Raw genomic sequence first — 72,089 nt, 5'->3', positions numbered from 1 at the left:
AGAAAGGCAGAGTGAATATGGGATTAGAAGGGTTCTAGTCCAGTTATCTAGTGCATAAAAAATCAGCTTCAATTTAGTGCTGAAAAGGACAATAATCATTTATTTAGTTCTTGAATCTGCAATTTGGGCAGGGCTTGGCAGGGAAGGCACATCTCTCTACATGCTGTGTCAGCTTGGGTAGCTTGACTGAACCAGAAGCACTTCCAGGGTGGCTCACACAGCAGGCAAGTTGGTACGAGCTGTTAGTCCTGCTCCAAATGGGCGTCTCCCTGGAAAAACCTGGGCTTCCTCACTGCCTGGTGGCTGGGTTCCAAGAACAAGTGTTCTAGCAGGCAAAAGTGGAAGCTGAATCGCCTTTTTTTTTGACCTAGCCTTGGAAATCAGGTAGCATCACTCCCGCCATAATCTACTCATTGACTTCTCGTCATAAAAACCCACCCAGTTTGAAAGCTAGGGGACATGGTCCCCCTCTCTTCAAAGAAGAACGGCATATTCTAGAAACTAGCAGGGTATACATATGATAGAAAATACGACTGTGGCCAACTTTGAGAAACACAAACTGCCACAGGTATATTTGTCACAACGTGTTTACAAGCCACCTGCCTTAGAATCATCCACAACGCTGGTTAAAATAGCATTCCGGGAGCCCTTTTCCAGAGATGCTAATTTTCTAGGTCAGTGCTGAGGCCTGGAACTCTGCATGTAAACATCGTGGGTAATGTTGATAGATCCTAAAATTTGAGAATGAAAGATTTTGAATAAACAGCAAAATGTTGCCAGTGACTTCTTTTGACTATTCTGTATCAGAATGGATAATGAGAGTCATGGAGATTAAGAGTGAGGGCACTGAAGCCCCACCTAGATTTGAAAACAATTTGCTTGTCTGATCTTTGCTTCACCTAGAAGGTGTACTTCATGTGCTTATTGTGAAAGTTCAGTGATATACAAATATACATATTAAGTACTTAGAACACTTCATAACATATAGGGCTATTATTTTTGTAGTCTTGATGAGGACCGTGTATAGTTTTCTATAGGAAAGCAGGTTTTTTTGTAAAGCACTTTAAGCAACTAGCTCTTTTGTATTTTTGGCTGTGCTGGGTCTTCACTGCTGCGTGCAGCCTTTCTCTAGTTGCGTTGCTTGGGCTTCTTATTGCCATGGCTTCTCTTGTTGCTTTGACACAGGTTCTAGACACAGGCTCAGTATTTGTGATGCACCGACTTAGTTGCCCAGCAGCACGTGGGATCTTAGTTCTCAAACCAGGGATCAAACCCATGTCCAGATTCCTAACCACTGGACCACCAGGGTAGCCCAGGAAACCAGTTCTTTTAAAACTTGTCAGTATAGCTTGTTTGGCCAAGATAGGTTTGATGGCATGAAATTCTCTTAGATAAATATATATATAAAATATAATACCCCAGTGGCTCAGCAGCAAAGAATCTGCCTGCAATGCAAGAGACACAGGAGACAATTCCTGGGTCTGAAGGATTCCCTGGAGAGGGCATGGCAAATGGCAACCCACTCCAGTATTCTTGCCTGGAGAATCCCATGTACAGAGGAGCCTGGTGGGCTACAGTCCACAGGGTCACAAAGAGTTGGACACGACTGAAGCTTCTTAGCATGTATGCATATATATATATATATATATGTATATAAATGTCTTTACCCTTTTTTTTCCCCTTTGAGAACAGCTCACACTATACTCATCTGGAAAATAAACTCCAAACTTCTGATTTATGTAAGTCCTGTAGAACAGGATATATTTTAGAAGGACAGGTTGCCACAGGGCTGAGATGCAGTGTTTATTCTCAGCTTAGAAAGCTGGTTAAGAATCTTACTATAGCCATAAAATACAGAAAAAATAAAATAAGGATATCTGCAGAACAGCCGGAGAACAATAGTAAAACAGACTTTTACTCTATGATAGACAGGGAAGCCTGGCATGCTGTATTCCACGAGGTCGCAAAGAGTTGGACAGGACTGAGCGAATGAACTGAACTAAACTGAACCTTTGGATTTTGAATGTGTTACCTATTCCAAACATAAAATAATCCAATTCACTAATTTCAAGCGTCTAAAAGGTGTTCAAAGTTCTTTACATGCTGTCCAAGAATGATATCACAGGGACTTCCCAGGTGGTTCAGTGGTTGAGAAGCTGCCTTGCAATGCAGGGGACACAGGTTCTATTCCTGCTTGCAGAACTAAGATCCTACATGCCAAGGAGCAACTAAGCCCATGCGCCACAACTAGTGAGCCCCTGAGCCACAACTAGAGAGACGAGCTGTGTGCCGCAGCGAAATATCCCACATGGTGCAACAAATATCTTTCGTGCTGCAGCTAAGACCTGATATAGCCAAATAAATATATACATAAAAAAGAATGATATACAACTAAAGGAAAAAAAAGGAAAACTAATTTTAAAAAAAGAAAGAGAAAGAATGATATCATGTACTCAAAATTCAAAAAATGCCAGTCCATAGTATTGAATAAATAAGAACAACCAAATAGCCTCACTAAAGTGAACAGTGCTAGGCAGAACTCTTAGCTAGTTAGTCTTTTTTTGGCTCTTCATCAGACCTTCTTCTTGTCCAGGTGTTTTTTTTTTTTTTTGTATATATATATATATATATTTTTCCCCCAGGCTCTGCTCCTTTCAGAACTCAAACTCCAAGGGCCTTTGCACTATAATACAGGGAAGAGGGCCTAAGAATGCTGTGTTGGAGAATTTAGAGGACTCCTGTTCTACTGAAATTCTTACTCCTCAAAATACTATTTTAGTGCTTCCTGTTCCTTCCCCACCCCTCCCACCGATATTTCAGACGTTCACTGCAGCCTGCTAAGTCAGTTGTGTCTGACTCTTTGTGACCCATGTAGCTCACCGGGTTCCTCTGTCCACGGAATTTTCCAGGCAAGAATACTGAAGTGGGTTGCCATAATAGCAGAAACATATGTACTATCTACCCTGCAGGTAATGTCTTAGGACATTTATACCTGAGCTCCTCAGAGTCATGGATCTTCTCTATCTTGGGCATCTCTGGATCCCTGGGACCTAGCTCAGGGCTAGATCTGCATCAGACCTCCCAAAAAGAACTGGTCAAGGAAATTAATCCATGAGTTCAGGTTGAAGATAAGCACCTGTTTGAGAACGGCTGCCTAAATTCCTCATCCATAAGTGATTGCTTACAGAAAACACAGGATATTGATGTTCATCCCTAAACTTTTCAAGTTGACTTCCTGGAGGACAACAGAGTTGTTTTGTTTTGTTTTTTCTTTCACAAACTGTCTCATGCTTTTTAAAGACAGAGTAGATCAGTTTGGAAAATGATAGATCTGTCACCTTTAACAGAGGTCCTGTTTCCATTATGAGCAATAGTCTTCATGCAGAAGTATTTGTTGGCAATACACTTTTTGTTTCTTAACGAATAAGAAAACTGTTTCGTGGGCGATCAAGACAGAAGTATCTGTGAGAAGAGGGTTCGTGAACACTGACTCGGGGAGGAAGTGGGTGGGGGAGGAAGAAATGGCTGCACACTGATTTTAGAAAAGAAAAAAAAAAAAACCCTGCCGGTTCATATTCGTGACTTCAACATAAATAGCTGAGCACTTACAAAGTGTTAGCCCACACAATGCCAGCCTGTGAGAAGGAACCCAGTGAGGTCACCCAGGGTCATAGGAGCACTATCTCAAGGTGGAAAGACTCTGGAAAGATGAGACCTAAGAGGATCAGGGTAATAAGACTGGCCTTTTTTCACCACCTGATGCTTTACCAAGCATTTTTGAATGCCATCTTACCCACAGGAAGCTTTAAGTGCATGCACCCCTGGAGACATTAGCCCCTCGTTAATTCTGGATGAAGGAGGGTATTCCTCTCTTTGGGCCAGTTCCCAGTGGAAACAAGATTCCAGAGGAGGGTTGGCCAGAAGCCTGACTGGAACAGGAGCTCTGAGAGCAAGGCTTTTCCCGGGCCTCCGTGCGTCACTCTTCCAGGTTCCCCAGAGAATAGTTGCCCAAGATGACTCCACCTGTGAGCGCTTACTCAGCCTACCCAGCCTAAGCTCTTTCCCCACATCTTCTCCCCTGGTGTGCCCTGCCCAGGCTTCTCGTCAGAACACTCCCATCACCTTTCTTCCTCCACCCATCACTGATCTCTCTCCAGTCCTACTGACGTCTCAAATGCTTCTCACTTGTGTCTCTCTCTTTCTGCAGAAAACTGCTGGCCTGCTTCCAGCATGATTAGAAGTGTTTTGAAAACTTTGTTTTGCTTTCCAGTACAATGATTTGGGTTGTAATATACTCTGAAGCAGAGGTTTTCAAACTTTGGAGTGCTAATCACCTCAGGGGCTGGTGAAACACAGGTGCAGGAGCCCCGCCCAAGATCTTGAGTGCAAGTCACAGGCGCCTGTGATTTTAACAAGCTCCCTGGATACCACTGAGAGGTCCAAAGCTGTCCAGTATTATCTGATCTGCTCCAGAAAGCAAAACAGTTATAAGACCAACCTTGATTTATACTTCTCTTGTTCCTGTTTTTCTAATTCCTTTTGGTCCAATACCCATATCTTTCCTCTTATCTGTTCTAATTCACTTGGTTCAAGTGTTAGATATTCCAGATTGTTGGGGTTTTAAGGTGGTCCAGGTGTTCAGTATTCCAGATTGTTGGGTTTTGAGGAAGCCAATAAATAAAACCTAACTTAGGTTCCTGAAATTATAACCCGTTGAAAGAGATGGAGACCAAAACATTGCCTTCATTACTAGTAAAGTTAATGGAAGAAAACAACTCTAAGTCTGCAGTACTTTGAGCTTATTAATAGTTCCCCAACCTGCTTCCCACTTGCAGGCGTAGCCACCCAATTGTTTAGTACCGTCAGGCAACTGCAGGCCCCTTAAACCAAGACAGAGGAGGTGGGCAGGCATAAGAACAGAAGACAGGCTGGGGGGAAAGAAAGGAAGAAGAGAAAGAAAGGAGGAAGAAAGAGAGAAGGAGAAAGGAAAACCAGAGGGGAAAAGGAGGGAGGTAGAGAAAGAGAAGCGGGAAAGAGGCAGCTGAGAGGACCCAGTTCTTTATTTTAAATTCACCAATTAGAAAACTTACTCCTGTTACCTTCTAATCACAAAACCAACTGACATTTTCTTAACCTCCTGCTTGCTTTCTATCTCGGCTCCCCAAAGGCAACCTCAGCCCACAGTCGGGACGATCTCATCATCGCTCTGAAAATCCCGTGATGCATCATACCTGTGTTCTCTCAATCATTTTCACACCTTGTTGCCTTGTCACTGATGTCATGTTGCCTTTTTACCCACCCATGTTCTTACTTGCTATGTGTCTAGCAGCACGTATCACCTCTTCCTGCTTTCCTTCATTCTCTACCTATTACGACGTATTAGGTCCACCCTAGGAACTGTTTTTTTTTTTTTTTTTTATGAGCAAGATAGAGGACTTGCCTGGCGGGCCAGTGGTTAAGCCTCTGTGCTTCCACTGAGATGGTGCGTGTTCAATCCCTGGTTGGGGCACTAAGATCCCACATGCCCAGGGTTTCTGGGTGCAGGCATAGAAATTGACTCCAACTAACAGATAAGGAATTTATTGGGAGGACATCTGGTGGTTCATATGGTCACAGGGAAGGCTGCAGACCAGGCTCAAAATACAAAGGGTGCTGACATTCCGGAGCTGCACAAGGACGGGAACCTAGGCACTCACTCACCAGTTTCCTGTTGGGCACTTCTCCCATGCCCTCCTCCGCGTGTGGTGCTCCTGAGTCCAGAGCTTCTCAGATTCAGATGCCCATTTCTGACCAGGGTGGGCTGATGTGTATGGGAGACTTGGATCTAATTGCACCTTATACTGACTTTCAAATATTATCAGCGTTCAGCCCTTTCCTCACCCCCTCTTCCTGAATAGGTGGTGACACCAATTGTTTGAGACTTGGTCTGCTCAATCAGGTGCCATTCTTGCATCTCTTGCCATTCATCTCTGTTTTGTTGTTTGAGTATAATTTTGGAAAGTAGAGGACAAAAACATCTTTATACCAATAAGAGCATTTTTGGTGTTTTTGAGGTAGCTTTACTGCACAAGGAGATTATCCATAGATTAGTTTAAGTAGCATTGTTTTAATTAACATTCAATTTACTGAAATGAGAGTAAAGTCTAGTTTTTCCTTAAGTTCAATTTACAAATATTATTCTGCTTATTAGACTAGCAACTAAAATAAAACTCTTTTAAGGAAACTTTCCATAAAAGAAAATTAAATACCTACATTTGAACTTTTAAGTTGCACCTGTAAATTTAACATGCTCAATTTTCTTGTGCAGCCCTTCAATTTTCGGATAGGTAAACATTCCCAAACATCTAAATAATTCTTATAAATTAAAAACAATTTAAATACAGTGAATCATCTATTAAGTATTCTAACACTGCTTCCAAACAATATAATTATTTCACACTTTTCAACATAGAATCATAAGCCTAGATCAGTCACCTAATGAAAAGTTCAAATTGGAATCACAGTTTACGGAAAACACAAGAGACTTGGGAACATGTTAAAGTTTGCTCCAAGATGTACTCACCAAAACCCAGATTGTGGGAATCTCTACCAGACAAACACTTTGTTTCTTTACCAGAGAAGTGCAAGGAAAAAAGAGAAAGACAAATGGGGAAGGAACTCTTAAATGAAAGGGACTTAAAACCTGATATTAAGCAGTTGAAAAGTGTGGATCTAATTTGGATCTGATCAAACAAGCAAACTCAATAGAAAATATGACATTCATGAACCATTTGGAAAGTTGCATGTTGAACCCACCTGCCAATGCAGGAGACAGAAGAGATGTGGGTTCGATCCCTGGAGGTAGGGAAGATCCCCTGGAGGAGGGCATGGCAATCCACTCCAGTGTTCTTGCCTGGAGAATCTCATGGACAGAGGAGCCTGGCAGGCTACAGTCCATAGGGTCACAAAGAGTGGGACACAGCTGAAGTGACTTAGTAAACAGATGCACTGAGATATTTATAGATGAAATAATAGGCTACTTGAGATTTGCTTCAAAATAATGTAGGGAAAGGTACATGGTGGGAGCATAGATGAAACAAAATTGCCCATGAGCTGATAACTGTTGAAGCCAAATGAGGGGTGTGTGGTGGTTTGTTATACTTCTATTTCTAATTTTGTATGTGTTTGAAATTGTCTGTAATAAAAAGTTTTTAAAAATTAGAATCAAAGCTAATTTATCAGGCCACAAAGCAAATTTAATAGTCCAAATTCTCTTATATATTCTAAATACTTCAATATAAACACAGAAGATACTTGTTTGTGAATGTATTATGTTCTCAACCCTAACTGGAAAATAAACTACACGGTGGGTTTGATTCATTCATTTAATTATTTATTTTTGGTTGTGCTAGGTCTTCGTTTCATGGGCTTTTTCTAGATGCAATGAGCGGGGACTCCTTTCCGTTGTGGTGCACAGGCTTCTCATTGCAATGACTCCTCTTGTGGAACACAGGCTCTAGGGCATGCAAGCTCAGACCCTGTGGTGCTCGGGTTTAGTTGCTCAGTGGCATGTGGGATCCTCCCGGACCAGGGATCGAACCCTTGTCCCCTGCATTGGCAGGCAGCTTCCTATCCATGGTACCACCAGGGAAGTCCATAGGTGTGTTTGATTTATGTCATCGTTTCTACACTTCGTTCCAAATTCTCTGAGGAGCTAAAAGTCACTCAAAAACTGAAGGAAACAAGTAACCCCAAAGTACCTTGGGGTAACCTACACAAGCAATTTGAGATGTCTCCTAGGCTGATTGTGAGGGTGAGGTCTGGAAGTGCAGTCTTCCAGGATCTTCTTCCACACGACCTGGAAGGAGAAGCAGAGCCCCCTCTTATGGTTGCCACCCATACCCTCCAAATGGAGTGTTACCTGAATTCATGTTACACCTATTACCTAATTTATCAGTGTGATGTGAGCCTCCAATCTCCTACCCAAGTTGTTTCACTTATTTGATTTCACTATTTGATTTATCAACATATTCAATGAAAGTATTACTGCTCAAAGCTATCCAGAATTCTTCTCCTATTCCATTAAAACTGGAGGATCATACTGTTTATATTTAAATAACATTAAATTGGATTACCAATCTCTGGCTTTACAGTCAGAGCACCAAAAACATGCCAAGGACACTTACTCTGACATGGTGCCAAGAACTTCCCTTTCACTTTTCCAAATCCACTCTTCCCCCTCATCCACTGTGTTCTCCTGGAAGTTAACCTGATTAGACAACGCTGCATGGAGGGGGTTCTTTCATCTCTGGTTTCTGTTTGGTTTGGGCCAATGACAAGACCTTGCAGGAGATTGGAGAGGGAAAGGATAGAGAAGTCAGAGTAATTATTACCCTGGATTGTTCCTGGCAAGGTCACATCAGGCTGGCGATGCCCTTCAACAGCTGACAACTCTCCTCCAGGTAGCCAACTACAGGATTCTCTCCTGGAGTCTAGGAACTGCTCCCCCTGTTTATTCCTTCTGATCTGGAAGGAACAGCCAATAGTACCAAGCCCGGGTTATACTACTACTGCTCCGAGTGATTCCACTCATACCTCCTTAAAGAATTCCTCTGTAAATAAACTGCTCGGAATGATACCGGCTGAGTATGTCATTTGCTTTCTTCTGAGACTAAGTGATATACCAACTTAAAGCTAGAAATCATTATTTTCCATTTTAGACGAAGTCATTTTCTAAATTTTAATTGCATTCATTGGATTATTCCTGACAGTCAAAAGGGAAGGATTACATTTCAATGTCTAAGAAGTAGGTAATCTCTTTGGGTAAGGTATTCATAAAAATTTATTACACAAGTATTTATTAACCACCTACAAGGTAAAATTATTGCTAGTACTGATTGAGTGCTTTACTATGTGTCAGGTACTTTGCAAAGCATTTGGGAAGACCCAAAGGAAATGGCAACCCACTCCAGTGTTCTTGCCTGGAGAATCCCAGGGATGGGGGACCCTGGTGGGCTGCCGTCTCTGGGGTCACACAGAGTCGGACACGACTGAAGCGACTTAGCAGCAGCAGCAGCAGCAAAGGCACATTTGCTTACATCTCATTGTTATTGTTCAGTTGCTCATGTGTTCGACTCTTTTCGACCCCACAGACTGCAGCACGTCAGGTTTCCCTGTCCTTCACCATCTCCCGGAGCTTGCTCAAACTCATGTCCATTGAGCCAGTGATGCCATACAACTATCTCATCCTCTGTCGACCCCTTCTCCTCCTGCCCTCAATCTTTCCCGGCATCAGGGTTTTTTCCAGTGAGTCAGCTCTTAGCATCAGGTGGCCAAAGTACTGGAGTTTCAGCTTCAGCATCAGTCTTTCCACTGAATATTCAGGACTGATTTCCTTTAGGGTTGACTGGTTTGATCTTCTTGCAGTCCAGGGAACTCCCAAGAGTCTTCTCCGACACCACAGTTTGAAAGCATCAGTTCTTTGGTGCTGAGCCTTCTTTATGGTCCAACTCTCACATCCACACATGACTACTGGAAAAACCATAGCTTTGGCTAGACAGACCTTTGTCAGCAAAGTAATGCCTCTGCTTTTCAATATGCTGTCTAGGTTTGTCATAGCTTTTCTTCTAAGGAGCAAGCGTCTTTTAATTCCCTAGCTGCAGTCACCATGCACAGTGATTTTGGAGCCCCCAAAAATAAAGTCTGTCACTGTTTACATTGTTTCCGCACCTATTTGCCATGAAGTGATGGGACCAGATGCCATGATCTTAGATTTTTGAATGTTGAGTTTTAGCCAGCTGTTTCACTCTCCTCTTTCACTTTCTTCAAGAGGTTCTTTAGTTCTTCACTTTCTGCCACAAGGGTGGTGTCATCTGCATATCTGAGGTTATTGATATTTCTCCCAGAAATCTTGGTTCCAGCTTGTGCTTCATCCAGATGGACATTTCTCATGATGTACTCTGCATATAAATCAAATAAGCAGGGTGATAATACACAGCCTTGATGTACTCCTTTCCCAATTTGGAACCAGTCTGTTGTTCCATGTCCAGTTCTAACTGTTGCTTCTTGACCTGTGTACATATGTCTCAGGAGGCAGGTCAGGTGGTCTGGTATTCCCATCTCTTGAAGAATTTTCCAGTTTGTTGTGAGCCACAGTCAAAGATTATAGCCAATGAAGTAGATGTTTTTCTGGAATTCTCTTGCTTTTCAATGATGCAATGGATTTTGGCAACTTGACCTCTGGTTTGTCTGCCTTTTCTAAATCCAACTTGTACATCTGGAAGGTTTCAGTTCATGTACTGTTGAAGACTAGCTTGAAGGATTTTGAACATTACCTAGTCAGCATTTGAAATGAGTGCAATTCTATGGTAGTTTGAACATTGTTAGGCATTGCCTTTCTTTGGGGTTGGAGTGAAAATTGACATTTTCCAGTCCTGTGGCCACTGCCGAATTTTTCAAATTTTCTGGCATATTGAGTGCAGCACTTCAACAGCATCATCTTTTAGGATTTGAAATAGCTCAGCTGGAATTCCATAACCTCCATTAGCCTTGTTGATACATAGTGATGCTTCCTTCCTACGGCCCACTTGACCGTGCACTCCAGGATGTCTGGCTGTAGGTGAGTGATCACACCATCATGGTTGTCTGGGTCATGAAGATCTTTTTTGTATCGTTCTTCTGTGTATCCTTGCTACCTCTTAATATCTTCTGCTTCTGTTCGGTCCATATATCTCATTGGCCAGCACTTAAGTCACATGACCACTCCTATGTTTGAAAGGGAGGCTGGGAAATGTAGATTTTAAAATTCAGAATAGATGTATACTCAGTCAAAGATTAGGGGTTCTATTAATATGGAGGAAAGGGAGAAAGAACTTAACAGTTTTGGGTGTAAATTTGTTATGGTTTCTGGTGGGATCATTTATCAATGCTATTAAACATATGTAATTTAATATGATCATAACCAATAGTTATATGTTTCACAGCATTTTTTCCAAGGCACTCAAGACAATGATAATAAATTACTTATACAATTATACATTTACTTTCTGCAGTTCCCACTTGATGTGAAATCTCTAAATACATAGACTGTTATTCAGGTGTTTGGTACATCTAATAAGTGCTCAATAAATATTTGTAGAATGAATGAGTGCAGTAGAATAAATTTAAAATTTAGGAGTTGCATAAAAGCAACTAATAATGAAAAAACTTTATACTATGAGAATCTCTGATCATCTAAATAAGTCCTGATGATTTCCAGGAGGCTTGCAGTTTGAAACTGACAATATTTAAGGTGTTTGTAGGAAAGATTTTCATGATACACAGGTAAGTGGAATAAAGGTATATTAGAAAAGATAGTCTAGGGTGCATGTATGTGTGTTTATTGATATATGTATGAATATATTAACAGTAATAAAAGAAAAACTAAACATAATGTGTTTGTGTGAAAGAGAGGGAGACTGAAGAAGAATCAGGCTGGCAGGTTCATGTCTCAGCTCCATTACTGGCCACAGGACTTTAAAACAGTACACATAATGTGTCTGATAACTGTTAGCTACTATCATAGTACAGATACACAAAAAGACAAAAAGTGCAAGATTACACATCAAAATGTTAGCATGTTGGAAATTAGTTTTAAAACTGCTGACACTGAACTCTACATTTATGAAACTCTTCCTGACACACTCTCAGACTGTGTATTATTGGTTTTCACACTGCCTCTCTCCAGCTGCTTCTGAGAGGCCCTTGCTGGCTGTCCTCCTCCACCGGACCGCTAAACGCTGGAATTTCCTGGCTAGGTTCTGGGTACTTTTCTTTTTTTTTCCTACACTCACTCCTTATGTGCACAGGCCCATGGCTGGTTTCTTTTCTGGTCTCAGCTTTGTGAACCTTTCTTCGCCCCACTGAGCCTCCCTGTTGGTCAGTGGTTCCCACTCGGCTCACAGCCATTGAGACGTGTCCTGTGGAATCGTCTTTGATTCGTCTCTCTTCAGCTCTGCACAGTGAATGTTTGACGAGTCCATTGATCGTTCCTTCCAATCTGTTTCTCCTCCCTGTCTTCCCCTACAGCATAGTCGGGAAAGACATTATAGCGTGGCCTTTTCTTCCCTCTAAGATACAAGGCAAGGTTCAGGATTCTGCACGTCTTCCTCTCATAATAAATAACCAGCACCGTTCTCAAAACATAATGCTGGGCTTTTAGGTTGAAGGGTTGCCCCGCTTCCCCATGTCAAACGTTAAATCCAACGCCACTACTCCTTCAATGCTTCTCTGAAATGTCTCTTTCCGTAGGAAACCTAATTCATCCGAGGATGGATCTCAAGTTGCTCCGATTATTGGTATAAACTTAAAAAAGACAGTGTTTGTTACTTTCTTAAGGATATGACTGGGGAACAGTGAATTTGTTTTTGGAGATAGTGCTAGTAAACTTGCTGGCGAACTGCTGCAACTAAACCCGGGAGCAGGCTGGATGAATCCCCGCTCCGCACCCGCCGTCGCCGCGCACCCCCAACCCCGGCACCATGGGCTCCTTCCGGCGGAGACTACATTTCCCAGAGTGCCCCGCGGGCCAGGAAGGCGCGTGGAGTTGTGCCGTCTAGAGCCGGGACTGAGGCAAGATGGCGGCTTCGCGGTGAGCAGCAGTTCAGGTAACCGCTGCCCTGTCCTTTTCCCGTCTAGGGGTCCCTAGAAGCTCGGCGGGCCCAGAGGCTTATTGGCAAGTGTTGAGGTCTCCTATGTCCTATCCTACGGCAGGATAAAGCCTCTGGCATTACCAGACTCAGTCTGTCTTGCAGAAGGGCTGGCGTGTGTCCTCTCGCTTCCTGTGGGAGCTACGCTCCAGGTGAAAGGTGCTAGTTCTGATAGCCTATTTCTCAAACCTCAGCCCCTCTCAGGCTCCCCGCAACCCTGTATTCTTCAGAGTTGAATTCCAAGCCAAGGGATATACCCTCTGAATTCTCTTTGAGGTGAATAATCTGATCCCTGGGTTTCAGAGAGAATGTGGTTTAAAACGTTCTGTTCCTCAGTTCGTAGTTAGAAGATAGGGGTTTGCGTTTCCTCCATACCACCTATTAAGCAGCGGTAAAGTGGGCGGACAAACCATTTGACTTCTCTGAGCCTAGGTTCTTAGTTTTTTAAGTGGAAATGCCTAACTTCTACACTTGTGAAAGAGCATATAATGTATAGGAAAATGGGTTGTAAACTGTAGAAAGGAACTCAGGGATGTCAGTGCTAATGTACTGACCGTGCAAGGAGTCATCTGCATAGTTTAGCAACTAAGATTGATAAAGTACGATGTTATCACTGTGCAGGGATGGGGGTGTGGGGAATAGTCATCGAATAGTCAGTTGCAAACGAATGATGTATGTCATTTATTCACAGCAGCCTGGAGTTGTTTCCCCGCGTTTTACCGTGGAAGGGACAGGGAGGATTGCTTAATGACTCGCCCAAACTTTCCCGGTTTGTAAATGATTGACTCTGAAGCTCTTGGAAGCAAGTTATTTAAATTTTGTACTTTAATTAATTCATGAATCAAAATAACGATACTTCCCATGATTAATATGAGAGTAAGATGAATGGTAGTGAAAGCACCTTGGAAAGCTAGAAATCTCATACATATATAAGAGGGCGAAATTTTATTCGGGGCTTTAGGATAGGATGTTTATGTGTGTTTCTCTAAGTCAATATTTAATAAGCCACGGCTGGGTCATCTTGTTTAATATTTCATTTAATCAGAAACAATACCATTGTAAGAGATGTAATAAGATCTTGTCTTTGGTACCTGGGAAGTTGTACACTGACACATTAGCTTTATGAAAGGAGAATGCTCTGTGTAGCATGTGTGACTGACTGTTTCTAAGAGTAATTACACATTGGCTGTGCACTCATTGAATGGAAATAACTATAACATCTGATGGTGTTGCTCGTTGTCCTATATTGCCTGGAAGCGGAAAGTTGTTTAAAAAGTTTTGCGTTAGTGTCTATGGTTTTAGGTAGTGATCTTATTTTGTGCTGTTCAGTGTGTTGTGTCGCTTCAGTTTATCATAGGTAGCACTGAGTTTTCTTTATCGCTTTTGCAGGGGTGAAGATTGTTATATCTAGAAGCAGATTTTAAAAGCAGTTTCTCTTCAAATCATCTTTATACCACCTGATAAGCATTTTGATTCACCATGGCATTGGCAGCAGTAAAATGGGCAATATCAAGCAGAACTATGTTGAAACATTTATTTCCAGTTGAAAGTAAGTTGGGTGTTGTTTTTTTTTAATGGTTAAGAGATTTTAAACTTTTTCAAATATTATAATATCATAATATGTGTTCACTGAAGAAAATTTACAGTGTTTAGTTATTGTATATGTTTGCTATTATATAGGAGGCATATCTATTCCACATATTGTATAATGTGGAAGATCCTTATATAGAAAGGGGTGTATGTCAGACAGTATCTATTTTATGATCTAATTTGTGCATTTGAAAGATGATTGACCTGTATATGTATATCAACATTTATAAATGAAGAGTTAAAGATGTGGACCAAGTAAGTTATCTTTGTAGACCACAAGTGGGATTTAACTGAGGCCAAGTGAAGGACTAATAAAGAGGAACTTTTTCTGGTTTGAATTACTTATGTTTCCACATACTGCTTTTTTTTTTAAAAAGTATTTATTTATTTACTTATTTATTTGGCTCTGCTGGGTCTTTGTTGCTGCTCAGGCTTTTTCTCCAGTTGCAGAGACCAGGGGCTACTCTTTGTTCGGTGCTCAGGCTTCTTGAAGGTGGCTTTTCTTGTTGTGGAGCAAGGGCTCTAGGGCACTCGGGCTTCAGTAGTTGAAGCTCCTGGGCTCTAGAACACAGGCTCAGTAGTTGTGGTGCTAGGGTTTAGTTGCTCCCTGGCCCGTGGGATCTTCCGCAACAAGGGATTGAACCCATGTCTCCTGTATTGGCAGGCAGATTTTTTATCACTGAGCCACCATGGAAGTCCTCATATACTACTTTTTTGGCAGTTCTTAAAATTAGCAAATAAGGGCCAAATGTACAATTCCATCTTACAGATACGATTATTGTTAATATTTTGGTGTATTTGTATTTTTTCTATGTAATTTTTTTTTAAAATGTAATTTCTTCCTTTTCTGAAGAAACAGTGTAATATTTTCTTCAAAGCCTAGTAATACATGTTTGATAGTCAAAACATTGACCTATATAAATAAACAGGCAATTAAAATCTTATTTCCTGACCAACCTTCTTTTCTCTTCCCTTTTCCTCTGTTTGTGAACTGCATTCTCCCATTTCTAAAGCAGACATGGTTAGAATGCTACAGTAGGTTTTCTTTTTCATGTTTAGCTAGTCAGCCAACATTTTTACTCATCTCTGCCCCATCTTAATCTCTTTATTCATGTTTCCTGTTGACTGCCATTTGTAATTGAACATTTCTATTGGAAGGACTGATGCTAAAGCTGAAACTCCAATACTTTGGCCACCTCATGTGAAGAGTTGACTCATTGGAAAAGACTCTGATACTGGGAGGGATTGAGGGCAGGAGGAGAAGGGGACGACAGAGGATGAGATGGCTGGATGGCATCACCGACTTGATGGACATGAGTTTGAGTGAACTCCGGGAGTTGATGATGGACAGGGAGACCTGGTGTGCTGCAATTCATGGGGTCGCAAAGACACAACCAAGCAAGTGAACTGAACTGAGTTAAGAGGAAAAGAGTTATTTGAAGACTAGAGGGTTAAAAACGATATAAATAAGAGTGCAATTAAGTAAACAGAGGATGAGATTGCTAAGAGTCTTCAGATACACACTAAAATCAGTGAAAACAAAACTGCAGTCAGCCCTTGATTACCTAGGAGCATTTGTTGTTGAGAACTTGGGGAGAGAGCTCTGCTGCAATTAGTCTCTCTTTTGCCCTGATAGGAACTCAGCCCCAGGGCTGATGGGAAATCAGGCCTAATCAATTTTTACCTAGTCCATGTCCTGAAACAGCAGTTTGTCCTTACTCAGGTTAATCTGAAAACCAGTTAATCTGCCCATGGCAGTTAAAAATGTCTATGTAGACTTCACCAGTTGGGCTATCCCAGAAAATAACTCCATCATCACTCAGTCATCCTAATAATCATGGACTACCTAACCTCTTGCATCCTGAAGCCTCTTATTCTACACAGTTTGTATTATTACTAGTGAAGGTAAAATATTATTATTACTGTTGCTATTGATATTTTATACAAAAGGGAAGGATGTTAAAAGATTAGAGGCAAAGCAAACGGTTATTGGAAAATTCAACGAGCACAAATAAAAAGGCCTTCCTGTACTCTGAAAGGAACATTTAAAACCTTTTGAAATATATAGCCACTGTGAAAAATTTTCAACTTTTAAGCACCTTAAGTCTTTTGATGTTTACAACTTTGAATTTTACAATAATTTACTTATCATGTGATATTGTCTTTCTGAAGATGAAGGAGCGTGAGTTCTCTGGCCCTCAGAAACTCAACCAAATTGCATATCTGATAAATTAGAGCTAAGGTCAAAACTGTGTCTTCTCAATATACTTTCTGCTATACTGTCTTTGTCGAAGTAATTTAAGATAATTCAGCATTTGAAAATGAATAGGACTATCAGCTTTCATAGATCATATCATAATGCAATTAAACTGTGTATATGTATAAATATATACATAAAACAGGAAAAGTCCTTGAGATGTGGAGAACTGACTCTCATGGGAGATTCTTTTTGGCATATTGAGTTGCTTTGGATTGATTGACGTTAACTTTGCCATCAGTCCTAATTATGCCTTTAGAACTTCTGATACTTAACCATATCTAGAATTTTTCTCTTGCTAAAATGTCAAATAAGTTTTTTTGAGTATTAATTATACAGAAATTAACATTTCAGAGGCAGTTTAGCAGTCTCTTCTTTTTTATTAAGCATGATAGGGGGCACAGTAATAAGCAGGATGTTCATTTAAGAATTTATTTAGACTCGTAGTTAAAATAGACAACTATGGAAACAATACCTGGAAAAGAAGGTAGAATGTATGTGTCATGAGGGTACAAACAAATGTCTGTAAGTGCAGAGTAGAAATTTTGCAGTTTCTGTTGAACTGAAAGTCTTGTTGTCTTGAGTTTTCCCTCTTGCCTACCTAAAAATGGTAAATTCTCTCTGTCCTTCCTCTGCCACCCAACCCTCCTTTCTTTCAGCAAGCATGTAGATCACTTAGCTGGTTTATATTCAGAGAATACAAATGACTTTTAATACTAATCCATACATAGTTAAGAAGATCCCCAACAGTGTCAAACAAGAAAATAAAATATGTATAAATGATTTTTATATTACCCTCTGATTTGAGGGTACTTCTGTATTAGCACAAATAATGAAAATTAATAAATCTTTTGAAAGATGAGGTTATATTTCTAATTCTTTGTATTTTTGTTATCTTTACATCAATGGAATTGTGGGGTCAACATTTTGCTGAAGAATCTTTTACGGTCTAGTGAGTTTTGTTAAGGTACTTTTTAATGTATTCGAGTAAGGATTTATATTTAGAACTCCTGCTGCTGCTGCTGCTAAGTCACTTCAGTCGTGTGCGATTCTGTGTGACCCCATAGACGGCAGCCCACCAGGCTTCCCCGTCCCTGGGATTCTCCAGGCAAGAGTACTGGAGTGGGTTGCCATTTCCTTCTCCAATGCAGGAAAGTGAAAAGTGGAAGTGAAGTCGCTCAGTCGTGTCCAACTCTAGTGACCCCATGGACTGCAGCGTACCAGGCTCCTCCGTCCATCGGATTTTCTAGGCAAAAGTACCGGAGTGGTGTGCCATTGCCACTCTTAAGTATATACAGTCCTTGGGGAAAGGAGAGGTATACAAAGATGGAAAATGCAACTTTGTTTAGACATCTCTGATACATGTAAATAACTGGTGCATTGAAAAAAAAGACCACAGAGATGGTATAGCAATGTTGTATGGAGTGTTGGTTGTGGAGTATGCAGAATAGACAGCTTTTCTGTGATGGGGGTTGTCGGGCAGGGAGAAGGGAAAAAGAATTTCATGGAAGAGTAGCATTTGACTTTTGAAAGATGAGTGGTATTTGAACCAAGTTGGGATGGCATTCCATACTGAGGAGCAAGAGACTAGTTGAGAGAAGTTGATCTCTACAGAAGATTTATTCAGAATTTTTTTTAACCATACTGAACTACATTTTTCCTTTATATTTAAAAGAATTATCATTACTCTGGATGTAGAGAAACCTTTTACAAACCGTTAAAAAAATATGGCTTTTGAATTTGCTGCTGCTGCAGCTAAGTCACTTCAGTCGTGTCCAACTCTGTGCGACCCAATAGACGGCAGCCCACCAGGCTCCCCCGTCCCTGGGATTCTCCAGGTAAGAACATTGGAGTGGGTTGCCATTTCCTTCTCCAATGCGTGAAAAGTGAAAGTGAAGTCACTCAGTTGTGTCTGACTCTTAGCGACCCCATGGACTGTAGCCCACCAGGCTCCTCCATCCACGGGATTTTCCAGGCAAGAGGACTGGAGTGGGGTGCCATTGCCTTCTCTGTTTGAATTTGCAGGTATTCTAAAAAAAAGGAAATGTCAGCATTTTGATTAAGAAAAGTTGATTTTGAAGTTTATTTTGTATTTTGTCACTTAAACACTCCCCTTTTATGGACCGTGCACTCCAGTTGCACTAAAGTTTTTATTTATTTATTTGACTGTGCTCCCTGGCTTGAAGGATCTTAATTCCCTGACTAGGGATCAAACCCAGCCCCTGTCAGTGAATGCACCAAGTCCTAAACACTGGACCGCTGGGGAATTCCCAACACTAAAGTTTTATGTTCTTTCTTTCCTTTGATTGTTGGCACTTTTTATTACCTCTCTAAGGAACGTTGTCGGAGAAGGCAATGGCACCCCACTCCAGTCCTCTTGCCTGTAAAATCCCATGGAAGGAGGAGCCTAGTGGGCTTCAGTCCATGGGGTCGCTAAGAGTCGGACATGACTGAGCGACTTCACTTTCACTTTTCACTGTCATGCATTGGAGAAGGAAATGGCAACCCACTCCAGTGTTCTTGCCTAGAGAGTCCCAGGGATGGGGGAGCCTGGTGGGCTGCCATCTATGGGGTCGCACAGAGTCAGACACAACTGAAGTGACTTAGCAGCAGCAAGGAACGTTGTACTTACCCACTAATAACTCCAGTTTACTGCTTCATCCTTCAGAACACCCTAAAGATCATATCCATATTGTTGAACCCATACTCCTGTTTTGTGACTTGTCGGTGTGCCCCTTCTACTCCCAGTTCTTCTGCGCTAACAGGGCTTATCTTTGTATTGGAGTTGTTCGTTTACGTGTCCCTCTCTCGCCGGGTTTGAACCTTTTTTGAGGGCAGGATCTTAACTTACTGAATCCTTAGCTCCAAGTACAGCCCTGCTTCATAGTGAATATAGTGAATATTGGTTGAATGGGTAAAACTAACTTTACATTTGTGTGAGAACATATTCTCAAATGAACTAAATCCATTTTACTGTTTGGGGATTTTGCAGACGGAGCCTTATATTGTGTTGGTCACAAATCTACATATTCTTCTCTTCCAGATGACTATAATTGGTACGTATTGAAATCCAGTTGGAAAAAAAAAATGAGTCTCTTAGCTCTGTCTGAAATGATTGTTTTATTTCTTGTTTTGGTATTTCTGCTTTCTTTTCTGATTGTTCTTTCTTTAATTTTGTTTTTAAAAAATATTTCAGTGGTCTTATTTACCCAGTGTCTGGACTTATAAATGTTTTAAATAAAAATCATTTATCATTGTGTTTCAGTGAATACTTCATTTGTTCTAAGACAGATGTGCTGATAGAAATGCTGTCTTTTCTTCCTGAAGCATTCTTTAGTTTTTTTGAAAAGTTAATTACTTTTATGATTTTCTCTTAGAGTTCTTATCCGTTAGCTTAAACAATTATTTATCTTATCTTTTGTTGATACTGAATAATCCTAAATTGTAAATATTTAATTTAACCACAAATTATTTGGTACTTATTCAGTTCTAGTCAGTATGCTAAGAGCTAGGAGTAGCATATGAATGGAATGTTGTCCTTTATAGCAGAGTCCTATGTGCAGAAGCTACAACATTTTTTTTTTTTCTTAAGTTACTTTTTAAAAAAAAATAATTTTATTTATGTATTTATTTTTGGCTCTGCTGGGTCTTTGTTGATCTGCCTGGGCATTCTTTAGTGGCAGTGAGCAGGGGCTTCATTGCTGTGTGCCGGCTTCTCATCTTGGTGGCTTCTCTTGTGGAGCACGGGCTCTAGGCATGGGGGACTCAGTAGTTGGAGCTACGGGGCTCTAGAGCATGTGGGCTTCCATAGTTGTGGCGCAGTGGGCTTCGTTGCTTCGTGGTATCTGGGATCCTCCCGGACCAGGGATCAAACCCCTGTCACCTGCATTGGCAGGCAGATTTTTTTTTTATCACTGAAGAAACCAGGAAAGCCCCATGAAGTTGTTTTATTGTGAAATTTAGTAAAAATATATTTTCTTATCTCTTGACACCAGTTTTAATTGTAAATTTAATAAGTATTAGGATAGTGATGCAATAAGACTAGATAATAGGTGGCACTTTTTGAACCTGAAAAGATTGAATCTTACATGTTTTGCATTATGCCAAGGGCGCTTGGAGAAATGCTGATCTAGAAAAAGTGTTCAGCTACAGTCTTTATGATTGGAAATTCAGGTGATCCTTTACCTGGAAGATTATGTATTTTGCTGATCTTCAGCTTTAATAATTCAAGTAATCTTACAGCTTTTTGAAGATAGCTTTTAGATAAGGAAAGGAAGTTCTATTAATAGTGATGCATGAACATGAAGATCTCTTCCAAAGATTTGGAGAACAAACTAACAAAACAAGTAATTCAAAGGATAATAGATAAAATCATGGGTAATGGGGTTGTTGTGGTAGTTAAATTGACATATTTTGTGGGATGGTCTGAATTGTCTCCTGTGATACGGGTACCTCCTTTGCCAGTCCAGTGACACGGCATTTATTCTTCAGGGATTGGTGATTAACAGATTTGAGCTCTAATACTCATTTTGCCTTGAATACAGTATAAACCTGTCTCTGAAACGTTCATTCTTCTTTTTTTTAAAGCAAAGTAGAGCTTGCTCTGACATCTGATGCCAGGACAATTGTATGCTACCACCCTTCTGTGGACATTCCATATGAACACACAAAAGTATGTATAAGCAGATCTCTTATGATTTTTAATTTGCTGTTGAAATACACTTCTTTACAGTGTCCAAAGAGAAGGGAATTGTTTGATTTTCTTTATTTGGTGTTGTCTTTTGGCTTTTTTATTTTACTGTTTTGATTTTTCTCTTCCTCTTTCTCTAAAGATTTTTTTCAATACACAAAGTGAACCATTTAAACACAACTATGGCATCAATTTCTTGCCTAAAATTTGGCAGGTTACTGACTAGGGATCAAACACACTTAGTATAAATTTTAAAAACACAGTGTGCCATGCTACTGTATACTGCAGGCTAATAAATTATGAGAAGTTTGTATTTTAGAGTGCTGTTTCATAACTTTTATATTGTGTTGGTTCTGATCATCCTTTAATGTTTGGTGAATTTCTTCCTGTTTTTGGTTAGTTTTTTCTAATGGGCCAACATGGGCATAATTTTAAGTGGCCTAATTTAATTAATGTTTTCCATATTTCTTCAAAAGTGAAGCACTAGATAAAGGAGGCTATGTTTTTACTTTAATACAATTTATTTAACTTGACCCAAGTCTTTATTTATTATTTTATGTGTGAATTGCTTTCTCTTTTTTCTTTAAGCCTTCTTCTACTATATTTGGAAATGTTTGATTTGCTTTTTGAGGAAAAAATACTTAAGTAGTTCATCACATGATGCATCTAGTGGTAGCTGTTTTTAAAAATCATCATTAAGTCTAGAGTACTGATTTGATAGAAAAAATTAATTTTAGTTTGCTATTTTGTATTCTCTTTTTAATTTTGTCATTTTGTCTGCCTACCTTGTATTCTAGCTAGGTATCATAGGCAGTAATTTTGTACCTTTTCTGTTTCATTTCTTTGAACAGCTTTTAGAAAACAGGTGTAAGTCACTGGCTTTTGGCCTGTAACCTCTAGCTCGTACTGTATTGTGTCTTCTCCCATTTTTATTTTGTATTAGTTTTCTGGTTGTGTGCTTTATTCCTGTGTTAGCAGTTATACTAAAAAGCCCAAGATTGTGTGGTCTTTTCTCACTATCCAGATTCTCATCTCCATATAGCTGTTTGCATCCACGAATCTGACACTTTTCCTGTCCTTCCCAACTCTTAAAACATCTGCATTCTATTAAAACTTGCTATCTTTATAAAGTCTCTCAGAACCTTAACTTCTTCTAGAACGTTGGCTTCGCCTTCTGACTCTTAAAAGAAAGTTGGCTGTACCCTAGCCCCATTGCTTCCATAGCACTCTTAAGTAGTTATGCTTTCTCTCCTAAACCCTTTTACTACTGAGCCTAGAGAAAGAATAGATGTCCCTGTGGCTCTTCACTGTCATATCCAGGTCATCTTTCCTCCTCCCTAATGGTTTCTAGCTTGCTTTGTAGTTTGGATCATTAAATCATGCTATCTCCTTATCTTTTTTTTTTTTTTTGCTGTCATCCTGCAGTTCACTTCTCATCCTCCCTTCCCCATCCCTCCACTCTTCTTTGAAGATTTTAAATGTACTTTGACACTCACCAACACTGTTTGTATCCTAATTCTTTGTTATTTCAGTGTCCGTGTAGATGATCTGTCTACTACCCCAGCCTCTGACTTCTTGACCTTTTATCCCTACAGCGGCCCCCACTCCCATGGTTGTTCCTTGCCACTGTGCTGTGCTTAGTCGCTCAGTGGTATCGGATTCTTTGCGACCCCGTGGACTGTAGCCTGCCAGGTCTCCTGTCCATGGGGATTCTCCAGGCAAGAATACTAGAGTGGGTTGGCCGTTCTTTTCTCCAAGGGGTCTTCCCAACCCAGGGATCGGACAAGGTCTCCCGTATTGCAGGTGGATTCTCTATCGTCTAAGCCTCCAGGGAAGCCCATGGTAGTTTTCTAGAGAGGTTTTAATCACAAATAATTCTTCCTCCCAATCTAGATGTTTAAGAATTCCATTAGTGTGCTACCAGCTCCTCCTAGCTTCCCAGCTCCAAGAATTATTTATTCCCTCATTAAGACCTCCATCGATTGATGGAACCATGTTTTCGCAGTCCTTTTCGTATCTCATACATTCTCCTTACCTGGGATCGATTCCATGGTCGTCATCATCATCACTCCCTTGCATACATACCCGTCTCTGTTTGTTTTTTTGTTGCCCTTCCTTTGCTGTATCAGTTGTCTCCTTTCCGGTGTCTTCAGTATCCCTCTCTAGTCTAGGAGATCACTCATGTGAGGTCACACATAATCCCTCTACACAGTGGATTCTCTGCTGTTCTTTAAGGTAGATACTTAGGAAGCTCCTGCCTCAGGGCCCATGTAGTTACTGCTTCCTCTGCCTGAATGCTGTAGTTTATTCCCTCTCCTTGAGGTCTTTCCTTATTTGTTACCTAGAGAGACCTTCCTTGACCACTGCATTTCAAGTAGTACCCCTTCCCCTGGAGTCCCTGTTGTCCTTCTTTGCTTTGCTTTTCTCAATAGCATTTATCATTTCTGGCACAATGGATGTTTTCCTGCTATTCTGTGTGTCTGCCTTCATTAAAATGTAAGCTCCATGAGGACAGGGCCTTGTCTGTTTTGTTCTACTTTTTGCTATATCATCAGCACCTGGAAAACCTTTGTACTTGGTTGGTGCACAATAAATATTTGTTGATCAACTAAATAAATTGGGTCCTCTCCATGATTTTCTGTTTTAAAGCTAAGAGATACAAATTTGTAGAAGCTTGGAAATTTTTTGTTTCTCAAGTAATTACAGATTGGACTTTATTTACAATAGGAAACATTCTTGAAAATACATTGTTAAAATATGTTCTTTTTGAATCTAGATTTACAGATTTCACAAAGTATATAGCATTAAATAACTGTATTTAAACATGACTTATCATTTAGATTGGATTTTCTTTTTTCAAGGAAGTAGCTGCAACTCTGTTCTGTTCTGTGCTTAGTTGCTCAGTTGTGTCCAACTCTTTGTGACCCCAAGGACTAACTGTAGCCTGCTAGGCTCCTCTCTGTCCATGGGGATTGTCCAGGCAAGAATACTGAAGTGGGTTGCCATGCCCTTTCTCCAGGGGCTCTTCCCAACGCAGAAATCAATCGGGGTCTCCTGCATTGCAGGCGGATTCTTTACCATCTGAGCTACCAGGGAAGCCCAGCTGCAACTCTAGTGGACCCTTTAATTCTCTAGGCCCTAGAAAGCATATTTCGTACAAAGATCCTGTTCATATGTAGAAATACCTACTGACACTGACTTTAAGAAAATTAAAATGATTTATATGATTGGTTTTCTGGTAACTTGCATTTGCATCTAGATGTTGATTATATTCCAAATATCCAGGTAAAAAGATCTTTCTTTCTGTTTCGCCCAGGTATAAGTCTTATTAAAACTAAAAATGTTTTTCTAGAATTTATGATTTCTAGTTTAGGAAAATAAAGATTTTAAACCAGGGACAAAAAAATAATAATTTGGAAAAATAAAGTAAAAATGTAAGTATTAGGCAATTCTTTTTAGTGGTTGATTTAGTGGAAAATTTGAAAAGTCAAATTTTAAAAATTCTTAAGAAAAACAAGGAAAATTCAAGATGACAGTTCTAAATGTTTTTTTAAAGTTGACATACAGTTTTAGTTTTTCCTTTTTACTGAAATATTCATGTACCCTTTCTTTGAAATTTGATCAGGGAGATCAAGTGCAACCTAAAAGTCAGTTCTAAGTCTGTAGAGGCTTTTGGTTTAGACTTCGAGGAAGCCATTAATTCTAATGTCTTTTTTCTGTGTGCCTGGGAAAGAAAATGTTTTTAATTATACAAAGCAGAGAGAATTTGTGATATATTAGAATTGAGCCTGTTTGGGAATAGGAAGGGAGACAATGAACATTTATTAACTTGAAAATAGCGGATAATATTTAAAACATTTGATCTTTAGTAACAAGTATAGTAACCTAAGGGGCTTCTCAGATGGCTCAGTGGTAAAGAATCCACCTGCTAAGCAGGAGACTCAGCTTTATCCCTAGGTTGGGAAGATCTCTCTGAAGAAGGAAATGGTAATTCATTCCAGTATTGCCTGGGGAATTCTATGGACTGAGGAGCCTGGCAGGCTAGAGTCCATGGGGTTACAACAAGTCAGGAATGACTAGCGACTAAAAACAATAACAACACAATAACTTAAAGGAGAGAAAACTATAGGCTCTAATCTAGTGTTTGCTGGTATCCTTCAGAGTCTGATAGTAACTTACAAAGACATATATTAATATTTCACTCTATATGTAAGAGATGACCTTATAAAATTACTTTAAATGTTTAAGGGACACTTCTTTAAAAAATAATAATAAATTAATACTTTTTTCCTGTTTGAGGCCTTAAAAGAAACATTAGTAGCTTGTTCAGTCACTCAGTCATGTCTGACTCTTTGCAACCCCGTGAACTACAGCATGCCAGGCTTCCTTCCCTGTCCTTCACTATCTCCTGGGGTTTGCTTAGTTTCATGTCCATTGAGTCAGTAATGGTGTCTAACCATCTCATCCTCTGCCGCTCCCTTCTCCTTTTGCCTTCAATCTTTCCCAGCATCAGGGTCTTTTCCAGTGAGTCAGTTCTTCGAGTCAGGTGGTCAAAGTATTGGAGCTTCAGCTTCAGCATCAGTCCTTCCGATGAATATTCAGGGTTGATTTCCTTTAAGATTGATTGGTTTGATTTCCTTGCAGTCCAAGGGACTCTCAGGAGTCTTCTCTAGCACCACAGTTTGAAAGCATCAATTCTTCGGCTCTTAGACTTCTTTATGGTCCCAACTCTCACATCAAACCTATATTAAGTAGGTAATTACTCCTCAGATTTTACAGAAAGGAAATTAAGAGCTTAAATAACTTTTCCAAGGTCACAGAGTTAGTAGTTATTGACCAAAGCCCAAATTCTTAACCTCTTCATTATACTTTCTCCTTATTCCCTCCCACACTGTGGTTCCTTATTTCTACTTATGTCAAATTGTTGTACTTAGTGCTCAGTGGTTAAGTGATGTCTGACAGTTTGCAACCCCATGAACTATGGATTGCCATGCTCCTCTGTCCATGGGATTTCCCAGGCAGGAATACTGGAGTGGGTTGTCATTTCCTTCTCCAGAGGATTTTCTTGACCCAGGGATCGAACCTGCATCTCCCGCATTTTAGACAGATCCTTTACCACTGAACCACGAAAACTGAAACTGTGAAAGCTTTTTATAATCTTTATTTCTCAGGGTCCCTTTTTTAAGATTGCCTGTTTATTGTGTTTTTACCTACTTTGCTCTACTTGTAATGTTTTTTATTCCTTCTAGAACTCATTCTGCACTCTATGACAAGGCTCTAACTTGGCTCCTGTTTTATGTTTCACTAATGTCTTTGTTACTTTGCATTTCTGAAGTACTTAGTCAGTTGCACCACCATCATGTACTTACAGATTGCCTTTTAAAATGGCTTTATTTTTTTCATGTACATAAGCTAAATAAATATGAATATATGCTCTAACATTTAATACAGTGGTAGAATGTAGTAGTTGTCATTAATAGTGTATGAATATAAGAAGACGTCTGTGTTTGAATTGTTTCATTTGTAAATTCAAGGTTTCATTGTGTTGTAATACATATATAAGGTGTTTGTAAAGCTTATATATGTTTTCAGTTCATTCTCTTAGTTGTGTCTGACTCTTTGTGACCCCATGGACTGCAGCACACCAGGCTTCCTTGTCCATCACCAACTCCTGAGCTTGCTCAAACTCATGTCCATTGAGTCGGTGATGCCATCCAACCATCTCATCCTCTGTCATCCCCTTCTCCTCTTGCCTTCAATCTTTCCCAATATCAGGGTATTTTCAAATGGGTCAGTTCTTCGCATCAGGTGGCCAAAGTATTGGAGTTTCAGCTTCAGCATCAGTCCTTGCAGTGAATATTAAGGACTGATCTCCTTTAGGATGGACTGGTTAGATCTCCTTGCAGTCCAAGGGACTCTAAGGAGTCTTCTCCAACACCACAGTTCAAAAGCATCAATTCTTTGGTGCTCGGCTTTCTTTATAGTCCATCTCTCACATCCGTACATGACTGCTGGAAAAACCATAGCTTTGACTAGATGGACCTTTGTCAGCAAAGTAATGTCTCTGCTTTTCAGTATACTGTCTAGGTTGGTCATGGCTTTTCTTCCAAGAAGCAAGCGTCTTTTATATATGTTATGTATAAATATATATATGTCTTATATATGATATATATGTAACATACATATATGTTATTTTATATATGTTATATTTTTTGTAAAACTAATATAATGTTACAATCTTGTGTTACATGTCATATCTCTTAATATTTAAAATATAGGTAAGCTGACTTTCCAAGGCACTGATTTTTAAGAACTTTAGTCAGCCACTGTTGCTGATGGGCATATGCTGTCTTACTAGTGTTGGGAAGAAATGAGATTTTTTTTTTTAGTAATTAACGTCTTTGGGGAAAGAAACTACTCAAATTATCATAAAGCATCATTTAATTCCAGTGCAGTCACCTAAAATGAAAATACTGAAAAATTTTCCTTTTGGATATAAAAATGTCATTTTCAAATGAAGGTTTTTCATTGTATCTCACTTTAATGTTAGAGACTGTAGACACTGTAATTTTTTTTTTTTTTTGCATGAGCCATGTGATATGTGGGATCTCAGCTCCCTGACCAGGGATCAAACTCGAGCCCCCTGCAGTGGAAGCATCAAATTTTAACCACTGGACCATTAGGGAAATCCTGAGACTGTAAACTTTTAAGTTAAAAAGTAAAATGGGCACGATTTATAGTTTTGAGAAATATAGAGTAAAGTAATAAGTACTTTATTATTGGGGGAAGATAAATTTAAGTAATAACTTTATTATTGGAAAGGAAACCCAGAACTTGATATGAGAAGAAAAATATTTCTGGGGACTTCCCTGATGGTCCAGTGGTTAGGGCTTTGTACTTCCACTGCAGAGGGCATAGCTTCAATCCCTAGTTGGAGAACTAAGATCCCACATTCCATGACTGGTGCAGCCAAAAATAACCACTGGACAGTACATTCTGATATGCTAACTGACAGTGCGACTCAGTGAAACCATTCTGGTGACTTACCTACCCACCTTGAGATACTGTGGTGGTAATTATTTTACCGTCAACTCAATCAGATGCTGGCTAACATTCCTACACGTTGATGTTCACTGCTGTTTATTTTGTAGCCTATCCCTCGGCCAGATCCAGTGCATAACAATGAAGAAACACATGATCTAGTACTGAAAACCAGATTAGAAGAAAAAAGTGAACACTTAGAGCAAGGACCCATGATAGAACAACTCAGTAAAATGTTCTTTACTACCAAGCACCGTTGGTATCCTCGTGGACAGTAAGTGTTTTCTTTTCTTCTTCATCTCTCACTGAACACTAAAGAAATAACACAGCTTTGTTTCTGTTAACAGCCTTCTGAGGTTGTACTTTGCCTGAAGGAGTTAACACCCAGTATGTTCACCTACTGAACTGTGCTTTTAAATCTACATAAAGTATAGCTAAAATGAAAGTGTACTTCTTTTCTTCCCTTATTTTAGTGGGAGGGTTTAATCAAAGCTTTCAGGGAATCTTGCAAGGGTTCTTAAAATTTTTTCTATTTTGTGATATAGTCATTTAAAGTATTGTTTTTATTCATTGTCCTTAGAATATTTCTAACTAGATATCTGTGCAAAGTTTTAAATTCGTTATAACAAAGCACAGCTCTTCTTTTCCACTTAAAAAAAGCCTTTCTCTCCCTTAATAATCTTTCTGTAATAAAATGATATTTGTGCATCAGTTTCCAGGGGAAAAAAATCTATGATTTTTTTTTTTTGCCACTGTAGTGTCTATTTTAAGTTAAAACAATATTTGTTTTTAATTTATTGAAGCATAATTGGCTTACAATGTTATATTAGTTTGCGGTGTACCTCAAACTAGTGATTCAGTATTTTTATAGGTTTTACCCCATTTAAAATTAATACAAAATAATGGGTATATTTTCCTGTGCTGTGCAATATATCCATGTTGCTTGTTTATTTTATACATAGTAATTTGTGTTTCTTAATCTCGCACTCCTACCTTGCATCTCTCCCTTCTCCCCACTGATTACCACTAGTTTGTTCTCTGAGTTGGTTTCTGTTTTGTTATATATGTGTGCATGCTGAGTCACTTCAGTCGTGACCAACTCTTTGCAACCCCATGGACTGTAGCCCGCCAGGCTCCTGTGTCCTCCAGGGGACTCTCCAGGCAAGAATATTGGAGTGGGTTGCCATGCCCTCCTCCAGGGAATCTTCCTGACCCAGGGATCAAACCTGCATCTCTTAGGTCTCCTGCATTGGCAGCCGGATTCTTTACCACTAGTGCCACCTGGGAAGCCCATTTTGTTATATACATTTGTTTTATTTTTTAGATTCCACATATAGGTGATAACATAGAGCATTTGTCTTTCTCTGTCTGACCTATTTAACTAAACCTAATACTGGAAATTTCCTGGTTGTCCAGTGGTTAGGACTCTGTGCTTTCACTGCCGAGGACATGGATTCAGTCCCTGATTGGGAACTGAGATCCCACAAGTTGCTGTGTGTAGCAAATAAATATATTACATCTTCTTTATCCATTTATCTCTTGGCTACCATAGTGTCTTTCAATTCCTTCATCTATTTTATGTACCCTTCCTTGATTTTTCTTTCTTATTCAGTACCCACTTAGTTTATACATGCAGTCTATGTTTTTCCCTCTTTGTAAATTATAGGAAAACAGGTTAGCAAACCATTTATATAGCTCCATATCTCAGTCACTGCTGTATTCTAAGATTTCTTTCTATGATTCATACCATTGCTCATGTTGATCATTTATTTCTTTCCCATCATCGAGATATTTTAGTTCAAGCCCCACCTTAAAATTTTTTTTATAATGGCTTTCAGTACTTGTTTCCTGCATGTTTCATATTGCTGCAGTTTTCTTGTGATCTTTTGTTCATAACCAAAGTGCTGAAGTTATAAAAGTTCTGTGTTGGTTTGTAATTTGAAGAGGAAAGACCGAAGGCAAGAAGACCATTAGGGAGTCTTAAAACCAAATGTGTAATCTTCAGACTTTTCTGTCTAGTACCCCACCTGTGTTTGATCTTAATTACTGCTAATTAGCTTTGACTGCTAATTAATTTAATCTCCTGGTATGTCTTCTCCCTTCAGGATTACTAGGCATTTTCAGTTCTAAGCAGACTTTAATTAGATGCAGTTGATTATCCCAGTATCTCTCCTAATAAAGAGTTCAACATAAAAACTCCAGATGCTAGCTTATGTGTACAGAGAAAAGTTTTACCTGTAGGCATTGCCATTGTGATGCATCATCTTTCACAATTTTAATGTGTGATTACTGATACTTAACAAATATTTATTTGGTATGTATATATATAGATAGTTTGGTTTAATGGGAGCCATTTTCAAGTGTTGGTTTCTAGATTGTAGAGAACATTTCTTAAATATCAGACGGGATATACAAGGATATTTTACTAAATATTCCACAGTTTTAAAGTTATAACAGTTAAAAGAAAGGGACCCATTATGAGTTTACTACTTGGGGCTATATAACATCTTTTTAAATAAGTTATTGAAAGGTATAAAATACTTGTTTTTAAAGTATTTTAAAACAATTCAGAAGCATTTAAAGTATAAAATAAAAATCTTCTTTATACCTACAAATGCTGTCTTCCCCGTAGATGAACACTGTTAAACTCTCCCTATATGAATAACCCAACCTCATATTATACTCAGTTCTGTGCTTTTTGAACTCCAATAAAGTAGAACCTTTTCTGAGAGTATAACTGTGTTAAAGAGGCTAGACTGACTTAAATCATCTTATCTCTGCTACTTACTAGCTAGTTATTCAATCTTGTTATCTGTTGAAGAAAATAGAAATAATAATGCTTAATTTGCTTGGTGGTTTTGAGATAAAATATAATCAAACACCTGGCATACAGTATATGTACAGTGGTAGTGATAATGATAATTAATACTGTCTCATTGTCTCCCACTCACAGTTTTTCTCTTACTCTTTTTGAAGCATCTTTCTTTTTTTTTGACTGTGCCATGCAGCTGGTAGGATCTCAGTTCCCTAACCAGGGACTGAACCCAGGCCAGGGCAGTGAAAGCACCAAATCTGACGACTAGGCCCCGAGAGAGCTCCCTGAAGCATCTTTTCTTAAATAGGCTCTTTTGAGGTTTAGTTTGCATACTTCAAGTTTACCAGTTTTAAGTTTACAACTTTGTGATTTTTGACAAATGTTTTAAGTGAAATATTCACTAGTTCAAGTATGTAAATGTATATACATTGTAACAAATATATACTGCTAGTGGTAAAGAACCCACCTGCTTGTAGGAGATGTTGAGACAAGAGTTGGGTTTCTGGGTGGGGAAGATCCCCTGGAGAAGTGAATGGCAATCCACTCCAATATTCTTGTCTGGAGAATCCCCTGGACAGAGCAGCCTGATGGGCTACAATCCCCAGGGTTGTAAAGGCTCACATAGGGTCATACTTACAACAATCAAGATGATGCTGATCAGAGCACCAGTGACCAATTTCAAGATAACTGTCAGAGCTGACTGTACTGTTTTCTGCATGGAGCCCCCTCCCTCTGTCTATAAGAGCTCTTGCCCACCAACTGTCAGTCGGGGGAGTCAGCCTTTGAACAGACAGCAGTAGCTACTCACCCTGGGAGCCAATCTCCAAAATAAAGCAAACTTTCCTTTCCACCAGCCTTGTCTACTTACCAGCTTTTGAGATGCGAGTAGCTGAACACCCACTTTGGATAATAGTTATACAGCTGTCTTGCGTAGTTATTACATGCTGTACATGCTGAGTATAATACTCAGCATATCATTATTGTTATTCTATTGTTATTATGACAACTGTTGTTATTTAGTCTTGTTGGACTGTTTTCCTTTGTTTCTACATTTTCTCACTTCTCTGATTAAACTTATTCATTGGCTAATGTTTTTCCACAGACAGAAAGCAAGCTGAGGATATGCGGGAGGGCGGTCAAGGGCCTTAAGGTCCTGCTTTGTTTGATAATCACTACCACGATCATAATATAGACTGTGTTCATAACTCCAGGAAGTTCTCCTATGCCTTTTCGCATTCTGATCCCTCCCTATAATCCTCACCCTTGGCAATTACTTGTCTGCTTTTTATTACTTTCTAGAATTTCATACAAATGGGATTATACAGTACATAACCTTTCGTGTCTGACTTATTTCACTAAGTACAGTGCTTTTGAGATTCATCCATATTGTTGTATATACCAATAGTTTGTCCTTTTTTATTTCTGAATAATATTTCCTTGTATGGATAGACCACAGTTTATCTGTTAACCAGTTGGACATTTTGGGTTCTTTCCAGTATTTTGGCCGTTTTATTTTTTTAATTAATTTGGGCTGTGCTGGGTCTTCAACACTGCCTGGGCTTCTCTCTAGTTGTGGCAAGTGGAGGTGACTCTCTTGTCGTGGTACACAGGCTTCTTATTGCGTTAGTTTCTCTTGTTGCAGAGCACGGGCTCTAAAGCATTTGAACTTCGGTGGTTGTGGCACGGGGGCTCAGCAGTTGCAGCTCCTGGACTCCAGAGCACAGGCTCAGCATTGTAAGCATGGGCTTAGTTGCTCCGTGGTATGTGGGATCTTCCTGGATCAGGGATCAAACCTGTGGCCCTTGCATTAGCAGAAGGATTCTTATCCACTGCATCACAAGGGAAGTCCTATTTAAGTTTTAAAAATTTTTATTGGAGTATAATTGACTTACAGTGTTAGTTTCAGGTGTACAGCAGAGTGAATTAGTGTGTGTGTGTGTGTGTGTATCTCCATTCTTTTTCAGGTTCTTTTCCTGTATAGGTTATTCAGAATATTGAGTAGAGTTTCCTGTGCTCTACAGTAGGTCCTTGTTAATTATCTATTTTATATATAGTAGTGTGTATGTGTTAATCTCAGTCTTCTAATTTATCATTTCCCTCCACCTTTCTCCTTTGGTAACCCTAAGTTTGATCTCAGGATCTGTGAGTCTGTTTGTTTTGTAAATTAATTCATTTGTATCATTTTTTTGTTATTGTTGTTGGATTCCACATGTAAGTGACACCATATGATACTTATCTTTCTCTGACTTATTTCACTTAGCATGGTAATCTCTTGGTCCATTCATGTTGCTGCAAATGGCATTATTTCATTCTTTTTTATTGCTGAGTAAAATCTCATTGTATTATATATATGTACCACATCTTGTTTATCTATTCCTCTGTTGATGGACATTGAGTTTGCTTATGTGTTTTGGCTATTATAAATATACTGCAGTGAACACTGGGATGCATGCATCTTTCTGAATTACGGTTTTCCCTGAATATATACTCAGGAGTAGGATTGCTGGATCATATGGTAGTTTTGTTCTTAGTTCTTAAAGGAATATTTATACTGTTCTCCATAATGTTCGTACCAGTTTACCTTCCCACCAACAGTATAGGCGAGTTTCCTTTTCTTCATACCCTCTCCAGCATTTATTGTTTGCAGACTTTTTGGTAATGGCCATTCTGACTGGGGTAAACTACAGTAATGCCTCATTGTAGTTTTTTGTTTTTAATTAATTTATTTTTTAATATTTTGACTACACTGGGTCTTTGTTGTGGCATGTGGGCTTTTTGTTGTGGTTTGAAGGCTTTCTTTTGCTGAACTGTGTAGGCTTCTCTTATTGTGGAGCATAGGCTTAGTTGATCCTCTCCCTGACCAGGGATCAAACCCATGTCCCTTGTATTCGAAGGTGGATTCTTAGCCACTGGACATTGGGTAAGTCCCCCTTATAGTTTTGATTTGCATTTCTCTAATAATTAGTAGTGTTGAGCATCTTTTCATGTGCTTTTTGGCCATCTGTCTGTCTTTGGAGAAATGTCTGTTTAGATCTTCTGCCCCCCTTTTTTATCTTCTTTTTTTGGCTGCACCATGAGGCATGCCAGGTCTTAGTTCCCCAACCAGGAATGGAATCTTGCCCCTTATATTGGGAGCATGGAGTTTTAGCCCAATGGACCACCACAGGAGTCCCTGCCCATTTACTGATTGGGTTCTTTATTCTTTTGATATTGAGCAGCATGAACTGTCTGTATATTTTGGAGATGAATCCTTTGTTAGTTGCATTGCTTGCAAATATTTTCTCCCATTCTGTGGGTTGTTCATTCATTTTGTTTATAGTTCTATTTGCTGTGCAAAATTTTTTATAAAGTTTGAAGGGTTTTTTTTTTGTTTGTTTATGCCAAGTGCAGCATATAACCCTGATCAGGGATTGAACTGGTGAATCAAAAGCATGAACTTAACCGCTGGACCACCACAGAAGTCTCCAAAAGTGGGGTTTTAAAAGGAAATATAGTTGTATTTGGTTTTTTTTATCCAGTCTCACTTCTGACTTTAGTATCAAGCCATCTTACGTGCTTTTGCTTTTGATTTTCAGTACTTGCACTCTTCTTCTGCCATTTGCCCTTAGCCTACTTTTTTCATGAAATTTGATTATAGTCACTTTGAATAGCTACCACCTCTAAATTATTTTAACTATAACTTATTAGATACCCATTAACGTTATATTTGTGGGTAATTTTTTGGTTTCATCTTTTGCTGTCATTCTGTCTTCATCAGGAATGTAACTTCTGTTTTGTAATTTCCTGGAAGACCTCTAATACAGTATCTTTACTATGATGTCTATGTATTAAGTCACTGTCTGATGGGATATTATCTTACCTAATTATCCTTCCAGTTTCTTGAAGGTGTTGTTTTTCTTTGAAGCTGTACTTTATGGTCGTCTTTGGGTTGGTGCATTGGTAAATTTCCCTGTGATTCTTGGAAGTTTTATTTTCAGAGTTGAGCTGTTAAGTCATGAGGATTTGTTTAATTTCCATTTTATCTAGGTAGGTCACCTGTGCATTAAGATGTTCTTTATTATCAGATTCTGAATAAAGGTCAGCAAAGGCTTTATGATCCCAGGGTGTTGGCTCCCTCATTCAATCCTGAACCTGCTGCTGCTGCTAAGTCGCTTCAGTCGTGTCCGACTCTGTGCGACCCCATAGACGGCAGCCCACCAGGCTCCCCCGTCCCTGGGATTCTCCAGGCAAGAACACTGGAGTGGGTTACCATTTCCTTCTCCAATGCATGAAAGTGAAAAGTGAAAGTGAAGTCGCTCAGTCGTGTCCGACTCTTTGCGACCCCATGGACTGTAGCCCACCAGGCTCCTCCATCCATGGAATTTTCCAGGCAAGAGTACTGGAGTGGGGTGCCATTGCCTTCTCCGAATCCTGAACCTACCTGCATTTAATTATTGACCTCACCCACAGTGGGGTGGACTGGAAGCATAGGTAGTATGACTGTACAGAATTGATGCTGAAATAGTCCAGTAGATTATAAACACTGGGCGTTAGGTTATCTCATATATGGAGATCCACTGTTAGAATTGTTACCACTAAATTTATGAACTGGATATTACTGTTTCCTAATCCCAATGATCTTATTTACTTTAGGATGGCAATTCAAAGAGTCCTCTTAGATTTGGGCTTTATACTGAGACTGGGTATAGAGCTGTTTGAATTTTCAGGGTGAGAATGAGCAATGAGGAAATTCGGGCTGAGGGTTTGGGATTAAATTGAAGTTTTGGTTCCCTCCCCTCTGCCTTTTGCCTATTTTTATATGCAGTTGTGCAAAGATTGATTTTTAAAAAATATAGCGTATGTAACCATGAGGCTCCCGCTACTTCCTATTTTATGATATTATAGGTGATGAAAACAAATTAATTACCCTAGCTAAATCACTACATTATAATTTACCTGATGTAATGGGACTTTGAATATATTCTGTGAAAGGTACTTCTTCTACAAATCAATTTCTTTGTACTCCCTATAATTTGCATTAGATAGCTCCTCTGTATACAGGTGTTGAGGACCTGATTGTGAGTCATTTTGCTCTTCTCTGCAGCCCCTGAGGTGTCTCCTGTTGGCCTTTAATGCCGCCAGTACTCAAGAAGCAGAACGTATCAGTGCCCTAAGTTGCCAGCATCTGTGTCCAAGCTCTTCTTCCTGTCTTTAGTCTTCCTCAGTTGGCGTGAAAAAAATAAAGTCAGTGGAGCATTCCTTTCATTATGGTTCTTTGCAGAACACATCATTTTAGCAATATTGCAGAGTTCCTAGTGGTTCTGTTTGAGTTTTCTGTTATTTTTCTCATTAATTCAACCTTAATAAGTTTGCTGAAACTCTTTTTTACATTTTTTACATATTCAGAGTTCATATACTATTAATATCTTGGTTTCTCTTGCTGATTCCTTTTCATTTCCCTTATGTCTAAATTTTGGAGTTCCCCAAGGATCAGTCCTTGGTTCTCTCATCTTTTCTGTCCATTCCCTAAGACAGTGATCTCATCCAGTCTTCTGGGTTTAAATACCATCTACATTGGCTCCCAGATCTATCTCTTCCTGTCCATTGACCTCCAGACCTGTATTTCCAGGGGCCTACTTGACTTGTCTAATGGATATCCTTAACTTAATGTGTCTTTAACCGAGCTTCTCATGGTCTCTCACAAACCAGCTTCTCCTGCAAGTTTCCCTGTCTCAGTTAATGCCAGTTCCATTCTTCTAGCTGCTTGGGCCAGAAATCTTGGTGCCATTCTTAACTTTTCTATTTGTCTCACCCCCAACATCTGGTCTGTTAGCAGATCCTGTTGCCTCTATCTCCAAAATGTATCAATTTGACCGTTTATCACCATTCCCTCTGTCATCATCCCATGTGTGCCACCATCTTTAGCCTGGTTCATAGAAGGAACTTTCTAACTGGTCTCCCTACTTCAGCCTTTGCTTTCCTGCAGTCTGTTCTGAGCACACAGCCAGAATTCTGTTAGTTATTATAAATTTTCTGTTGAAAAACCTCCAGCAGCTTTCCATCTCACTCACGGAAAACTATAGGCCTTACCTATTATCTACAAGAATTTACGTGATCTGATCCTCTTATCACCTTTCTACTCTCATTTCCAATTGTTCTCTTCCATCTTCAGGCTGTTGCAACCTCATGACCTCTTTGCTGTTCCTTCAACATGCCCTTCCTTCCACCTCAGACCTGTTATTTTTGTTGTTGTTCAGTCGCTCAGTTGTGTCTGACTCTTTGCAACCCCATGGACTGCAGCATATCAGGCTTCCCTGTCCTTCACCGTCTCTCGGAGCTTGCTCAAACTCATGTCCATTGAGCTGGTGATGCTGTCCAACCATCTCGTTCTCTGTTGTTCCCTTCTCCTCCTGCTCTCTATCTTTCCTAGCATCAGAGTCTTTTCCAGTGAGTTGGCTCTTCACATCAGGTGGCCAAAGTACTGAAGCTTGAGTTTCAGCTTCACCATCAGTCCTTCCAGTTCAGGGTTGATTTCCTTTAAGATTGATTGGTTTGATTTCCTTGCAGTCCAAGGGACTCTCAAGAGTCTTCCCAGCACCACAGTTCAAAAACATCAGTTCTTCAGTCCTCAGCCTTCTTTATGGTCCAACTCTTACATCCATATGTGATTATTGGAAAAACCATACTTTTGACTTCCCTGGTGGCTCAGATGGTAAAAGCATCTGCCTACAATCTGGGAGACCCAGGTTCAATCCCTGGGTTGGGAAGATTCCCTGGAGAAGGAAATGGCAGCCCACTCCAGTATTGTTGCCTGGAAAATCCCATGGACAGAGGAACCTGGCAGGCTGCAGTCCATGGGGTTGCAAAGAGTCGGACATGACTGAGCGACTTCGCTTTCACTTTTTCACTTTGACTATACAGACCTTTGTTGACAAAGTAATGTCTCTGCACTTTAATATGCTGTCTAGGTTTGTGATAGCTTTTCTTCCAAGGAGCAAGCATCTTTTAATTTTATGGTTGCAGTCACTATCCACAGTGATTTCGGAGCCCAAGAAAATAGTCTGTCACTGTTTCCATTGTTTCCCCATCTATTTGCCATGAAGTGATGGGACTGAATGCCATGATCTTCGTTTTTTGAATGTTGAGTTTTAAGCCATCTTCTTCACTCTTCTTTCACGCTTATCAAGAGGCTCTTTAGTTCTTCTTCACTTTCTGCCATAAGGGTGGTGTTATCTGCATATCTGAGGTTATTGATATTTCTCCCAGCAATCTTCATTCCAGGTTGTGATTCATCCAGCCTGGTATTTCACATGATGTACTCTGCATATAAGTTAAATAAGCAGGGTGACAATATACAGCCTTGATGTACTCTCCTTTCCCAGTTTTGAACCAGTTCATTGTTCCATGTCTGGTTCTTACCTTTGCTTCTTGACATGCATATAGGTTTCACAGGAAGCAGATAAGGTGGTCTGGACCATCTCTTTAAGAATTTTCCACAGTTTGTTGTGATCCATACAGTCAAAAGCTTTAGTGTAGTCAATGAAGCAGAAGTAGATGTTTTTCTGAAATTCTCTTGCTTTTTCTATGATCCAGTGGATGTTGACAGTTTGACCTTTGGTTCCTCTGCCTTTTCTAAATCTACCTTGTATATCTGAAAGTTCTCAGTTCACATACTGTTGAAGACTAGCATGAAGGATTTTGAGCGTTACCTTGCTAGCATGTGAAATGAGTGCAATTTATGGTATTTTGAACATTCTTAGGCATTGCCCTTCTTTGGGATTTGAAAAACTGACCTTTTCCAGTCCTGTGGCCACTGCTGAGTTTTCCAAATTTGTTAGCATATTGAATGCAGCACTTTAACAGCATCATCTTTTAGGATTTCAAATAGCTCAGTTGGGATTCCATCACCTCTTCTTTGGAGTTTTTATCACCGAAGCCTTCCTTGGCCAACTTGTTTATCTAATTTTTCTGTCTAATACACAAGAATGTAAGCTTCATGAGAGTAGGGATTTTGTCATTTTTTTGTGTACCACAGAAACTTTAGTGCCTAAAAATGATGCCTGCTATGTAGTAGATGCTCCACATATTTAAAAACGAATGAATAAGTGAATGATTCTGATTTTCATAATATCTCTTAAAAAAGAAAATAGGTAACATAACTCCACCAAATGTAAAGTTATGTTGGAAAAAAAAGGATGGAAGGATTGAAAGAAGTCTGGATTGAAAGTAAGAAGGATATGGAACATAATTCTAAATTTCTGAAATATAAAACGATGCTATAAATATATGAGTAGCACTACCTCTTTAAAGAGCAACTTGAATATTTTCCCATGGAGGCAACAAAAATTAACTCCCACCATCACTAGGAGACATTGAACATCCAGCTGCATTGTGAACCAGAGGGTGAAGTACTATCCTGGACTAAGAGCTGTTGACAAATCTTTCTGATATCACTGAGTCATTGTGTAATTTAAGAAGGATAACAATAAAACTAGTACAGCCACTATGGCGAACAGTGTGGAGATTCCTTAAAAAACTAGAAATAGAACTGCCTTATGATCCAGCAATCCCACTGCTGGGCATACACACTGAGGAAACCAGAAGGGAAAGAGACATGTGTACTCCAATGTTCATCGCAGCACTATTTTTAATAGCCAGGACATGGAAGCAACCTAGATGTCCATCAGCAGATGAATGGATAAGAAAGCTATGGTACATATACACAATGGAGTATTACTCAGCCATTAAAAAGAATACATTTGAATCAGTTCTAATGAGGTGGATGAAACTGGAGCCTATTATACAGAGTGAAGTAAGCCAGAAGGAAAAACACCAATACAGTATACTAATGCATATATATGGAATTTAGAAAGATGGTAACAATAACCCTGTGTACGAGACAGCAAAAGAGACACTGATGTATAGAACAGTCTTATGGACTCTGTGGGAGAGGGAGAGGGTGGGAAGATTTGGGAGAATGGCATTGAAACATGTAAAATATCATGTAAGAAATGAGTGGCCAGTCCAGGTTCGATGCACGATACTGGATGCTTGGGGCTAGTGCACTGGGACGACCCAGAGGGATGGTATGGGGAGGGAGGATGGAGGAGGGTTCAGGATGGGGAACACATGTATACCTGTGGCGGATTCATTTTGATATTTGGCAAAACTAATACAATTATGTAAAGTTTAAAAATAAAATAAAATTTAAAAAAATAATAAGAAGAAGGATAACAATACATTTTGGCTTGCCAGGGACTGTCTCAGTTTAACTATTTTGTTAATTATTAATAGAACAGGTTTTTATTTTTTAAATGATCCCAGTTTAGATGATAAGTCATAGTTCAGTTCAGTCGCTCAGTCTTGTCCGACTCTTTGCGACCCCATGAACTGTAGCACGCCAGGCCTCCCTGTCCATCACCAACTCCCGGAGTCCACCCAAACCCGTGTCCATCGAGTCGGTGACGCCATCCAACCATCTCATCCTCTGTTGTCTCCTTCTCCTCCTGCCCTCAGTCTTTCCCAGCATCAGGGTCTTTTCAAATGGGTTAGCTGTTTGCATCAGGTGGCCAAAGTATTGGGAGTTTCAGCTTCAATATCAGTCCTTCCAATGAACACCCAGGACTGATCTCCTTTAGGATGGACTGGTTGGATCTCCTTGCAGTCCAAGGGACTCTCAAGAGTCTTCTCCAACACCACAGTTCAAAAGCATCAATTTTTCGGCACTCAACCTTCTTTATAGTCCAACTCTCACATCCATACATGACTACTGGAAAAACCATAGCCTTGACTAGATGGACCTTTGTTCCCAAAGTAATGTCTCTGCTTTTGAATATGCTATCAAGGTTAGTCATAACTTTCCTTCCAAGGAGCAAGCGTCTTTTAATTTCATGGCTGCAATCACCATCTGCAGTGATTTTGGAGCCCAGAAAAATAAAGTCAGCCACTGTTTCCACTGTTTCCCCATCTATTTGCCATGAAGTGATGAGACCGGATGCCATGATCTTCGTTTTCTGAATGTTGAGCTTTAAGCCAACTTTTTCACTCTCCTCTTTCACTTTCATCAAGAGGTTCTTTAGTTCTTCTTCACTTTGTGCCATAAGGGTGGTTGTCATCTGCATATCTGAGGTTATTGATATTTCTCCCGGGAATCTTGATTCCAGCTTGTGCTTCCTTCAGCCCAGCGTTTCTCATGATGTACTCTGCATGTAAGTTAAATAAGCAGGGTGACGATATACAGCCTTGACGTACTCCTTTTCCTATTTGGAACCAGTTTGTTGTTCCATGTCCAGTTCTATAAGGGCACCTTAAAATTCAGGTGTTTGCTTCCGAGTGTTGACATTCATGCTTGATAAAAAATCTGTAAATGCTATTTGACATTTATTGAGCATATTTTAGAATTTGACTTTGTTAGATTCAGGGCTATCAAGATCTCAAAGTGTTTTCGGGTCTTAAGCATCTTGAGTAGTGAAAATGTTTGAGCATTGTAAGCTGAATCACACTTGTGTAGGACAGTGCTTAGATTTTTAGAACCACAGACTTCATTGAGAATCCAATGAAACCTATTAATCCACTTCCCAGGAAAATAAATAATGTTCAAAATTTTAATAAATAATTTCAGGAAGTTTGTAATTTCCCAAACCCCTATTCTGTGGCTCACAGCTTTTACAGAACATATTTCAGGAATACAATTGCGCTAGTAAAACCTTGATTATATGGCACATAGCTGGAGCCCTTAAGAAAACCATAATCTTCTCAATGCCAATATAAGTATATGTAGACATGTTTAGGTAGTGATAATATGTTATATGTGTTATCCTACAACTTAGTATTCCGTGTTAGTATATATAGATGTACTTCATTTATTTAACTTAATTTCTGTATTTTGCAATTTATCAAAAAACAGTGTATGGGAAAGTTGCCTGTATGAAACCTTTAAGATAAGCAAAAAATACTTGAGATCATCTTAATCACAACAACTGAAGGACATAAGATACATGCCTTGTCACTCATTGGTATAGATATTTTTACATTGAATTTCTACACTAGCAAAAAAGTTAAAAATTAGCTCAGATCAATTTGCTACAGTCTCGCCTTAAGGGAATTTTTGAAGAGAACTCATCACTGAAAGCACATGTACTCTGTGCAGAAATATTCTTGACTCAATAAAGAAAGATTTCTTTATTGAAAAAAGAATTGAAAAGAGCAGTTGAAAAAAGAAAAGAAAATTCTGCATGGTGAAAACACTTTAGTCACTGGTAACAGTGCATTTTCTTTCTTTCTTTCTTTACATAAGTTTTAATAGTTCTCCTATTTTTACATGGTTTTAATCATACTGTATATATAAATTTGAATCCTGTATCATCCCTTCCCCCTTTAATATTTAATATTATATATTTAATATTTTCATATTAAGATAGTTAATATTTTAACTACTTATTGCTTTAGGATAGATTTCCAGAGAGGAATGATTAGATCAAAAGTTATGATTAATAAAAAAAATTTTTGATAGTGCCACACTGGTTTTCAAATGTTATACTGATGCATGCTTTAAGCAGTTGGGTCTGATATTGCTTAGTTCACCATACCTATGCTTGGATTGTGCATTATAATTTAAAAATTATTTGTGATTGCAAAAACAAGGGAAAAGATTTCTCACTGTTTTAATTTATAATTCTTCCATTTTTTGTGATACTGCACATTTTCTGTATACATACAACTAATTATATTTTATTGTTTATTAAAACATGATTTTGCAGCTCAAGAGGTTTCCATTTAGAGCTGATCATCTCCTTTTAAATAAAACTTCAGTAGCGTGTATCCTTCATATTCACAGTGTGGTGTTTCTTTACTTCAGAGACAATCATTAGATTTACGTTAAGGAACAGTCATCTAGGTTACCACATTGAAACTACCTCAAGATGTGAAAAAAGACTTTCCAAATGCTTAATTAAAAGAAAACAATTTTCACAGCAGGGAAATGTGGCTTATTATTAAGAACTATCTACTTGAGGTATGTATTGTGTATGTATTATGTTTCATTGATTTTTTTTTTTTGAGTGCCAATAAACACCAAGCTAATAGAAATTTGATATTTCTATTAGGAACAGTTAACTTTTATTAAAATAATCTTATTTTAAATGTTTTCTTCTTTTCAAGGTATCATAGACGTCGTAGGAAACTGAATCCTCCAAAAGACAGATGATATTGATGTTTTCAGGAATCAAAGAGGATTGTTACCCTGGATCTCATTTGCCTTTTGAGAAGATACAACTGGGTGTATTCACTAATATGTTATATAGTAAAATAATAATAAAATGTCTTTTCATATATTAGAATGTGTATTTCTTTATATATAGTAAATAATTCTGAATTTGACAATTCGAATTTTAAAGAACCTATTTTATAGTATTTTCCTGTTAAGTTATTTAAGTTTAGTATTTATTTTTATGTGCCTAGTACGATTAAGTACTTTTATCAACCAAATACTGTTAGTAGTATAAATATGATTAATAAAAATGTGCATGGTTCTTCTGAAGATTTTTAAATTGCTTTACAAAGAAACTCATGCTGTTTGCACAGAAAAAGATCTTTCCTTTCTTGTGGCTCTAGGGAATAATTAGTTACATTTTAATCAGTTTTCACTATTTGCTAGGTCCTTTGTTTACAATATTATTAAATTCTCAAAATAATCCTCTGAAGAAACATCTTTCCCATTTTACAGATAAGGCTAAGTGACTTGAACTCTGCCTACCTAGCAAGTGGCAGAGCCAGGATCCACACTGTCAGGCTCCAGAGCTTTTTAACAATGCATCACTATGAAGAGGTGTTTTCTTTCATCCAAGAATTTTTACTTTCCTAGAAAGAATATATTATTCGTTTTGACATTTTTTCTGGCTGTCTTAAAAATTCTGTTTGCTTCAGAGCACATGCAACTCTGATTAGAACATTAATATTACTAAACTAAACTGGCATTATAAGAATCAGTTCTGTTCAGTCACTCAGTTGTGTCCAACTCTTTGCAACCCCATAGACTGCAGCACGCCAGGCTTCCCTGTCTGTCACCAACTCCTGGATCTTGCTCAAACTCACGTCCATCAAGTCGGTGATGCCATCCAACCATCTCATCGTCTGTCCTCCGCTTCTCCTCCTGCATTCAATCTTTTCCAGCATCAGGATCTTTTCCAATGAGTCAGTTCTTTGCATCACGTGGTTAAAGTATTGGAGTTTCAGCTTCAGCATCAGTCCTTCCGATGAATATTCAGGACTGATTTCCTTTAGGATTGACTGGTTGGCTCTCATTGCAGTCCAAGGGACTCTCAATTCTCCAACACTACAATTCAAAAGCATCAATTCTTTGGCGCTCAGCTTTCTTTATAGTCCAACTCTCACATCCATACGTCACTACTGGAAAAACCATAGCTTTGATTAGACAGACTGCTGTTGGCAAAGTAATGACTCTGCTTTTTAATATGCCATCTAGGTTGCTCAAAGTTTTTCTTCCAAGGAGTAAGCATCTTTTAATTTCATGGCTGTTGGTCACCATCTGCAGTGATTTTGGAGCCCAAGAAAATAAAGTCTGCCACTATTTCCCCATCTATTTGCTATGAAGTGATGGGGCCGGATGCCATGATCTTAGTTTTCTGAATGTTGAGTTTTAAGCCAACTTTTTCACTCTCCTCTTTCACTTTCATTAGGAGGCTCTTTAGTTCTTCTCCGCTTCTTTTATAAAGAGTGGTGTCATCTGTGTGTCTGAAGTTAGTGATATTTCTCCCAGTAATCTTGATTCCAGCTTGTGCTTCATCCAGCACGGCACTTCACATGATGTACTCTGCATATATACTCTGCTTCCCTGGTGGGTCAGAGGTTAAAGCGTCTGCCTGCAATGCAGGAGACCTGGGTTTGATCCCTGGGTTGGGAAGATCCCCTGGAGAAGGAAATGGCAACCCACTCCAGTATTCTTGCCTGGAGAATCCCATGGATGGAGGAGCCTGGTGGGCTACAGTCCATGGTGTCGCAAAGAGTCAGACACGACTGAGCGACTTCACTTACTCACTCTGCAATAATAAGCAGGGTGACAATGCACAGCCTTGACGTACTCCTTTCTCGATTGGAACCCATCTATTGTTCCATGTCCGGTTCTCTGTTGCTTCTTGACCTGCATACAGATTTCTCAGGAGGCAGGTCAGGTGGTTTGGTATTGCCCTCTCTCGAAGAATTTTCCACAGTTTGTTGTGATCCACACAAAGGCTTTGGTATAGTCAATAAAGCAGCAGTAGATATTTTTCTGAAACTCTTGCTTTTTCTATGATCCCACGGATGTTGGCAATTTGATCTCTGATTTCTCTGCTATTTGATCTCTGGTTCCTCTTATAAGAATGTTAATAGTTTATTCTGTTGATTATCACTACCAGCTTATATATGATCATCATTGTTGCCTCTGATTTCTCCTTAGGAAGTGAGGAGTCTTTTAAGAAGATGGAAAGTTACTTTATTCAAACTTGTGCAATACTTGTGATATTTTAAAATTGGATGTGAAAAATGATTTCACATTCTATTCCTTAATCTAGTTCTTTTCATAAAGAAAGGTGAAGGTTCAAGTGTTCAATAAAATGTAGGAATATTAGAAAAGTATAAAGGAAATAAAACTGTTACTCATTTGGGGGGAAAAGTGAGACAGTAGAATTTGATAATTGAAATATTAACCACATATTTGGTGACATATCTTCAAAAATGGTTGTTTCAGGTTGTTATATCCAAAAGATTGAGATATACCATGTTATGAAAGTAGTAAGAATAAAAACTAAAGTTTCTTCTAAATGCAAGGATCTAGTAAATACAGATTGTCCGGTTGTGAGATGTCCAAAGTGCACATATACATGTGAGTGCTTTGGAGAATTAGTTTTATCTGTACTGGAAGTATCATACATTGTAGTTAACACTGTAGTTCCTGGAATTCTGGTTTTCATGAGTTGCTGAATAAGTACATAGTTCATCAGCACCTTCACCTCCACTCCATTACACCTCAGAGGTGTAACCTATTATCTGCCATCACTAACATTTCATGGAAGATTAGTTTGTCTTTTCAGAAATTTTAAAAATATGTAAGGTCTGATGACTCTTTAAATAGAATAAATTTAGCTTCATGAAAATACTACTACCAAGTCCTTATTCTCATATTTCCTTCCATTGGTGAGGTGGATTGTTGTTGGGGCTTCCCTGGTGGCTCAGATAGTAGAGTCCACCTGCAAGGCAGGAGACCTGGGTTCGATCCCTGGGTGGGGAGGATCCCCAGGAGGAAGGAATGGATTGTTCAGTTCAGTTCAGTTGCTCAGTCTTGTCCGACTGCGACCCCATGAATCGCAGCACGCCAGGCCTCCATACTTCAAACTGAAAAAAGCATTGTCGGTGAAACCACCAGAGGGCACTCTCATATAGGGTTCGGTTTGAGCATTCCTCACCCAAAGGGCAGTGACTTAATGTACTTAATTTAGCAGATACTATTTGGGTATTCTGTAGGTAAGGATGAGTAAGTGACGGCAGTGAAATTAATTAAAGCCATCATTCATTCTGTTGATCTAGTCATTTGTTGTACCCCTACCACTGTGAAGAGGCATTGTACTTTTTGCCAGGCGAATAACAAAAAATGGGCCCTTAAGGAGCATAGTTGTTAAGTTTTTAAGTAGACAACTAGTATCTACTGAGCTACTTAGTTTTCTAATGATGTTGCTTTTTAACCATGAATATAATGTATCGTTATTTTTTTTAAATTAGAGATTAAAGAGAAAATAAAATTATCTATAATTGTCCCATCTAAAGAGAACACTAACATTTTTGCTACCTTTCTTTCCTGGGTTATTTTGCTACATAAATATATTTCCAAAAATAATTGTATTTATTATGCATATTGTTTTATAACTTGCTTTTTCACTTAGTATCATGCATTTTTTTGCTGTATCAGTACTCTCATTTAATGGATGCATATTATTTTATAAACTGGAATGTAATTTTAATTAACCCCATACCATTAGACATGGGCTTCCCAGGTGGTGCTAATGGTAAAGAACCTGCCTGCCAATGCAGGAGACGTAGAGATGCAGGTTCGATCCCTGGGTTGGGAAGATCCCCTGGAGGAGAGCATGGCAACCCATTCCAGTATTCTTGCCTGGAGAATCCCATGGACAGAGGAGCCTGGGTGGATACAGTCCATAGGGTCACACAGAGTTGGACACTACTGAAGCGACTTAGCATGCATGCATATGATTAGACATAATCATTATTTCCATTTGTTCCCTATTATAAAGAATGCTGTTATTTCATCCTGGTCAATAGTTTTTTTTTAAGAAGACTATTATTTTTAAAAAAAATTTTATTCTAATATAGTTGATTTCTAGTGTGTCAGTTTCAACTGTAGAGCAAAGTGAATCAGTTATATATTTTTTCTTTTTCAGATTCTTTTCTTATATTGGTTATTACAGAATATTGAATAGAGTTCCCTGTGTTACACAGTAGGTCTTTGTTATCTGTTTTATGTATAGTAGTATGTATATGTTATTCCCTTCTCCTGATTTATCACTTCCCCCCACATTTCTCCTTTGATAACCATAAGTCTGATTTCAAGATCTGTGAGGGAATTCCCTGGTGGTCCAGGGGTTAAGAATTCACCTTCCAGTGCTGAGGGTGGGAGTTAGATTCCTTGATCAGGGAGGTAAGATTCCACAGGGGGCATGGCCAGAAAACCAAAACATAAAACAGAAGCAATATTGTAACAAATTCAGTGAAGTAAGCCAGAAGGAAAAACACCAATACAGTATACTAACGCATATATATGGAATTTAGAAAGATGGTAACGATAACCTTGTATACGAGACAGCAAAAGAGACACTGATGTATAGAACAGTCTTACGGACTCTGTGGGAGAGGGAGAGGGTGGGAAGATTTGGGAGAATGGCATTGAAACATGTAAAATATCATGTATGAAACGAGATGCCAGTCCAGGTTCAATGCACGATACTGGATGCTTGGGGCTGGTGCACTGGGACGACCCAGAGGGATGGTATGGGGAGGGAGGAGGGAGGAGGGTTCAGGATGGGGAACACATGTATACCTGTGGTGGATTCATTTTGATATTTGGCAAAACTAATACAATTATGTAAAGTTCAAAAATAAAATAAAATTAATTAAAAATAAATATTCAGGAAAAAAAAAAAACATTCAATAAAGACTTTAAAAATGGTCCCCATCAAGAGGAAAAAAAAAATTCTGTGAGTTTGTTTCTGTTTTGTAAGTAAGTTCATTTGTATCATTTTAAAAACTTAGATTCCATGTATAAGTGATATCATATGATACTTACCTTTGTCTGACTTCACTTAGTATGATAATCTCTAGGTCCACCCATGTTGCGCTGATGGTATTATTTCATTCTTTTTGTGACTAAAATTCCACTGTATGTACCACATCTTTATCCATTCCTCTGTTGATGAACATTTAGGTTGCTTCCATGCCCTGGTTATTGTAAATAGTGGTGTCTTGTTTTATTTGTATTTCTCTGATGACATACAATGTGGAGCATATTTTTATCTCCTTCTTTGCCATCTGTATGTGTTTGGTGAAGTGTCTGTTAAGGTCTTTGACCCATTTTTTTTTTTTTTTTTGATAGCTTTATTGAGTTACAATTCGTATGCCATACAATTCACCCATTTAAAGTGTATAATTAGATTTTAGTATATTCATAGAGTTCTGTAGCCACAGTCAATGTTAAAATGTTTTGGGCCCATTTTTAATTGGGTTATTTGTTTTCTTATTGTTGAGTTTTAAGAGTTCTTTGTATATTTTGGATAATAGTCCTTTATCAGATGTGTCTTTTGAAAATGTTTTCTCCCAGTGTATGGCTTATCCTTTCATTCTCTTGACAGTGTCTTTTCAAAAAGCAGACATTTTTAATTGACGTGAAGGCTAGCTTATCAATTCTTTTATGAAATGTGTCTTTGGTGTTGTATCTAAAACAGTCATCACCAAACCCAAGATCATCTAGATTTTCTCCTGTGTTATCTTCTAAATGTTTTACAGTTTTGCTTTTTACATTTAGATCTGTAATCCATTTTGAACTAATTGTTGTGAAAGGTGACAACTTAATGTTTAGATTTTTTTTTTTTTTGCATGTGGCTGTCTAGTTGTTCTAGTACTATTTGTTAAAAAGACATTCTATGCTCACTTTTGTTGCTTTTACTCCTCTGACAAAGGTCAGTTGACTACTGTATGGGTCTGTTTTTGGACTCTGTCTCACTGACCTTTTTGTTCACTCACCAATACTATATTGTCTTGATTGTAGCTTTATAATAAGCGTTAAAATCAGATGGTCCTCAGTCCTCTGACTTCTTCGATACCGATGGATTACATTGATTTCTGAGTGTTGAAGCAGTCTTACATACCTGGGACAAATCCCTTTTGGTCATGGTGCATAATTCTTTTTAGACTTTTTTGGATTTGATTTGGTAATATTTTGTTGAGGATTTTTGCAGAAGATTTTAACCAAAGGATTTTGTAAATGGGATTTGGGTTGGAAGTATCTGTGAAACTCCGGAAATAGTGTAGAATTTTGAGAATCTTTGTATCTTTTTTTTCCCCTAGGGATAACTTCTGTGGTTTTTCAGCAATTAAAGGCTCTATCACATTATGCCCTAGTTCTTACATGCCTGCAGCTAAAGCACATAATAACGTTAGTACTGGAATGATATTGATATGCAACAGAGAGTAGTTTCCACATATTCTCACAAGCAACCTTAATTAGATTCAAGCTTTTTTAAGAAAAGAAGAAAACAAGACATCATGTGCCTTTGTTTTGGATGGGAGAATTCCATCAAGGAATATTTTTTCAGTTTCAGATGTGTATTCAGAAATGAGTCAACTTGGATATCTGTATAAACACAAGACGTTAGCAAATCATGTCTTTTGCTGAAGGCATAGACATGTATTTCCACTGTTTATAGGCAAAAGGAATGATTCCTTAGATTTTTTTTCCACCGAAGTTAAAAATTATTTGCTAATATTTTTACCAAAATAATTTGCAAATATTCCAATGCTAAAGAAATACTTTTCTAATTACAGCTCAGCTTTTAGCCCCCTACTATTTTCTAATGTACTGTTTAACCTTCTGAAAGTAAGACTTCAACGTACAGGCAAGAAGTGCTCAGAGTATGTAATGTGTTTCCTAATTCTACCAAAAGGCATCCCCTTAGATTTAGTAACATCACTAAAATCACCTCGCATTTATTTAGTATCTTCCTGCAGGAAGCCCAATTTCAGCAAGTTTTATTAAGCACCTACAGAGTTCAAGCCACTGTGGACTCAGAGATGAGATCTCATTCCTGACTGATGAAATATCTTCCCCAGACCTTCTTTTCTTTCCCGTCTAGTCAGAATTCACCCAGTTCAGTTCAGTAGTCTCTCAGTCGTGTCTGACTCTGCGACCCCATGGACTGCAGCATGCCAGGAACCCTGTCCAACACCAACTCCCGGAGTTTACTCAAACTCACGTCCACTGAGTCGGTGATGCCATCCAGTCATCTCATCCTCTGTTGTCCCTTTCTCCTCCCACCTTCAATCTTTCCTAGCATCAAGTTCTTTTCCAATGAGTCAGTTCTTCGCATCAGGTGGGAATTTCACCTTTCAGCATTAGTCCTTCCAATGAATATTCAGGACTGATTTCCTTTAGGATGGACTGGTTTGATCTCCTTGCTGTCTATAACCCAAAGTACATGTAATTACTACTATACTATCACTTTAGTTTGTCTTGAATTAGAGCAAAATTTGTGATCAGTAGCACAGTGTGATCATTTGAATGCTCCCTTGGCCTTTTCCATCATTGCCATCCAGATATAATTACCATGAGTACACTTATCAGTTCAGTCACTCAGTTGTGTCTGACTCTTTGCGACCTCGTGAATTGCAGCACGCCAGGCCTCCCCGTCCATCACCAACTCCCAGGGTTCACTCAAACTCACGTCCATCGAGTCAGTGATGCCATCCAGCCATCTCATCCTCTGTCGTCCCCTTTTCCTCCTGCCCCCAATCCCTCCCAGCATCAGAGTCTTTTCCAATGACTCAACTCTTCACATGAGGTGGCCAAAGTACTGGAGTTTCAGCTTCAGCATCATTCCTTCCAAAGAACACCCAGGGCTGATCTCCTTTAGAATGGACTGGTTGGATCTCCTTGCAGTCCAAGGGACTCTCAAGAGTCTTCTCCAACACCACAGTTCAAAAGCATCAATTCTTCGGCCCTCAGCTTTCTTCACAGTCCAACTCTCACATCCATGCATGACCACTGGAAAAACCATAGCCTTGGCTAGACAGACCTTTGTTCCCAAAGTAATGTCTCTGCTTTTCAATACGCTATCTAGGTTAGTCATAACTTTCCTTCCAAGGAGTAAGCGTCTTTTAATTTCATGGCTGCAGTCATCATATGCAGTGATTTTGGAGCCCCCCAAAATAAAGTCTGACACTGTTTCCACTGTTTCCCCATCCATTTCCCATGAAGTGATGGGACCAGATGCCATGATCTTCGTTTTCTGAATGTTGAGCTTTAAGCAAACTTTTTCACTCTCCTCTTTCACTTTCATCAAGAGGCTTTTTAGTTCCTCTTCACTTTCTGCCATAAGGGTTGTATCATCTGCATATCTGAGGTTATTGATGTTTCTCCCAGCAATCTTGATTCCAGCTTGTGCTTCTTCCAGCCCAGCGTTTCTCATGATGTACTCTCCGTAGAAGTTAAATAAGCAGGGTGACAATATACAGCCTTGACGTACTCCTTTTCCTATTTGGAACCAGTCTGTTGTTCCATGTCCAGTTCTAACTGTTGCTTCCTGACCTGCATATAGGTTTCTCAAGAGGCAGGTTAGGTGGTCTGGTATTCCCATCTCTTTCAGAATTTTCCACAGTTTATTGTGATCCACACAGTCAGAGGCTTTGGCATAGTCAATTCCAACAACACAAGAGAAGACTCTACACATGGACATCACCAGATGGTCAACACCGAAATCAGATTGATTATATTCTTTGTAGCCAAAGATGGAGAAGCTCTATACAGTCAGCAAAAACAAGACCGGGAGCTGACTGTGGCTCAGATCATGAACTCCTTATTGCCAGATTCAGACTTAAATTGAAGAAAGTAGTGAAAACCACTAGACCATTCAGGTATGACCTAAATCAAATCCCTTATGATTATACAGTGGAAGTGAGAAATAGATTTAAGGGCCTAGATCTGATAGAGTGCCTGATGAACTATGGAATGAGGTTCGTGACATTGTACAGGAGACAGGGATCAAGACCATCCCCATGGAAAAGAAATGCAAAAAAGCAAAATGGCTGTCTGGGGAGGCCTTACAAATAGCTGTGAAAAGAAGAGAAGCAAAAAGCAAAGGAGAAAAGGAAAGATACAAGCATCTGAATGCAGAGTTCCAAAGAATAGCAAGGAGAGATAAGAAAGCCTTCCTCAGCGATCAATGCAAAGAAATAGAGGAAAACAACAGAATGGGAAAGACTAGAGATCTCTTCAAGAAAATTAGAAATACCAAGGGAACATTTCATGCAAAGATGGGCTTGATAAAGGACAGAAATGGTATGGACCTAACAGAAGCAAAAGATAAAGAAGAGGTGGCACGAATACACAGAACTGTACAAAAAAGATCTTCACAACCCAGATAATCATGATGGTGTGATCACTCACCTAGAGCCAGACATCCTGGAGTGTGAAGTCAAGTGGGCCTTAGAAAGCATCACTACGAACAAAGCTAGTGGAGGTGATGGAATTCCAGTTGAGCTATTTCAAATCCTGAAATATGATGCTGTGAAAATGCTGCACTCAATATGCCAGCAAATGTGGAAAAGTCAGCAGTGGCCACAGGACTGGAAAAGGTCCATTTTCATTCTAATCCCAAAGAAAGGCAATGCTAAAGAATGCTCAAACTACAGCACAATTGCACTCATCTCATACGCTAGTAAAGTCATGCTCAAAATTCTCCAAGCCAGGCTTCAGCAATACATGAACCGTGAACTTCCAGATGTTCAAGCTGGTTTTAGAAAAGGCAGAGGAACCAGAGATCAAATTGCCAACACCCGCTGGATCATCAAAAAAGAAAGAGAGTTCCAGAAAGACAGTACATTCATAGGAGATAGAATAATAGATCTGAAAGAAACCTAAAAGATGATTTGGGGGCATAGACTTTACATATATGGGTCAGATTTACCAAGACTAATTGGCTTCCCCAAGACTACATATCATGGCAGAATGTTATGCCATGGCATTGGTTATGCCAACCAATGTCTTCTTTAAGCATTAGGGATATTTTATTTTTTTATTTTTATTTTTGGCTGTGTCACATGGCATGCAGGATTTTAGCTCCCTGACGAGGAATTGAACCTGTGCCCCCTGCAGTGGGAGCACAGAGTCTTAACCACTGAACCCCCAGGGAAGTCTCAAGGATATTTTAATATGTATATAGGAATATACATACTGATGAAATTTGCCTCCGATTGCAGATGTGCCCAGTGATATACTAGTAAAGATTTAACAACTGGATTCCATGGTGTAAATACTCTTACCATGGCTGATTTAACCTACCAATGGTTTAACAACTGGCTCACAACATTTCTGAAAATTTAATAATTGAATTTCAAAGGTTGGTGTGAACCACTCCTAGCATTCCACTGGCTATGCCTCCGAAATCATACATTTACTATTAAAGCATTAGATTATTTATTTACTCGTTCAAGTTGTCTATTCAGAGACACTTTACATTGTTTTCTGGTTAATGTTTCCTGGGAGAAATAAATTATTCTTTACACGTCAGCTTCAACCTTCACTTTCAGTTTAAGGACTTAATGACTTTTTTAAAGTTATTTTTATTTATTTATTTTTGGCTGTCTTTGTTGCCGTGCGCAGGCTTTCTCTGGCTGTGGCGGGTGTGGGCTACTCTTCGTTGGGATCGTGGGCTTCTCACTGCAGTGGCTTATTCCGTTGCTGAGCATGGGCTGTCTAGGCGAGTGGACTTCACTCGTTGCCACTTGCGGGCTCTAGAGCTCGGGCTCAGTAGTTGTGGCACAGCGGTGTAGCTGCCCACGTGGCATGTGGCCTCTTCCTGACCAGGGATTGAACCCTTGTCCCTGTGTTGGCAGGCAGATTCTTAACCCTCGGACCACCGGGGGAGTCCAAGGATTTAATAACTTTTTGATAAATGTCTTAAGTGACTTGGTCTGTCTTTTAAGAGAGCTTCAGATGAGTCCTTGAGTATCTGTTATTTATTGGCTGAGTTACAAACTGCCACAAAACTCACTGGCTTAAAACAACCATCCTTTATTTCAGTCAGCAGTTCTTCTGCGTGTTCTTCTAGTGCAGGCTGGGCTTGTCCATGGTTGATGAGGCTGGCTGGTCTTGGACGGCATCATCCGTGTATCACAGTGATTGAATGTCTATCAGCTAGGGCAATAAGAGGACCTACGTTTCTCATTATCCAGCAAGCCAGGCCTGGTCACATGGTCACATGGCTTCATGGTCTCACGGGTGCAAGACTGGAAGCTGTAAAGTCTCTTAAGGCCAAGCCTTTGAACTGGCTTGACATCGCTTCCACAAGCCCATCCCAGGTTCTGGGAGTGGGGAAAGAGACTCTCTAACCTTTTGAAAGAAGCAGCAAATACAGTGGCCATTCTGTCACAGTAGGAATCACTAATCTTAACTGATTTACATTTGGGTTTAGATTGTCACGTGTCTGTAGGACAGAGCTGAATGCTCAACGTCAGTAAAAAGTTTTTAAAATTTAACATTTATTTTTGGCTGTGCTGGATCTTCATTGCTGTGCGGGCTTTTCTCTAGTCATGGCATGTGGAGGCTCCTTTCTGTTTTGGGGCAGGCTTCTCATTGCAGTGGCCTCTCTTGTTGCAGAGCACAGCTCTAGAGTGCTCGAGCTTCAGATGTTGCAGCCACCGCTCGATTGTTGTGGCTCCCAGGCTCTAGAGCACAGGCTCAATAGTTGTGCATGGGTTTAGCTGAATCTTCCTGGATCAGGGATCAAACTTGTGTCTCCTGCATTGACAGCTGGACTCATCACCACTGAGCCACCAGGGAAGCCCGACAGTAAGAAATTAACTGAAGTTTTTTTTCCTGATGTCCAAAAGAAATTCATAACTTTTACTTACAAACCAGCTTTACTTGAATGCCCTCATTGATATGTTCATTAACTGATAATTTCCTTATCAATTAGAACATTTATTTTAATACTGTCTCTTTTCCACACACACTGGTTAGCTAAGGAGAGGGTGGAGGTGGGAAAGAGTTAAACAGTAAGGCCGTATGGTCTGCTTAACAATTGGAAGCTGAAATAAGGCGTTAGGTAATCAATTGATAAATGGTGTACTGTCATTCAAGTTCAGGAAAAGAAGCACTCACTGGGAATTAGATTTGTGGGGAAGACTGCTTCTTGGAGAACCACTTTTAAATCCACCTTATTGAGGTATAGCTTACATACAATAAAATGCACATATTTAACATACAGTATTTGTCTTTATTTGCCTGACTTATTTCACTAAGTATAATACCCTCCATGTCCATCCATGTTGTTGAAATGGCAAAATTTTGTTCTTTTTTTTTAATGACTGAGCAGTATTTCATTTTGTGTGTGTGTGTGTGTGTGTGTATACACACCACATATTCTTTTTCCATTCATCTGTTCTGTGCTCTTGAGTTGCTTCCATACCTTGGTTGTTGTAAATAATGCTCCTGTGATCATTGGGTGCATGTATCTTTTCCCCTGAGTGCTTTGTTTCTTCGGGTGCATACCCAGGAGTGGAATTGCTGGATCATATGATAGTTCTCATTTTTAGATTTTTGAGGAATCTCCATAGTCGTTCCCATAGTGGCTGCACCAATTTACGTTCCCATCAATATTTCACGAGTTCTCTTTCTTTCCTCTATGATCTCACCAACATTTGTTATTTGTGGTGTTTTGTGTGTGTGTGTGTGTGTGTGTGTGGTCTTTTTGATGATAGCCATTCTAATGGGTGTGAGGTGATATCTCACTGTGGTTTTGATTTGCATTTCTCTGGTGATAAGCAGTGTTGAGCATCTTTACATCTGCCTCTTGGTCATCTGTATGTCTTCATATGTGTCATACACACATCTGTATGTCTTCTTTGGAAAAATGTCTGTTGAGATCTTCTGTGCATTTTTAAAATTGAATTTTTTATTTTGTATGAGCAGTTTATATATTTTGGGTATTCATCCCCTACTGATCATATCATTTACAACTATTTTCTTCCATTCAATAGGTTGTCTTTTCATTTTGATTTCCTTGGTTTTACAAAAGCTTTTAAGTTTAATTAAGTCATATATGTGTATTTCTATTTATTTATTGCCTTAGGAGACAGATCCAAAAAAGATTGCTATGGTTTATGTCAAAGAGTGTTCTGCTGATGTTTTCTTCTAGGGGTTTTATGATTTCTGGTTTTATGTTTAGATCTTCAATCTATTTTGAGTTTGTTTCTGTATGGTATAAGAAAACATTCTAATTTAATTTTTTTACTTGTGGCTGTCCATCTTTCCCAGCACCACTCATTGAGGAGGTTGTCTTTTCCCCGCTGTACATTCTCACCTCCTTTGTTATAGATTAATTGGCCATAAATGCACGAGTTTATTTCTGAGCTCTGTTCTGGTTCATGTGTCTAGTAAACGCGCATCTTTTGATGACTATAGCTTTGTTGTATAGTCTGAAGTCAGGGGCCGTGATTCCTCCAGCTCTGTTTTTTCTCAAGATTGTTTTGGCGAGATTGAGAACATTTCCATCATCCCTCAAAATTAACTCTTACCCCTTTTGCTGTCTCTCCTCCCCCGCTCCTAGCGTTAGACAATCAAAGATAAGTCCAAATAATTCTCTTGTTTACCTTCATTGCTGACAAACATAACTATCTGTAAACAACAGAAAGATTACAGTGTCAGTGAATGTGGTTTGAATTTTTGAGTAGGAATACAATTAGATGCATAGCTGCAATGATAAGAAAACATTCTGAAGTAGTTACTTAAATTAAGGAGTTTGACCCAAAATTTAAGTCAACATAACCACTTCCTTTCAGAAAGTCTTAGTATAAAAGGTTCATCAGCTAAACAGTGTGTTTAGTGACTTAGGAAATATTATAAATTATATAAAGGCTAATGCAATAAATTTGAAATTATTCTTTTTATTATGTGATAATTAGAAAACATAAACAACTATGATCACATGCTGAGATATGATGGTTATCTAGGGGGGAATTCTGTTGAGTATATTTGAATATTTAGCTTCACTTCAAGAAACCAGCTTGGTTCCAACTTTTTAGATATAACTTGGCCATCTAGAGTTATTAACTTGTTTGATATCTTCAAAATTGGTCTACTCAAAGCAGGAATGCCAGATGTTTTTCAGTGGAAGATAAAGGGCAAAAACAAAAGGTAGAGGCCAGGAAGAACAGGGTTTCTACAGATTGTGATTACGTGTTCCATAATTTAACAGTTGTCAGTGGAAGTGGTGATTATCTTGATGCTGCACATCTGCAAACAGTTTACATCAAATGATGATTAATTTGATAGAATGTTTTGAATTTTATCTTCCATTAAAAGAAAGCCCAGACAGTAAATTTATAGATCTGGAATCCATTTATTTCGTCAAAAGATGATTTAAATTTAATTATAGACTTACAGGATATACTGTTCTAACCGGCAACTAATGAAGAATTAAAAATAAACTTTGAAATTTCAGGATCTCTCCCTTCATTTTGTACAAAAGTTAAAATTAACAGTTTGAGCATGCTGAAATTATCTTAACACTTATTTTTTCCGTTTCTACCATCACCCCTTTGTAAGCTCAGTTCTTTCTTAGGATGATATTAAAATATCTCATAGAAGTAGTTTAGATGTACATCATTTCCTGAAAGTAGCATTGTCATCAGTCCAACCTGGATTAGATATTTTAACAAGAAAGAAACAAGCTCATTTGTCACATGGTATTTTAAAATATTAAAACTTTAAAATAGTAATATGCAGGCTGTTTATTCAAAGTATGCATGTATTGGGCTAATCTAGAAAATTGCTAATTCACTCATAATTTTCTTCAGTTAGAATTGAAGAACAGCAAAATGTTAAGAGTTATAGAAATTTGGTTCCCATGAGGTTCAAGTGGTAAAGAACCCACCTGTCAATGCAGGAGACATGAGATGTGGTTTCAATCCCTGGGTCACGAAGACCCCCTGGAGGAGGGCATGGCAACCCACTCCAGTATTCTTGCCTGGAGAATCCCACGGACAGAGGAGCCTGGCGGGCTATAGTCCAGGGGATTCAGAAAAGAGTCAGATACAACTGAGCGACTAACACTTTAACTTTCATAGAAATTTTCTGTATTAATCCTGAATGTACATGTTCAGATTTGTTCTAATTCTATTTACTAAAATTAAATTTTATGTTCATTGAATTAGGCAATACAAAATTAAGTTTGTACTTTTCATTTTTTTCTTTTCATTCTACTAAGTTTTATTATAATTTATGAAAGTATTAGATCATAATTGATTTTTAAAAACTATACTTTATCACAGGTGGTTTAACAACTTCTGTTTTACAGCACTCTTTCCAGACAGTTATTCAGTTTTGGCTTAAACTCTTCTAGTAACCTGGAGTTCCAGGAAGCTGACTCCATTATTGGACAGTTCTGCTGTCTCTGGGGTCACACAGAGTGGGACACGACTGAAGTGACTTAGCAAAAGCAGCAGCATTATTAGAAAGTATTTCCTTGTACTGAGTGCAGATCAATCTTCCTATGATTTGTAATCCTCAGGATTGATCCTGCCCCAGAACTATACAAAATATATTTAGTCCCTCTTACATATGACAGCTGTTTGGATATTTGAAAACACTTGTCAAATTCCTATTTTTCTTTAAGCTCCACTTTTTCTGTTTATCTGTATGACATGGTTTCCAGAAGCTCCCAGTCTTAGTTGCCCTCTTCTGGACATATTTTTTTTTAAATGATGTCTCTCTTAAAATGTATTGCCCAGAATTGAATTGAACGTCATTTTCGTGTTCTGGACAATATGCTTCTGCTAATGGTGTCAATAATGCATTGGTTTTTAGCAGTCATGTCACTGTATTGATTTGTATTGAGTCATAACTTCTTAAGAGGTAGTCAGTATGTGAAAATGGTCTCCAAATTCAGATTCTTGTATAAAAATTCTCAAATTCTGATTCTTGTATAAAAATAAATTCTTCCACCCTTCTTAATTCCTCTTAGGGAGAAAAGAAAAAAAAAGTTTTATTTCATTGCTAACCTCTGTGATTTTTAATTTTACCATTTAAGTGTTAGCAGTATGGCTGATAATGTAACCAAAGAAGATTTTAAGCAGGGATGATATTTTTAGAAACTTCATTTTGGCTAACTGGGGGGAGGGTAGCGGATGGACCAGAACAGGAGCAAGACAAAGTCTGGGGTGACTGATGTAGTAATTTAGATGACAAATGATAATGGGCTGGATTAGAGAAGCAGAAAAGAAGATGCAGAGAAGGGGACAGATTCTAGTGATATGTAGGAAGTAAAATTAATAGGACTTGGTAAGTAATTTACATGTAAATGACAGTAATGAGTGAGAAAGAAGGGGAAAAAGCAGCTGTTGACATCCTGACGCTGACCTGGCATTCAGAGTCAGGCCATGTTATTTTCTGTTGGCATAAGAATCTCACAGAATACCAGCATCAGACAAGATTATTCAGTGACCATAACAACATGAGACAAAACAACTCTACTTGATAATTTTGTGGAAGCACAGACAAAAACAGGGTCACTATGCCATTCACAAAATACAAAGCACCCTGCCTCTCTCTCTGAAATGAACGATAGCTACTTCTTTACCAATTACAGTGTCACAGTTCCTCTGGGCTGTCCTTCCTGCACAGAAGATGTATTGAGTTCCCAACAGTAAAATGCTGCTTCTTCCCAACGGCGGCCGGGCTAGAGCAGACCTCTGCTTATTCAGTCCTCTCTCAAATCACTCAGCCAAATCCCAAATTCCTTAATAGTTTTCTTCAAACACTCTCCTTCTGAGTCCCGGGGCTCCCTAGGCTGTGTATCTTCCTTCACTGCAATGAGTAATTCACTCAGTTTGTCCAACTAGAGCTGTGTTCCTGTTGGTCTCTGCCTGAAAGACACTGACATTAAGAATAATCCTAACATGTACATACTGCTGTATTTAAAATGAATAACCAACAAGGACATGGAACTCTGCTCAGCATTACAGCCTGGATGGAAGTGGGGTTTGGGAGAGAATGGCTACACGTATATGTATGGCTGAGTCCCTCCTCTGTTCACCTGAAACACCACAGTTCAGTTCAGTTCAGTTCAGTCACTCAGTCGTGTCCGACTCTTTGCGACCCCATGAATCGCAGCACACCAGGCCTCCCTGTCCATCACCAACTCCCGGAGTTCACTCAGACTCACGTCCATTGAGTCAGTGATGCCATCCAGCCGTCTCATCCTCTGTCGTCCCCTTCTCCTCCTGCCCCCAATCCCTCTCAGCATCAGAGTCTTTTCCAATGAGTCAACTCTTCGCATGAGGTGGCCAAAGTACTGGAGTTTCAGCTTTAGCATCATTCCTTCCAAAGAAATCCCAGGGCTGATCTCCTTCAGAATGGACTGGGTGGATCTCCTTGCAGTCCAACACCACAACAGTGTTAATTGGCCATGTTGTGTGCTAGTTGCTCAGTCGTGTCCAACTCTTTGCGATCCTATAGACTGTAGCTTGCTAGCCTCCTCTGTTCATGGAATTCTCCAGGCAAGAATATTGGACTGGGTAGCCATTCCCTTCTCCAGGGGATCTTCCCGCCCAGGGATTAAACCCCAGTCTCCTACATTACAAATAGATTCTTTACCGCCTGAGCCATCAAGGAAGCCCATTAATTGGCTATATACCCCCAAAACAAAATAAAAAGTTTGTTTAAAAAAGAATAACCACAGAATTTGTTGCTGCGAGAGTCAGATGTTGATAGTACCAGAACAGAATAAAGAATACTAGATGACATGATGAAAGTGTCTTTAATTTTTAATAGGTTATCTTTGAGATATCAGAGAAGTAAACTAAGTGGAGATATCCAGGTGATATCCAGGATGGATTCTGGAGCTTTAACAAAGTCTCTGTGCTAAATCTATCTCTTCTCTCTACCCACATAGAAATACACTTAAAAGTATATATTTGGGAGCCATTGTTTATATAACAACTGGAGTTATGGGATTAGCCGAGATCACCCAGGGAGGGAATAAAATGAGAAGGCAGCTGAGGACAGAACCCCAAGGAACACCTGTTTGATGACTGGGCAGAAAATGAGATACCAGGAAATACTCTTAGAGGGAGCTAGCATTGAGAAGATGACCAGAAGTTAGAGGAGGTTTCAAGAGCGAGGATGAGATTAGTAGTTTTATATATGGCCAAGGATTCAAGTAAGATAAGGAGCCCTACGAACTGTTTGACATTCCCCATTATTTTTGAGCACCTCTTTATTTGCTGATACAATAAGATATTTCAGGCTTATCTTCTATTTCCCTCGTCTAGATTTGGAAATTAGCCATTTCTGAGGACTCCTGTTTCCTTTGAGTGGAAAATGGTATCGATACTTAGAAACCAGGATTTTGTGTCCCACTCCTTTTAAAAAGTGTCTGAGAAGGGCTATGTAGTGTCATGTAGGGGAGGAGAAGGACAAAGAGGGGGAAATTTGGCTTAGGTAAAGATGAGCAAAGCAGAGGTCTAGTTATTAGAACTGAAACTTAAGGTCAAAGCAGGTGAAAGATAAATAGAACTCCAAGCTTTCCCTAAAATTAGGATTCATTTTAGGAAATCTGGGCGGAGGTCTGACTTTCATCAGGCATTGCATGATCTCAGCAGGGCAGGAAGGTCATCTGTGAAGGGTGGGCAGGGAGCAAAGCTGAACAACTGCCTGTGAAATGTTTGGGTTATCTACCTGTGCCAAGCATTTTATCTTGGTGTGTGGGCTTTAGCAGTTCAGTTGTAACCCTCTACTTGTTAAAGTGATAATTATGTATACAAAGAATACTTTATTATTTTTAAATTCTTTATTATTCTTTATTATTAATAAAAGAATTGGATGTTTGATGTGAACATCTCTGGCTTTGTTGACCTAGCATTCCGATCCTCTTTCTTCTGGAAAATGCCTATTTTTCTAACACACACGTTTTGTAGGGAGTCCCAACTCCTGGCCTTAGCGAATTGGACTGGAGATGATTAACCATATCAAGTAGGGATGATCAAAATATAATGCTTTGGTCCTGAGTAAGCAGATAACCTACACCAGACCGATGAGAGTCCTTCTTCAGGATTTGAAAAACTGGCAGTGGACAGAGAGGCTTACTCCCTTGCTAAGACAAATTGAGAAGTGACTTCCCTGAGAGCTCAGTTGGTAAAGAATCCACCTGCAATGCAGGAGAGCCCTGTCTGATGCCTGGGTCGGGAAGACCCCCTGGAGAAGGGATAGGCCAACCACTCTAGTATTCTTGGCTTCCCTTGTGGTGCAGCTGGTAAAAAATTGGGAAAACATTCAATTTGTTTTTGGCATAATTCCTGGGGAGAAAGCCAGAGTAAGAGAAACAGAGATAAGGGATTAAAGGAAAAGACTCTGGGTGGTGTTTGAATCCCTGATTCCTTGTCTGCGAGGCCCAGATGTGTCCTTGTCATCTCAGAACTACCTGAGCCTCCCAACACAGATTCTTTTTTGCCTAAGCTAGTTTGACTTGGGTTTCAATCACTTTTTACCCAAAGAGAGAGACCTCACTCATACAGTGACTTCAAGTAACTGATTTTGATTAATATTGTCAAAAGTTAACTTCATTTATATCCCCAAAAGTTAACTTCAGGAACTTCCCCGGTGGTCCAGTGGTTAAGAATCTGCCCTGCAATGCAGGAGACACGAGTTTGATCCCTGGTTGGGGAGCTAAGATCCCACCTACCGTGGAGTAACTAAGCCCGCACACCACAACTAGAGAACCATGTACCACAACGAGGACCTGACGGAGCCAAATATATAAATGAATAATATTTTTTGAAAAGTTAACTTCATTTTGGTAAATATCTCAAACATCCCACAGGAAATGGTAAGAAATAAAATGACCATAAATTGCTGATGTGCTTTTCCTAATAAAAGTAGCAGTTGTTAAAAAAAATTTTTTTTTCTATCCAGGCAGTGTCCTAAAGCTCTCTTTCTTGTTAGCAACCTTAGTTTAAATTGTATTTCCACTTCCACCTCCCCCATCACACTGTTGCACTGAATGTATATCATCTTGTCACTATAAAATTCTTTTCGAAAGCAACAAGAAATAAATCAGTTTTGTAAGAGAAAGTACATATACTCTCTTATCTTTCTTTCCCTTAGTTACAAACAACTTCCCAAGTGCCTACTCAAGCTTACACTTTCTCTGATGAAGAGTTATTTTAACAGGTTTTACTGTCTGTTTACTCTTTTAGTTTTTCTAGTTCTTAAGGCTAAGTGAACCCAAACTTTGTGTTCACTCAGACATTTGCTGAGTTTAGAAACAGCTACCCAAGCTGGTTCATAGCTGTATTCTTTAAAAAGAATCTAATCACCCAGAGCCATCAATGGCAGTATGAACCAATGCATTCCATAATTTGTCTTTGCCTACCTCTCTTTGCAGAATCAGTCTCCAATTTTCTTCTGGGTAATTTACTCTTTTCCCACTCCCAGTCTATGAGGTCTCAGTGGCATTCTGATCCCTACATCAAGTGGAGTCATGACCCAGGCCCAAGACAGCCTGTACCTGTGTTCCTGAGTGGGTAGCTGACCTAAACCAGTGCAATTCAAGGACGTTTCGAGACTTTTATGAATGCTACCAGCAGATATATATTTTTCTTTCCACTGGGTATGAATTTAAGAGGCTGTGAGGTTAGCATTCCTGCAGTTATTTTATGAGCAGGTGGGGATTGTCCATCAGAACAGAGCTGACCCAAAAGATAGGAAGCTGAGAGGTGGAGAAAGAAAAATCAGGTCCTAGTTACTTGAACCAAAACTTACCTTTTGCTTAAGCCCATTTGAATGGGTCTTTCTGTTACCAAGAGTTAACTGAAACAGCAATGACCATGTAAAAGTCACTTGAATAAGAGTAAAAATTGGATAAATACATACAAATCTGAAATTTTAAAGAGAAAGAGCTGAAAACTCAGTATCTATTGACCATGACAGCCTTTCCTATAGGCTTGCCAAAATTGTCTAGAAAAAGAGAGTAAAGCATAAGAAACCAGGTTCTGGGTATTCTGAAAAATCTAGACAATTGCTTGGAATATCTCAGAGTCTGAGATATTTAATCTAGTCCCTTAACAATGCATTACAATGAGAACAGCTGCTCTGAGTTGTGACCATGAGACACTGGAAAGTCACAGGTATCAGAGAGAAAAGTTTATAGGGTCATAGAATTTTAGGTTACTACTGCTGAGTAATAAGGGAAATGAAATCATGCCATTTCCAATAACATAGAGGTGAGCCTTGAACAATATGGGTTTGAACTACGTGGGTCCACTTATACGTGAATTTTTTTTTTCAATGGCGAATACTTCATTATTACACCATCCCTGGTTAGTTGAATCCAGGGATGCAGAACTGTTGATATGAGGAACTGCATACACAGAGGACCAGAGAATACATAGGGCCAACTAGTAGTCATGTATGGATGTGAGAGTTGGACTGTAAAGAAAGCTGAGCGCCAAAGAATTGATGCTTCTGAACTGTGGTGTTGGAGAAGACTCTTGAGAGTCCCTTAGACTGCAAGGAGATCCATCCAGTCCATCCTAAAGGAGATCAGTCCTGGGTGTTCTTTGGAAGGACTACTGTTGAAGCTGAAACTCCAATACTTTAATACATTTAATGCGAAGAGCTGAGTCTTTTGAAAAGACCCTGATGCTGGGAAAGATTGAGGGCAGGAGGAGAAGGGGATGACAGAGGATGAGATGGTTGGATAGCATCACCGACTCAATGGACGTGGGTTTGGGTGGACTCCGGGAGTTGGTGATGGACAGGGAGGCCTGGTGTGCTGTGGTTCATGGGGTCGCAAAGAGTCAGACACAACTGAGCGACTGAACTGAAACTGAAACTGAACTGAAACACTTTGTTTGGGATAGTGTTTCCACAAGCATATCCAATTATAAAAACCCCTCAAACTGTACTGAAGATCTGTGCACTGTATTATTTGTAATAATATATTTCAAAGTTTTTTTTCATATACGATACATAGCACAGGAATGACATCAGATTTGCAATGTGAAAAAAGCACCTGGCTGTGGTTTGGAGAAAGATAAGAGGCCTGAATGGAAGTGGTAGATCATTTCCTCTGCTTAATTCAAATTATCTAGAATCCAGAATACCCCTGAGCATCAGTGCATATCATCAATGCATATTCTTCCCTTAGAAGAATTCAGACTTGGTCTTTGCTGACCTCCTCTAGGAGTTGTGCAAAACAGCTGTCAATGAACCACAAAGAGAACTTAGCTGGAGAAAAATGCTGGGAAACAGATAAGAAACTAAAGAAACCACAGACAAAGGCAATAGATTGAACCAATTCTATGACATAAACCTTTCAAGACAGGGTTAAAGTAATCATGTTTGTTTTTAATATTTCAAACCTGTCAAATACTTCCTTGGGTTCTCTTCTCCCATCTATAATTTTCTTCTGAAATTAAGAATCTAACAGGCTGGAAGTGACTGGCATAATAGGAAGGCAAAAATCATCTTTTACCCACAGTTGGAATGGATAGAATTAAAATAAGACTGAGTCAGGTTATGTCTCTAAAAGAATATGGTCAGTATTATAGCAATGAAAGAGGGTTGGGGGGCAGGTGGATTGGGTTGTAGGATCCTAAATGTCTTATTGCAGGCACCACCTCAAAGTCAGAAAGGCCCTTACTTGCTGAAGGTTTAGAAGAACCACAGAAGCTAAGCATTTATTTTATAGCTGGAAAGGATTCTTAGAGTGCACTTCGGCCTAAACATTTCACTCATGGAATGCGAGAGTGAAGGGACTAAATTACCCAGGAACCTTCGTAACTAACATTTGATTAATACTTACCAAGTGCTTCCACATCGATTCCCTCCTTAAATCCCCATAAAGTGATGGCAAACTATTCATTCTTCTTTTCAGAAGTTGGGGCTTAGAGAGTAAAGCAGAAAAAGTGAATTCCTATCAATGCACAAGTTTCTCCTCTCCTTCTAGGGTACGTCACTACATCCCTGTTACCACCTCTCTTGCAGCTGGAGGGGTAGGGTAACCTACCGTACAATCCTTTCTTCACATTCTCACTTCTTTGCCAGCTGTCCAGATGTACAGGATCCAGGAGAGGAGTTCGCAGCCCCAGGGGATGGTGAAGCCATCCATTGGAAGGATCCTGGGTCTCTGAATGACTCTGTGGAGCAGAGATATTTTCCCCCATTTGTCAGGGGACGATCAACTTTAAGGGATCCAATATGTGGTTTTCTTCCTTTGTGTGGTGTTTCTCAAGGACTCTCTGATCCTTATCAGTTCCTGGAAAACAGAAACAAGTGGAGCTGCATGCAGTTCTCAGGACTGAGATCATGGGCAAGGGCACCTGCTTGGATTCCCTTCAGCAACTCCCTTCAGTGACCTTTTCGGACTATCCATTTTGTGGCAACTGGTGGAATTTCATTCTTTTTATTGGCTGAATAATCATTTTATTGAAGATATATAAGTGTGCGTTTCTGCAAATAAAGTACCATTGTTTCACTCGAGATTTGGGTCCCCTGCATCCTTCTTCTCGTAGACTCCAGTCCCCAGGTCCCGGTCTACGAAGACCGTGGCACCCATTCACTGATCCAACTGAACTCTGACAGGAATGAGAAATAAACCTTTCCTCTACCCAACCACTGATGTTTTGGTGCTTGTTTCCCAGTTAACCTAACTAACATAAGAAAAATTAAGGGACCCATGCAAAAATCCATGTATTAATTTATTTAACAACAACAACAAAAAGATATTGAGCACCTATTAAACACGCTTAGCATTGTGTGTTCATCAATGAATTAAGACAGCTCTGGCCTGCACCCTCATGGGGCTTTCCGCTAACAGCTGACACAAGTATGGACAAGGATAAGACCCAAAGAAAAATCTGTTAACTACAAATTTCTCTCATTCTCTACTTCACATGCTTCTTCCCAAATAATTTAAACCAATATATGTCATTCCTCAAAGTTTACTTTAAAAAATAGACAATTTACCCCAAATATGAATTATAGGATGGAGAAAAGAGGTAGGGGGTGTTTGTTAAGCTCCTGCATTTCCCAAGACCTAAGAAGGCCCAGCTCCGGTAAAATCTCCTTGTATCATAGAGCCTTTGTCAATAGATGGAATTGGAAAACCATTGTTTTCAGATATTTAACTTTTCAGGTATTTAAAGATCTACAGTTGACCTTTGAACAACACGGGTTAGGGGTACCAACCATGACCCTTTTCACAGTTTAAAATCTGCGTAAGATAAATAGTTGGCCCTCAGTTTAGTTCAGTTCAGTCGCTCAGTCGTGTCTGACTCATTGCGACCCCATGAACCACAGCACGCCAGGCCTCCCTGTCCATCACCATCTCTCGGAGTTCACTCAAACTCATGTCCATTGAGTCAGTGATGCCATCCAGCCATCTCATCCTCTGTCCTCCCCTTCTCCTCCTGCCCTCAATCTTTCCCAGCATCAGGGTCTTTTCAAATGACTCAGCTCTTCGGATCAGGTGGCCAAAGTATTGGAGTTTCAGCTTCAACATCAGTCCTTCCAATGAATACCCAGGACTGATCTCCTTTAGGAGGGACTGGTTGGATCTCCTTGCAGTCCAAAGGACTCTCAAGAGTCTTCTCCAACACCACAGCTCAAAAGCATCAATTCTTTGGCACTCAGCTTTCTTTATAGTCCAACTCTCACATCCATACATGACCACTGGAAAAACCATAGCCTTGACTAGACAGACCTTTGTTGGCAAAGTAATGTCTCTGCTTCTTAATATATTGTCTAGGTTGGTCATAACTTTCCTTCCAAGGAGTAAGTGTCTTTTAATTTCATGGCTGCAATCACCATCTGCAGTGATTTTGGAGCCCAGAAAAATAAAGTCAGCCACTGTTTCCACTGTTTCCCCATCTATTTGCCATGAAGTGATGGGACCAGATGCTGTGATCTTAGTTTTCTGAATGTTGAGCTTTAAGCCAACATTTTCACTCTCCTCTTTCACTTTCATCAACAAGCTCTTTAGTTCTTCTTCACTTTCTGCCATAAGGGTGGTATCATCTGCATATCTGAGGTTATTGATATTTCTCCCGGCAATCTTGATTCCAGCTTGTGCTTCCTCCAGCCCAGCATTTCTCATAATGTACTCTGCATAGAAATTGAATAAGCAGGGTGACAATATACAGCCTTGACATACTCCTTTTCCTATTTGGAACCAGTCTGTTGTTCCGAGTCTAGTTCTAACTGTTGCTTTCTGACCTGCATATAAGTTTCTCAAGAGGCAGGTCAGGTGGTCTGGTATTCTCATCTCTTTCAGAATTTTCCACAGTTTATTGTGATCCACACAGTCAATGGCTTTGCCATAGTCAATAAAGCAGAAACAGATGTTTTTCTGGAACTCTCTTGCTTTTTTGATGATCCAGTGGATGTTGGCAATTTGATCTTTGGTTCCTCTGCCTTTTCTAAAACCAGCTTGAACATCTGGAAGTTCACAGTTCATGTATTGCTGAAGCAAAGTGTAGGACAAACAAACAAACAAAAAAAACAAAGTGTAGGACATTTTTATCACCTCAGAAAGTTCTCTCGCTGCCCTTTTCCAGTGAGTCCCTCCCCTGCCCAGCCCCCACACCCAGAGGTGACCATTTTCTGATTTTTATCACCGTAGATTAGTTTTGCCCGTTTTTGGATTCATACAAATATAAATACACAGGATGGACAGTATGTGCCCAGATCTTTTTACTCAAAGTAATCTGGACAGCATTCTGTGTTGTTGTGTGTTATTCCCTCAGTTGACTATGAATATGCTGCAACTTATTTATTTATTCTCTTGTTGATGGACATTTGGATTGTTTCCAGTTTTAGGCTATTTTAAGGCAACTGTGAGTATTCATGTTCAGTCTTTTGAGGAAGTTTCCATTTCCCTTAGGTAAATATCTAAGAGTAGAATCGTCAGGGGCTTAACAATCTAAAGACTCATTTAATGGTACTGATGAACCTACCTGCAGGGCAGGAATAGAGACACGGACGTAGGGAATGGACTGGTGGGCACAGTGGGAAAGAAGAGGGTGGGGTGAATTGAGAGAGCAGCATTGACGTATATACACTGCCACGTGTGAATAGATGACTAGCCGGAAGCAGCTATGGAGCACAGGGAGCTCAGCTCGGTGCTCTGTGAGGACCTAGAGGGCTGGGATGGGGCTAGGGGAGTGTCAGAGGGAGGCTCAAGAGGGAGGAGATATATATACTTAGAGCTGATTCACATTGTCACACAGCAGAGACCAACACAATGTTGTAAAGCAATTAGCCTCCAATTAAAAATAAATTTAAAAATAATAAAGACCCACTCAAGATGAAAACCAAAACCCTGCATGGCCTCCATCACATTTCTGGAGTTATCCTGCAAACTACCCCTTCCCTTCACTCTCTGACTTCAGGCCCCTGCCTGATACACACTTTCTTCCCTCTTTTCCAGCTTACCTTTCAGATCTAAATTCCAGCAACAACTGCTTGCCTTCCCCTTTAAGGTAAATCCCCTACCACAAACAAGCATTCACAGCTCTATGTTCTTGATGCCCCACCTACACCAAGACTGGTTTTATATTCATGGGCATGAGTACAGCTGCCCCTCCAACAACTCGAGGGTTAGGGGTGCTGACCCTTTGCACAGCGGAAAATCCATGTATTACTTTCAGTTGACCCTCTCTATCTGCAGTTCTGCATCAGCAGATTCAACCAACCCTGATGGTGGTATACTGTAGTATTTGAAGGAAGCAAAAAAATCTGCATACAAGTGGACCTGCGCAGTTCAAACCCATGTTGTTCTAGGATCAACAGTATTTGGTTGGCGTTTGCGTCTCATTCAGCAGCAAGATCCATGAGAGCAGGCTATTTGTCTGTTTCACTCACACAGTGCCTGGTCTAGATTCTGGCAGATACTAAGCATTCAGTAAGTCACTGCTGGATGAGTGAATGATGGTGCTGTCCCTCACCCACCACAGGTTCTATCATCACCTTTGTAAAGTCCCTTTTGGTCATCTAGAAATGAAACTCTTTGTTCTTGTCATGGATTTCCTCATAGCCTGGATTCAGCTGGAGGGAAAAAGACCAGGCAATCAGTTCGCTCAGGCTGCCTGGCTCCCAGGAAAGAGAAAATCTCTCAATCTCAATAGTCTTTGTCTTAAGCAGAACATTATATAAACAAAATTCCCACTAAAAGACTTCTGATCCAAACAAGACAATGAAGCAACGCATTAGCAAATATTCCATCTTGAATGAGATCAAAGAGGACTTGCTCCTGGTTTTGTCTCCCCTAGTGTTTCTTCTTGAGGTCAAAGTACTGGGGGGTTCTCAAGACAGCACTGGTTTTCTTGGAAAGCAGGCATTCTTCTTTAGTAGAGAGGGAATGAAGTTGTTCCAGAAGGAAAATTAGAGATTAAAATGCTATGCAATGAAATTAGCTTATATATTGAAAAGCGCCTTGGTAAAGCACTTTTACAGGTTGACTTGCCAGAGCAGAGGTGCTGACTTTCCTTTTGTGTGAGCAAGGCTAATTAGAGAGATGCTCAGCTTTACATCCTGTCTACACCTCAATCCCCTCAATAGGTAGAGGAATGAAGATGGTTACTAGAGTCTTACATACCTTTGTGTGACTCCATATTTCTCTTGGAAGGGATGATTTCCCTTCTGGGTTGATTTCTTGTTTGCCCAGAGTGATAATCATGAGCAGAGGAGTGTGGATACTCTTTCTTTTCCAAGTGTTTTACCTTTGCTTAAAGAATGCAAAAATGTGACCCTAGAGGATGAGTTTAGTACAGAAAGTGCTATATGTGTTCGAGAAAATAACTGGAATTTTATCACCACCAGATTACTTTTATGGCCACCAGGAAATGAAATTATTTTAGGAATCAGCAAACTTCTGTAGAAGGAATGGAATATGCTGTCCTGTCTTTAAATAGGGATGGGTGATTTGTCCTTTGAGGAAGATTTGAGGAAGCCAAAGGTGATAATATGCATCAGCAAGTTTACTAGAATGTTTATTAAGAAAGTTTAGATTGTTCACACCTTTTGATCTAGTAATTCCATTGCTAGATATCTGTCCTGAAGAGTTACTCTTTCAATACAGACAAGAGTCTATTGCAAGGAAGGTCACTGCTACACTATTTACAACAGGGAGAAATTGGAAATGGCTTAAATGTTTAACAAAAAGAGAATGGATAAATAAATTCTGGGGTCTGCTTATCATAAATATTGTGATTTTAAGTATTTGCAAAATCTAGTTAATAAGAGAGAAAAAGTTATCCTACTGAAAGAAGAATACGACTTGAGATGTAGGTACTCTGTAAATATTTGTTCAATTAATACATGGATAGATTACTTTTATAATCAGAAAAAAATGATTTGAAAGTCTGCCAGAGAAATGGAGGTCAACATTAAAAAAATATATATATAGGGTTAACACTTTGGGAAAGACGTTTTGCAGAGGTAAAGAAAATGAAAGCAATTCTTTCTCCCCAGCCCCTACCCCCAAGAAACCAACAAAAACTTGACCTTGAATGTAGGCCAGAAGAAAGATGTCTCCCAGGACATTTTAGATGGAAACAAGAGTCCATTTGCAATGACTGGGGATGGGGGGTTCTTTCTTCTAAAAGGAGAATTTGTTAACTTAATAGTCCTTGAGCACTTTTTTTGGTGTATGTGCTGAAAATTTTGCTGAGATGTTGGCTTGAGAGACTTTTCTAATTTAAGAGTTTTGTTCCCTC

At 39.3% G+C, this 72,089-nt stretch overlaps 1 protein-coding gene across 3 annotated transcripts; it reads left to right on the top strand.

Moving 5' to 3' along the window:
- The first annotated feature begins 12,523 nt into the window (after positions 1–12,523).
- MRPL42 (mitochondrial ribosomal protein L42) lies at positions 12,524–43,370 on the top strand. Of its 3 annotated transcripts, none has more exons than XM_027543161.1 (7): positions 12,524–12,623; positions 13,357–13,434; positions 14,055–14,214; positions 19,505–19,568; positions 21,100–21,184; positions 28,354–28,517; positions 43,197–43,370. In XM_027543161.1, the coding sequence occupies exons 3-7, from the start codon at positions 14,145–14,147 to the stop codon at positions 43,240–43,242; spliced, it is 429 nt and encodes a 142-aa protein (XP_027398962.1). In that variant the 5' UTR covers positions 12,524–12,623; positions 13,357–13,434; positions 14,055–14,144; the 3' UTR covers positions 43,243–43,370. The 3 variants fall into 3 exon arrangements, with proteins under 3 accessions (XP_027398962.1, XP_027398964.1, XP_027398963.1); XM_027543163.1 differs by having other exon boundaries at positions 13,357–13,467; XM_027543162.1 differs by having other exon boundaries at positions 12,543–12,623; positions 13,360–13,434; positions 43,197–43,369.
- The last annotated feature ends 28,719 nt before the right edge of the window (positions 43,371–72,089 follow it).

This window comes from Bos indicus x Bos taurus, chromosome 5 (assembly GCF_003369695.1).
Source record: "Bos indicus x Bos taurus breed Angus x Brahman F1 hybrid chromosome 5, Bos_hybrid_MaternalHap_v2.0, whole genome shotgun sequence".
NCBI lineage: Eukaryota > Metazoa > Chordata > Mammalia > Artiodactyla > Bovidae > Bos > Bos indicus x Bos taurus.
This window is presented reverse-complemented; position numbering and strand designations above follow the sequence as displayed.

Bases quoted from the DNA above. Each gene is read 5' to 3' on its own strand.
- MRPL42 (XM_027543161.1), top strand. From the start codon at position 14,145: ATGGCATTGGCAGCAGTAAAATGGGCAATATCAAGCAGAACTATGTTG. The intron at 19,569-21,099 runs GTACGTATTGAA...TTTTTTTTAAAG, and splicing joins CTTCCAGATGACTATAATTG to CAAAGTAGAGCTTGCTCTGA. The intron at 21,185-28,353 runs GTATGTATAAGC...TTTATTTTGTAG, and splicing joins TTCCATATGAACACACAAAA to CCTATCCCTCGGCCAGATCC.